The following is a 72,089-nucleotide window of genomic DNA, read 5'->3' as shown; positions in this document are numbered from 1 at the left end:
TGTCAGTTTTACTATTGTATGCCTTCGAGAAAGTCTTTTAGCATTGGTGTAATTAGGTGTAATTAGGCATTCTATTAGCTTCATGTATTTTTAAATCTTGTTCCTTCTCCAGATTTGGGAAGTTCTCAGCTATTATTTCTTTGAACAAGCTCTCTGCTCCTTTCTCCCTCTGGAATACCTATAATCCTTATGTTGCTTTTCCTAATTGAGTCAGATATTTCTCAAAGAATTCCTTCATTTTTTAAAAATCTTAGTTTTCTCTCTTCCTCCACTATAGCATTTCTATATTTCTATCCTCTAACTCACTAATTCTTTCCTCCATACCATCAGCTCTATTTTTTTAAGGATTCTAGATTATTTTTTATGTCATTAGTTGTGTTCTTCATATCCAGAATTTCTGCTTTTTTTTTTTTTAGTAGTTTCAATATCTTTGGTGAAGTATTCCTCCTTCTCGTTAATCTTATTCCTGAGCTTATTGAACTGTCTTTCTGAGTTTTTTTGTAACTCATTGAGTTTCTTTATGACAGGTATTTTGAATTCCCTGTCATTTTGACCATAAATTTCTGTGCCTTCAGGGTTGGTTTCTGGAGAATTGTCATTTTCCTTCTGGTCTGAATTGTTGCTGTAGTTTCTTATGGTGTTTGATGAACTAATCTTTGTCGATGCATTTGTGGTAACATTAGGTCACAGATTCCACCACCAGCTATCACTAGGGGGAAGCAGGAGCTGAGTTTCTGAACCCATCCTGTCTTCTGGAAGTTGTGGAGGTATATGGGTGCTTGCGCCAGCCTGGAGAGCGTATGCACGAGTGTGTAGACTGTGTTTGGTCGGCAGGCTTCCTCCTGGGGACAGAGCCAGGGCCACTCCTTGGGGCTGCAGGGGTATGGTGGGCTCCCCCACCACCAGGAAAGTGACACATGTGGGCTAAGGTCTGCTGCCACCTCTTCCTGCTGTTGCTCTGGAGTGAATTCCTACTTTTGAGGTGCAGTGGTACTATGGGTGCTTGCACCAGGCTGGAAAGCATTCATGCACATGCACAGGGCTGCCGGGGAAGGGCAGGGAGTGCTCACTTATCTCTACCACTTCCCAGAGGGCCAGTCAATCCAGTTTCAGATCTATAGCTGCATGGGTTTCTCAGTCCTGTTGTGGTGTGTGGGTTTCCTCTGTTGGTCAATGAGTGTCCATTTAGTTGTAGTTCAAAGGGGGAGAGACAAAGGGAACAGCTGACTCTGCCTTGTTGCTGATGTTGCTTGCTAAAATCCAAGACTTTATTTTTTTAGAGCAGTTTTAGTTTCACAATAAAATTAAGAGGGAAGTACAGAGATTTCTCATATATCCATTGTCCCCCAACATGTCTAGTTCCCCTATTATCGATATCCTCATCAGAGCAGTACATTTGTTACAATTGATGAACCTACATTGACATATCGTTATCAACCAAAGTCCATAGTTTACATTAGGGTTCACTCTTGGTTTGTACATTCTATGGGTTTGGACAAATGTATATTGACCTATACACATCATTATGGTGTCATACAGAGTAATTTTACTGCCCTAAAAACCCTCTGTTCTCCACCTATTCACCCCTCTCTCCCACCCCAATCCCTGAAACCACTGGTTTTTTTCCGTTTCCATAGTTTTGCCTTTTCTAGAATGTCATATTGTTGGAATCATATAGTATATAACCTTTTTGATTTACTTCTTTTACTTGTAATATCCATTTAAAGCTCCCCCATGTCTTTTCATGGCTTGATAGCTCATTCCTTTTTGGTGCTGAATAATATTCAATTGTCTGGATTTACCAGTTTATTTATACATTCACCTACTGAAGGACGTCTTGGTTGCTTCCAAGTTTTGACAATTATAATTAAAGCTGCAATAGATACCCATTTGCAGGTTTTTGAGTGGACATAAGTTTTCAACTCCTTTGGGTAAACTTCAAGGAGCACAATTGCTGGATAGTATGTTAAAAGTATGTTTAATTTTGTAAGAAACTGCCAAATTGTCTTACAAAGCGGCTGTGCCATTTTCTATTCCCACCATCCATGGATGAGAGTTCCTGTTTCTCCACATCCTTGCCAACATTTGGTGTTGTCAGTGTTGTGGATTTTAGCTAATCTAATAGGTGTGTGGTGGTATCTCATTGTTGTTTTAATTTGCATTTACCTGATGACACATGATGTGGAGCATCTTTTCATATGCTTATTTGCCTCCTGCATATCTCCTTTGGTGAGGTGTCTACTAAGGACTTTGGCCCATTTTTATTGGGTTTTTCTTTTCTTATTGGTGAGTTTAAGAGTTCTTGGTGTATTTTGGATAAAAGGCCTTTATCATATGTGTCTTTTGCATATATATTCTCACAGTCTGTGGCTTGTCTTCTCATTCTTTTGACATTGTCTTTTGTAGAGCAGAAGTTTTAAATTTTAATGAAGTATAGCTTATCAAGTGTTTCTTTCACGGATCATGCCTTCAGTGTTGTATCTAAAAAAGCATCATGATACCCAAGGTCATCTAAGTTCTCTCCTGTGTTATCTTCAAGAAGTTTTATAGCTTTGCATTTTACATTTAGGTCTATGACTTGTTTTGAGTTAATGTTTTGATGAGTGTAAGGTCTGTATATAGATTCATTTTTTTTGCATGTGGATGTCCAGTTGTTCCAGTCCCAATTGTTGAACAGACTATCTTTGCTCTATTGTATTGCCTTTGCTCCTTTGTCAAATATAGTTGACTATATTTATGGGGGTTTATTTCTGTTCTCTATTCTGTTCCATCGATTTATTTTTCTATTCTTTCACCAATACTACACTACCTTGGTTATTGGAGCTTTATAGTTTGTCTTGAAGTCAAGTAACATCAGTCCTCCAACTTTGTTCTTCTCCTTCAATGTTGTGTTGACTATTCTGGGTCTTTTGCCTCTCCACATAAACTTTAGAATCAGTTTGTTGATAGTGACAAAATAACTTGCTGCGATTTTGATTGGGACTGCATTGAATCTATAGATCAATTTGGGAAGAACTGACATCTTGACAATATTGAGTCTTCCTATTCATGAATGTGGACTGTCTCTCTACTTCTTTAGTTCTTCTTCGGTTTCATTCATCAGAGTTTTGTAGTTCCTCATATAGATCTTACATATATTTTGTTAGATTTATAACTAAGTATTTTGTTTTGGGGGTACTAACGTAAATGGTATTGTGATTTTAATTTCAAATTCCACTTGTTCAGTATTGGTATTCAGAAAAGCAATGGACTTTTGTGTGTTAACTTTGTATCCTGCACCCTTGCTATAATTGCTTATTAGTTCTGGTTTTTTTTTTGTCAATTCTTTTGGATTTTCTACATGGATGACCACGTCATTTGTGAACAAAGACAGTTTTATTTTTTTCTTCCCAATCTGTATACTTTTAATTTCCTTGTCTTGTCTTATTACACTAGCTAGGACTTCCAGTAAGATGTTGAAAAGGAGTAGTGAGAGGGGACACCCTTGCCTTCTTCCTAGTATGTTTAATATTTTGAGGAACTGCCAGATTGTTTTTCAAAGTGGCTGCACCATCTTACATTCCCAACACCAATGTATGAAAGTATGAAGTTTTCTTGTCAAACACGTTTAATTAAGCCTTTAGGCCTTTTAGTTTACAGGAAACATTGACAGAGAAAAAAGTTACCGTACATCATGAGGAAGCAATTGGAAAAATCATAAAATCAGAAAGTAAGATATTCTATTACTTGCCTGATCTATTCAAAAAGTCAGTGAGCCAATGTCCTGAGAAAAAGAGGGGTGGTGATTAAAAGATACTAAAAAAAAAAAATAACAACAAAATTTGATGTGTAAACTTTAATTGGATACTGATTAGAACAAAGCAAAATAGCTCTAAAGGACATTTCTGGGAGAAGTTAGGATATCTGAATATGCATTGGACTTTAGATGGTATTAAGGCTTAGTTATTTAGGGGCTTTAAGTGTTCTGATACCTGCAACATACTTTCAAGTTGTTCAACAATCTCTCTCTCTCTCTCTCTCTCTCACACACACACACACACACACACACAGACACACACACACACACACAGTGATAAAGCAAGTGATGGCAGACATTAATTTTTTAAATAGAGGTTATGAATATATGAGTGCTCCAGATATATTACTACTTCAGCTTTTGTGACTGTTGACATTTTTCATAACAAAATTTTGGGAAAAAAGGAGATTACAAGTACTGTGATTTATAATTTTAGCTTTTCTCCTCAATTACACTGCAAACCTGAAGGTCTAGGTACCCATTTTGTACCTGTCTATCCCCTGTACCACGCCCATTTCCCAGCTCTTCCAAGGTTTCTGATTATAATGCCTCAATACAGATGTCTAGTCATTAATCAGGAGGCAGTAGAGAAGCTCCCACAGACCGGCAATTCCAAAAGTGTCACTGGAGTGGAAGGACACACTGACATCCTTCACTCTTTATAGCCCTGGCTTGGAAAATGAGTGGGTGGTAATTGCAGTCATGTTCCCAACGCCTGCCAGGAAAAACAAACTTTTCTAACTTCGCTCCCAGAACAGTTAAAGCAAAAGAAAACAGAAATCCACCAGTATCCCAATGAGCATCACTCACGCTGATTGCTGTTCTGGCCCAAGATGAAGCAAGTCAGATAAGTAAAATCCTGAAACAAAACCTAACCCCTGGGGTACTGAACTCTTATAACCCTAAAAGATGGAGATTTTGGGAAAGCTTCTTGGCAGATATGCACCATTCCACCACATAGGGGGCATTTCCAAGACTAGCCCTGGTGGAGTGTGAGTTCCTGGGGATTTTACAGAAACATCAGGGGCACCTGGGCCAACCAAGAGCAATCCTAATCCAACGTTATTGTCAGCCTTCCACTCTCCCCCCAACCTCTACTGCCAGGAGATGGAAATGAATTTTCTTCTGCCAGTACAGCTTTCTTCATTTCAAAACACAAGGTGAGTCACTTTTTCCCTACAGTATTGGCTTTAGGATTATGGATGAGTGCTAGAAATATAACGTGTACCTCAGGAGAAATGGAAAATTGCGTGCTTGAACTAGATAAGTCTATGAGGCCATTCCTCATTCAAAGAGCACATCTCAAATCTCTTAGAGACTCCTAATTTCAAATATTTTGCCTTGTTATTCCCATAAACTGATAAAGTGTCCTAGATATCCCTTTGTTTTGGAATTGAATTTATATTTCTCAGATGACATACCTCCAACCCCTTGTGATACAAAATTCCTTTTTAATACACTGGATTGTATTAGTTTTTGGAAAGCCTTGTCACCATGGATGTTGTTGCAGGGAACGGGCTGTTTCCCTTATAGAGAACAGCTCTGTTTTATCAGAAGGTCTGACCTCATGCTCTGAGCTCCAAAAGCAACGCTGGTTTAAATACTCTGCACCTTTGCCAGCCATGTATGCAGACCCTGTGTCAGTCCAACATATATGAATCTTTTGTTTGCAAACATGTATTTGTCTTTTTTCTTGCCCACATGCTACCTTTATTAGTAACCAGAGTTCTGGCATTAAGTTAGTTAACAGAATTCAGGCTTTGTAGAGACCCTATTGATCCTCATTAGGCTTTCTAGAGGGACAAAACCAACCCTATTATGTTTTACACGAGGGAAAGAAAACAGACACAAAAAGTAAGTGACTTGCCTCTGGCAGTATTTCCCAAGGTGTGTATCAGGGAAAGAAATCCACATTCCAACAGTTTTGGGAAAACTGCACACCAGATCCCTCTTTTGGAGAGTCTCAATGCACATTAATTCATTGGAGGCTTAGGAAAGTCCTGCAGTAAAGAAATCTGTTTAATTTTGTTTAAGTCAGTGTTTGCTAAATTTGTTGGCTCACAAACTGTTTTTTAAAAATTGTGTAGCATCAGTTAATATCTCAGGGAAGACACTTTGGAAAATGATGACCTATAATTACTATAAAGAAGAACATAGTATTCAAAAAAACTATAAAAATAGTTTGGAGACAATCATAGAAATTTGAGTGCTAATGAATATTTGATGATATTAATGAGCTAGTATTAATTTTTTAAGTGTAATAATGTGATTCACTTCTGGGTTTTCTTTTTTTTCTTGACTCCTTACCACATGCTGAAATATTTGCAAATGAAATGATTTAGTATTTGAGTTTTGCTTCAAAATGATCCAGAGTAGAGTAGTTTGGAATAGGTGATTTCATGAATTGACATCTGTTGAAACTGTTTAAGCTTTTTTTAAAAAAACATGGCCATGTTCTTAAAAATTTTTTCTAACATTGGAGATCTGGGTGCCCGTTGGTTGTTTTGATGGCATGAGCTTGCTTCAGAAAGTATCTCCAAGTAAATTCTAATTTATAAAATAGTAGTAAAATGGTCATTTCTAAGCAGATGCTGAAGACCTGAGATAGGAGCATTCCCCAGCACCCAGCTCAAGGCTCCACCGTGCAAAAAGCACTTGCTAATCAATGGGTTGACTTGGAGGAGCCAGGGGTATTCCAATTCCAATGCATTTCACTAATCCACACTCTTTATTTCCATGGATGGGACTTGCTAGGATCCCAGAATCTTAAGCCAGTAGTCCAGATCTCATTTAATAAGTTACGACCCGGAGTTCCAGAGACTGTATTCATCATGGTGAGCTCCAGTGGCTCAGAGGCACAATGTGGTAAGGACACTTCTCTGGAGAGGGACTTAGGTTTGCCTCTCCAAAACACCACTCTCTAGCTGTGAGATCTCTTAAGGGCAGCCACTTAAGATCTTTTTGCTCTATTTTTTCACCTGTAAAATTAGACTAACAATAATAATATCTTCTTCTGTTGTGACTATTAAAGCTGTTGTGACTATTAAATCAGATGATCTAGTATTAAGCACTTAGTGAATATTTAATAATGATCTATCATCATTGTCATCACCAGCAACATCATCTTTCTAGCTAGTCAGTGGCAGGAATAGCTCAGTCAGGTCCTCTGACCCCTTGTTTCCCAACAAAGAATGGGAAGCAGTTATGAAACTAATGGAAACATGTAGCTCCCATACAGCCACAATACTTTGAAAGAGGCACAAAATGTTTACTTTTGTATCTACATTGGGAAATATGTTTTCTCTTTCTGAACAGTCTTTATTACAACTTTTAGGAGAGAAGGGGAAGCATACCATCCTGGTCTATTTGACTGAACCAGAAATTGGGTTGAGTTCTAAATATTAAAACTTTATCAGTGGTGTGTTAAATACCATTGCTGATATAGATTATTCTTGTTTTAATGTTTGTAACACTCCTGAGAAAGATATGTGTGGAGTGAGTATTTACATTTTGGATTCTACTAACTTTAATAATGAATTTCACAATAATTTCAGAATTATATCACCTCAGGGAAAAAAGTCAAAAGTGATTATGCAAGGAGGAGCTCAGGCAACCAAATCTTCCTTTCAAGGAACATTTAGTCTTCATGTATCTTTAATTTCCTGCACACTTCCCTCAGGGATTCAAATAATCAGTTCAGATGATTTTAGACAGTTAAAGCATACATATGTTAAAAACACATCATGTTTTTTTCATTCCTCTGGGATTGTCACTGATTTCTTAGGACTTGAAAGAACATCTGTCCCAGATATTCAGAAAGTTTTAGCAATATAAGTACCTGCTGATTTTCATGCTGATCATAAGCAGCATGAGAAGAGTGATATGGTCCAAGACTAAAGGCTTTGTGGAAGAGAAGACCCGGATTCCACTGAGAAGATGAGTTCCCTTTTTCTAAACTTTGATTTCCTTATCTACAAAACAGTTTTATCTACGGCAGTGGTTGATTCAAGAACTGGAAGGTACAAAGTATGCAAAATTTGGGATATAACATGTGAAACATTGGCCATTATTACTATCAATGAACAATTGTCAAATGACTAATAGACTTTTACAAAAGCAATTTAGCTTGATGGGGAGTTTTGAAATGTTGACTGAACCTATCAGCTTCTCTTCTTCACATGTTTTTCGGTGATTATCTCCACTCTGGCCTGCTAGCCAGAGTGAAATAGTTGCATGTCCCTCTTTCCTTGGAACAGCATGATTTTAATTCATTAGGTTACTTTGCAACCTCCGCTCTCTGAGAGGATGAAAAATGTTACTCTTTTGTAGACTCTACGGCTTGTTGTGGTCGTTGGGCTGGAGTGACATTCTCTTGTGACTTTTTCATCCCAAGCCAGAGTGGAAGTCCCTGTCAGGCTCCTTTAACATCACTGGATGCTACTGCTCCGACCTCTGCTGAAAGACGGTTCGTGGAAAAAGATATTAGACAGCTAAATGGGACCATTGCCACCCAGGTGAATCACCATGAGAAGTGAGTATCTTTGAAGAGATTTCTTTTAAAGGGACCTTTAAAATACACATGGGTCAGGTTCTTAACCAGTCATTCTGTTCTTTCTGGTTAATCACCAGGTTGTTGGACACATTTTCTAGTAAAGCCCAAATCCAGGAGTGCTTAGTTGTACAAAAATGGGTATATCCAAGAAAAAGATGGTCCTGAGGGTCTTGTGATCTCTCTCTCAAAGAACAGTGGGCTTTCCTTTTCTTCCTTTCTTTCTTCTTTTCTTTGTCATGAAAACAAAGAAGCAAAAACAAAACAAAACTCCCGAAACTAATGAGCTACTCTACTGAAAGCTTCAATTTCACTCAAAAAGACAAATATAAATAGATTTGTTTTCCCAGTTTTACCCTGAAGCCAGCACATATGGATATAGGTTATTTTCTTAATTTATAAGCAAACCATCCTATGTCATAATAAAATGCATATGGGTTCCCAAGTCCACAGACATGATCATCTCCCAGGAAAATATATGTGCTGTTTAATCCTTGAGATTGCTAGTTGTCCTTCTGAATATTAAATACCAGGGAGTTTATTACAGTGTTTTATTACTGTATTAGAATGGTGTGATATAATCTCAGCCATATGTATTCTCTTTGCTTCTTTGACCTTATTATTCTCCTGAGCCCAAACTCTGATAATGAAAGGAACACTTAGATTAAAAATAAATTTAACTAGTAATTGTGCTCTGCACTTGTTATTAATCACCCATTTCATACCTCAAGAGGACAGCTCTTTATTCTTATAATTCACTGTTGAGAGTTGGGATCTGCAGAAGGTAAGTGGAGTTTAAAGTGGTTTATATCTGATGGTGTGTTATTGTCAGAGCTCTCTGGGGTAAGTTGAGAGTGAATATCCCGGCCTATCTCAAGGACTGAAATCTCTCCCCAGGTGTGAGGAACTAACACGAATTCAACTAGCTGAACTAGTGTGTGAAAGTATTTGAATCGAATTAGGGTCAGAGAGAGACTGAACCTTTCACTGACAACACAGTGGGATCTGATCATCAATGAACTACAGTCACATTCATGTTCTTCCAGGTTCTAATGGAAATCCGTTTTTCTCTGGCCCATTGAGGTCCCAAAAATAAAAAGCTCTTGGCCAAGTTAAGGACAGATCTTAGCTTTCTAGTGTTTATTTCTGATCATCTGGAGATTTAAGGCTAAAGAGATTTTTTGTGGGGGTCCAGTCATATAACTGAAGGGGGTATGTGCATTAGAAAGATAAGAAAAACAATGTTTCAAGAAGTGGAGGGGGAAGAGGAGAGACTTAGCAAGTTCCAAAGTAGAGGAAGATTGAGATGTAGTCCTGGAAAAATAGAATCTACTTCATAAGACAATGGAGGAGGTGAGCAATAAACATAAGGCCAAGACAAGAGTAAGCGAGTCCTGTTTGTTTAGTCTGAAAGAATCTCCTCATTGTGGGCACCAACTGGACTGAGATAACAAGCCTCAAACCAGGAGGCAATCTGTACCCACACAACTCATTAATGAGAAGTCTTGTCTAAAGAGCAATACCCCAGATAAGGCTAATTTGTGTTTCATCATCCCTTTGTGTTTTTAAGGATCAAGTGCTTTGTGTCTTTAAGGATCAAGACTATCTTAGTGCCCTTGGCTGTTGGCAGGATTGTACTTAACCCGTCAATCTTTACCAGAGGAGCAAGGAGAGCTGTAGTCTGGGTCCTGGAGACAGAAACCAGCCAGGGGAATGGAGCTTGGCTAAATGCTGTGCCACTGCTATTACTCTCAGGCCAACAGGCCTGTTGGTTACCCTGAGACCTGAGTTGGAAATGGAACCAAAGATGCCAGTGAGCATCAAAGAAATCCTGGAAAAGCTGTTTGAACCAGGGCTGTCATTTAAACAATTTAGTATGTCCAGCTGTATAGCTACTTTTATTATCCCAATTGGCTTGGATGAAGTCCTAGTGTGTGGTTAAAGGGAGGATAGGATCAATGTCCCTTTGACAACACCATCCAGCCAATAAGACTAGGATATAACTTATTTCTTAAGAATAGTATCAACCCGAGCATAATTTGTGGCTACCTTTCTAATTGGGCTGCAACCTCCAGGAGGAGCCCCCACTCCACCCTCATAACAAATACATTCTTTCTCTTGAGGGTTCTAGAACCAGTTTCAACCTAAGATAGCAGCCAGAAGCTAAAAAATCCCAGTGCCTCCTCTCAGATCATGTGACTTTGTGCATGGAAATGTACAAGGGCAGGATCGAAAGCAGGGACCACATTGTGCCCTGCACTCCATCCCCAGCATCTAGCACCCAGCCTGACATGTAGTCCACAACAACTGATAAATAGATGACTATAGTAAATAATTGGATGAATGAGTATAAATTCTTTAAGGGTTAGCCTCAAGCTTGTATGCAAGCTTAATTAATTACATTATTTGTACTTATCTGCAGAGCTTCCTTGAGAGTAAAGAAAAAAATGAAGAATAGTATGGAAAGGGCATGACACCCTTTTTCTATGAAAACAGGCCTTAGTTTTGTCAGAAGGTCAAAAACAGCGGTTCTTAAACCTATCTAATCACTAGAAACAGCTAGGGAGGTTTAAAAGAATACAGATTCCTTAAAACCTCTAGATATTCCTAATTCATTGGTTTGGGATGGGTCTCAATTATCTGGATTAAAAAAAAATATGCCCCAAAATATTCTGTTGATGACCTAGGTGTTGGGAACGACTGGCCCAGCATGTGCCACCTTCCTAATGAATGGGAGTGTAGGCTCAGCATTGCTTCAGGGTTCTTTGCTCTTTCTGGGCAGTAGCACCATTCTAATACGGATAGGACTAAGGACAAAGGACTCAGTTGATTTTAAAGTGAAGATTGTGAAATAAGTGAGATTTGTATCCAATATTCTGTTTCCTCTCTGTTACGGGATGAACTGTGCCCCCCCATTCTTCACTCATGTGTTGAAGTCCTCATACCCAGTACCTCTGAATATGACCGTATTAGGAGGTAGGGTCTTTATAGAGGTAAAACGAGGTCATTGGGGTTGGTCTTAACCCAATCCCACTAATGTTCACATGAGAAGAGGATATCAGGACATGCACACACACAAAGAGAAGACCATTTGAGGACACAGAGAGAAGGTGTCCATCTACAAGCCAAGGAGAAAGACGGCAGTAGAAACCAAACCTGCTGACACCTTGATCTTGGAGTTCCAGCCTCCAGAATCATGAGAAAATAAATTTCTGTTGTTTAAGTTGCCCAATCTGTGATACTTTGTTACGGTCGCCTGAGCTGACTAATATGCTCATCTTTCTGCAACCTTCTCTTCACTCCTCACCTTCTCCGGCTAGAGGCATCTTATCTCTCTGACCTCAGGTCTCCCCATCTGAACTGCTTCACCTGACGCTGTCTCTACTGCGCAGGACTCCAAGTTCTAGATGCATGTCTTTGACGCAATTCAGAGATCATTTATCGACTCGCACCCACGGAACAGGTGCTATCGTAGGCATGGGGGTGGTGGATAAGGTGCTGTTTCAAGGTTCTTGCAGCACCGGCTCAGTTGACACCTCTCTAGGTCAGTCCCCCTGGAGTTTGCTAGGCGACTGCAAAAAGCTGATCAACAAATTACTTTCTGGAATATCATGGATCTTCTATTCTAAATGCTTTCGCTAAGAACACTCTTCAACTAGGCGCTCCTTAGAGATCAAGAAGCTTATCTCATTTATTCTGTATCCTCAACATTTAGCAAAGTACCTGGTACATAGGAGATGCTCAACAAACCTTGTTTTCAGAACCAAGGTGCTCATCTTGCTTCTTACTGACGTGGCAATTTCCTTACTTCGCATAATAATTTCCCTTACTTAGACGTATAATTTAGGAAATATACATTATAATTTACTTATATTATGAATTTAATATAGATTAAAATTATAATAAGGAAATAAAAATTCTTATCTATAGCCTTGAAACAATCTTCTTTCCGTTGGTCTTAGCTCTGACCTGGGGAAATAACTTAATCTCTCTTACACTTTAAATTTATTATTTAGTCATCACATATCTTTTGGCGCCCAACTATATATTAAGTACTGCAATATGGTGGTGAACAGATTTGGTTCCTGCCCTCATTTAGGTAGGCTGGTAGTGGGGACAGATGAATATATATACATATATATGCATACATAAATATATAACCAAAGACTGACAAATGTGATAAAGCGAATATATATAATATGCCAAAAGAAAGACCAACAGAGGCAGTGTGTTTGGAATGGGGACTCAGAGAAAAGAATTTTGAAAAGGTGATATTTAAACTGAGACCTGATGGATGAGTAGCCATCAGCCAGGGGAGAGAAGGGAAAAGAATATTCCATTGCAGGGAGCAGCATGTGTGGAGGTGCTGAAGCAGGAAGCTTGTCACATCCAGGAATCAGAGAAGGCCAATGTGGCTAGGGAGGGGGGTGTGTGGGATTGATCAAGGGGCTGGAGGTGAGCAGTGGGGTCTATGCATTTGAAATTATCGTTAGCGTTGTAGAATTGTTTTTCTTGTTGGATAATCTCCTCTAATTCCATCTATTCCTCATTAGAGCATGTGGTTTCTGGTCCAGTGTCCCTTCTGACCTCCTCTCCTGCCAAGCTTATGCTCAGATGGTGCAACCCTTCCAGCAGCTCTAAGAATTTGTGTATATACACCTCTGAGTAGCTAATCTTATATGTCTTGGTATCTTTCATGTGTGTGTATCCTTCTCAAACGTGAGATGGGATTCTCAAGCAATAAGTGTACATTTACGACCGTATGAAAATCAATCTTAGGGTTTTGGCCACACCTCATGTCTTCCTTTGTCAGGTCCCTGCCCTAAGGGAGCTTAATCAGGACTTCATTTTCTATCTGAAATATTATTCATGGTGATATCTTCACTCTCATCCTAGATTGTCAGCTCCCTGGGGCAGGATGCAGGGCTGAATCATCCTGTGCACTTAGCACAGACACTCCAGAGACTGGGGCCTCATCACTGCTTCTCTTGCTCCTCCCAGGCACTCAGCACTGCAGTACAATTGCCAGAGTAGGCATAAGGCAGATGCTGGGACTAACGGTCTAAGTCAGAAAAAAATCCCAAACTATGTTAAGTGTGTATTTTGGCCCAGAAGGGTTTCATTTTACATTATTTTCGCCTTACTATAAAGTATTGAATGGCCTGTGCTACAGGGATCTGGGGAAGGTGTCTTCTAGTAAAGCTTTTGGTTAAAAAAAAAAAAAAGATCAATTGGAGGAGTAATCTGACACTTGGTCTGGGGAATGCTAGTGACCGTGAGTCTTTATAGAGCATTGCTACTTAGTAAGTTGCACCTTGCACGGGGTTTAGTGTGTTTCGTAACAGAAATTGCTTCGGTTTATAGTTTTCTTCAGCTCTTTTAGAAAGTCATCACTTTTGACAGAGTGGCTGTCTTATTAGAGTTACTGAATTACATTTAGTCTGTTCTAAGGAAAGGGACTGTGTCTTATTCAATGTTGTATTCCAACACTCAGCATAGTCCCTGCACATAGAGGTGCTCATAGATATTTATTCACTTTATTACGGAATTCGAGGGTATGCAGATCCTTTTGGGAAATGTTTCTGTTTATATTCTTATGTTGGCTGCACTGTATTGAAGCTTTAAATGCATCTCATTACTTCAGGCCATCATAAGGTCTTCTCCAGATGCTCTGGTGGCATGAGGAGTTGAATCTGGCAGGAAGTACCCTGTCATTCACTCTCCACAGGACTGGGATTTCCTCACTAAGTCTAGATTCTTGGAGAACAGAACCTCTTCTTACTTATCTTCATAATTATTTGGCACAGTCCTTGGTACATAGTAAGTGGTCAAAATAGGTTTGTGGAGGGCAGTGAATGAATGCATTACCAGAGAAGGAATTGTACCAGTTTTATGACTGTGATCACTAGAGCAGTGAGTGATCAACTCTGTAAAGATTTGCTTCTTGCTCAAAGTCAGCTTCTAAAGATTCAGTTACCAGTCTTGTTAGACACTAGATAATACTATCTGGAAGAGTCTCGATTTAGATCATTAAATCGATCTGTCAAAAAGGATCATAAGGCTGCATGAGATTGAACTCTCTTCTTTTTCTTAGATAGGGACAAATCATGTTCTTTTGCTGGGGGATGCAGTTTGAAAGGTTCCTCATGGCCTCAGTGATCTCAGGTAGCCTTGCCCGTCCCTAGAATCTGTGGCAGAGATCCAGCTGTCTGACTTTGAATACAAACAAGTTCCTACAACCTCTCAGGAAAATCTTTATAGGTAAGGCCAGAACATGCCATGTTTGTAGTAGGAACTGTAAAAATGCTGTGATTAGAGTGATAAAAAAAGCCCTTGATGGGGCCAGCCTGGAGGCATAGTGGTTAAGTTCACACACTCCGCTTCAGTGGCCCTGGGGTTCACGGGTTCAGAACCCTGGGCACGGACCTATGCACCACTTATCAAGCTATGCTGTGGCAGGCGTCCCATATATAAAGTGGAGGAAGACAGGCACAGATGTTAGCCCAGGGCCAATCTTCCTCAGCAAAAAGAGGAGGATTGGTGACAGATGTTAGCTCAGGGCTAATCTTCCTCACACACACACACACACACACACACACACACACACACAAAGAACATTCCCCACACACCCAAGAACACCTCCCCTGTGCCAGAGAGCCTGCAGTTCTCATCACTCCTCAAAGACTGAGAAGTCCAAGGATGATGACATATTTTCTAGCTTACACAGTGGCAGGGATTATTTTAGGTAATGTGCCCATATTTTTTAGAATCCTGTATGAGATTGAGAGAGTAGGCGTCAATGGAAAGGTTGGGTAGGGGTCTGGGCCAGAGCTTAGAATTAGGGAGGAGAGGGAGAGGGACAGCGAGAGAAGGAGAGAGAGATAAGAAGAAAATGAATATGTGTGTGTGAGAGAGAGAGAGACAGAGAAAGGGAAGTCATTTTATGCTAAATGCTAAATGGAGCCCACAAGAATCAGAATATTAAATTTACTTATGTCCTTACCTCATACTTTTTTGTTGTTACATCTTAAGTTAAAGTGAAGAAGGGCACAAATAAACTGAATATTTACTTTTCAGTTAGCTAAACAAAAAATTGGCAAAAATGTTAGCCTTTTGAGGGCAGGAACTTATTTACCACTGTATCCCAGAGCCTAGGACAGTGCCTTGTACCTAGTAGGTCCTGGACAAATATTTGTGAATAAAAAAATGAATTAATCACTACCAAACATTTAAAGAAGAATTAATACCGCGTCTTTACAAACTCTTCAAAAAATAGATAGGGAGGAACATTTCCTTACTCATTTTATGAGGCCAGTATCACCCTGATGCCAAAACCAAGGACATCACAAGAAAAGAAAACTATAGACTCTTGTGACTATAGGTACAAAAATCCTCAACAAAATACTTGCAAACTGAATCCAGCAACATATACAAAGGATGATATACCATGATAAAGTGGGATTTATGCAAGGAATCCAAGATTGGTGTAAAATTTTAAATCAATTAATGTAATATACCATATTAATAGAATTAAAAAAATGCACATGATCATCTCAATAGAGAAAGTATTTGACAAAATCCAACACCCTTTTTATGATAAATACACTCAACAATCAAGGAATAGAAGGGAACATCCTTAACCTGATAAAAGCATCTATGAAAAATCCACAGCTAACATCATACTTAATGGTGAAAGACTGGATGCTTTCCCACTAAGATCAGGCAAAAAGTAAAGGATGTCTGCTGTCACTATTTCTATTCAACATTGTACTGGAGGTTCTAGCTGGGGCAATTTGGCAAGAAAATGAAATAAAAGACATCCAGATTGGAAAAGAAGAAGTAAAACTATCTCTATTCACAGACAATCTAATCTTGTATCTAGAAAATCCTAAGGAATCCACTAAAAAACTATTATACCTAATAAATGAGATCAGCAATGTTTCAGAATATAAGATCAATATGTAAACATTAATTGTATTCTTATACATTTACAACAAACAGTCTGGAAATGAAATGAAATGAAAACAATCACATTTACAACAGAATCAAAAAGAATAAAATACTTTAGAATCAATTTAACAAAAGAAGTGCAAGCTTATACTCTAGAAACTACAAAACATTGTTGAAAGAAATTAAAGGAGATCTCAGTAAATTGAAAGATATTCCACTTTCATAGGTTGGAATATTGTTAAGATGGCATTCCTCCCCAAACTGATCTACAGATTTGATGGAATCCCTATCATAATCCCACTGGCTTCTTTGTAGAAACTTACAAACTGATTCTAAACTTCATATGGAATTTCAAGGGACCTAGAACAGCCAAAACAGTCTTAAAAAGGAAAACAAAGTAGGAGAATTCACACTTCTTGATTTCAAAACTTACTACAATGCAGTGGTAACCAAGAGAGTGTGGTCCTGGAATAATTACAGGCATATAGATCAATGGAGTAGAATTGAGAGTCCAGAAAGAAACACATGCATCTCTGGACAACTGATTTTCAGCAAGGGTGTCAAGACTTTTCAATGAGGAAAGGATAGGTTTCAACAAATGGTGCTGGGACAATTGGACATCCACATGCCAAAGAATGAAGTTGGACTCCTGCCTTATACCATATACAACGTTAATTCAAAATGGATCGAAGACCTAAATGTAAGAGCTGATGCTATAAAACTCTTAGAAAAAAACAGAGGTAAATCTTCCTGACTTTGGATTTGTCAATAGTTTCTTAGGCCCAAAGCATAAACAGCCACAGTAAAAATAGACGGAAATTGAACTTCATCAAAATTAAAAACTTTTGTGTTCTAAAGAACCCTGTTAAGAAACTGAAAAGACAATCCACAGAATGGGAAAATTTTTTTGCAAATCGTATATCTGATAAGGGAGTTGTATCTAGAACATACAAAAAACTCTTACAACTCAAGAATAAGAAAACAAATAACTCAATTAAAAAATGGGCAAAGAATCTGTATAGAGATTTCTCAGAAGAAGATATACAAATGACAAATAGCACGTGAAAAGATGATACCATTGGTCATCATGGAATACAAACCAAAACCACAATGAGACACCATTTCATACCAACTAGGATGGCTATAATCAAAAAGTCAACCAAAAACAAGTGTTGTTGAGGATGTGGAGAACTTGGAACCCTCATACACTGCTGGTTGGAATGTGTAATGGTACAGTCACTTTGGAAAACATTCTTATAGTTAGTTCCTCAAAAAGTTAAAAAACGAGTTACCATATGACCCTGCAATTCCAGTTCTAGATGTATACCCAAGAGAAATAAAACATATCTACATAAAACACATACATGAATGTTCATGGCAGCATTACTCATAATAGCTGAAATAGCCCAAAGTGGAAACAACCCAAATGTCCATCAACTGACGAATGAATAAACAAAATGTGTTATGTCCACACAATGGAATATTATTTGGCCAAAAAATGTACATAAAAATTACTGAAAAATTGCTACAGCCTGAATGAACGTTAAAAATATTATGCTAAGTGAAAGATGTCAGTCACAAAGGACAACATATTATGCTTCCACTTATATGAAATGTCTAGAATAAGTAAATCTGTAGAAACAAAAAGTAGATTAAGAGTTGCCTGTGGGTGGGGGTGATGGAGGGGTTGGGGAATGATAGCTAAAGGGCACAGGCTTCTTTTTGGAGTGATAAAAATGTTATAAAATTGATTGTGGTGATGGTTGCACAACTCTGTCAATATACTAAACCATTTAATTGTACACTCTAAATGGGTTAATTGTATGATGTGTGAATTATATTTCAATAAAGCTGTTACCAAAAAAAATAAATTAATGGCTTGAGAGTTTTGAGATTTGAATAGAGCTTATTACACAAAGAAAAAAATATATAAGGTACATACCCAAATTCTAAAATTAATCAATAAAACTTTTAGAAATCACAGAAGATTTCTCCTTCATTAAAAAAAAATCATGTCTATTAGGATTGGATTGAATTTACTCTAAAGTCCTGCTCAATACTCAGATTCTATAAAAATAGATTTTAAGGAGAAGCCTCTGATTAGCCAATGTTGTGACAAGTAAATGCATTTAAACACATTTCCAACTGGTAGAGTAGACTTGGATAAAACTGTGACAACCTCCTCAATTTGTATAAAGCCAAGCTCCCTGGTGGCCCAGGCTTAGCACAGTGTGGCATTCACAGGATCATCAAGCTGACATCCAACAATATGTGAAAACAATTTCAATATTATGAATAATTCTCCAAATCATTCTTAACAGAGAGCAAGCTTATTAAAATCTCTTTCCCTCTTGCCTCTCTTGACATGACAACTACCCTAACAACTCTCTCCTCCTCCATCTGAACTCACCCCTCCTTCCTCACCCCCCCAAAACTATTTCCAACCCTGCCCTGATGGGTGCTGTTTTTTGCCTCCCATCTCATCTTCTGTGTGTAGTCTATACTTGTTGGTCAATAATGCTCTATCATTTCCAGTGTAAATCAATCCAGCACATTTAGGTGCCTTTTAATTCCTCCTCTCACTGATTACTCTGTTTGTGTATACAAGACAGTTTAAGAAAACAGAATTCACTTTAACAAGCAAAAGAAGGGAAGAGGCTATAATGTTATTTCTCTGGTCACATTGCCCAAAACATAAAAATTAGAGGTGACAGATTAAGACTTGTGGGAAGAGAAAGTGAGCATCACTCTGAGCTTTCTGGAATCTTCTACTTATCAGGGCAGTCCGAACATCAGTTGGAAGTAGGGGAAAGGGAGTTTATTTCTCTGTGTATTCAGTGACTGTCAACCCGGTTTGAAGGACTGTTGTTTTAAATCTGAGAAGACACGACATCTCTATTCACATTAGTTATCTTAGATGGACTGACCCCAAGCCTTTGAGGTCAACGAAATTATAAGTCATCTTAAAGATCTAAAAGAATTCACAATGACTCTATTCTTTAAAACAGAGGCCCTGAGGATCATGTTTCAAATGCCAACCTGAAGATAGGATGAAAGGGCTTAAGAAATCATTAATTCCAGGAGCATTCAGACTGCTTTTCAAGCTGTTTGCCAGTCAATAGCATTTATAGAGTGATTGTCTTCTGTGTCTCAAGCAACAAATTAGCCTTTAAATTGCAAGTTCTGCAAAGAGAATTCTCCCTCACCTTTTGGCCAAGGTAAGTAAATCTTTCTCTGCAAACAGACTCCTTCTGGGAGTTCCCTGGCATTCTGGACGCCTCTGCACAAGAGTCAGGGGTTGGTGCTCCAATTTCACGTAATAGAGGAGGCAGACTCCTCCCCCTGGTTCCCTTGCTTGTTCTTCTCTAAACGGGTAAGAAAATTTCAGTCAAAATTGAAATCCTAACTGCGACAGCCTAGGCTGACTTTAGAAGGTTCATTTGATTGAAGATGATTTTCTGATCTGCTGTCTCTCTTATATGTGAATCTTTCCATCTTGGTGTCTTTCTCTGAGAAAGGGCGGCCACAGGAGGCCTGTACAGACCTGTGGCTATCACTGTTTGAAATTCAGTTGAGTTCTCTGAAGGAAGATGCCAGGTAAGGTGCAATCAGTCAGTGAGTCTAAAGTCATTTGGTATTTACACTCATTGACAGGATAACTCTTCAGAGGGGCAAGGAACCAGCCACTCTCATTTGACCTCTTTTTTCCTCTATTTTCTTCTCCCAGCCCACCTTTCAGCTATTTTTGAATTTGTTAGCACCAGTGAATAAAGCTTAAGGGAGAGAAAAGGAATAGCAAATCTTGCTTAGTCAAACTCAGGTGAAATGCTCTGGGAGTATGATTTGAAACAGATGCCAGAGTTCTAAAAATCTGTCCATGAGTTCTATGCTTTACGTGTCCGTATTAGATAAGGAAGAACAGTAGCAAGAAGCAAGACTGGAGAAGTCTGACTTCCCACCTGGATGAGGGCCACCACGTGCCCACTGCCTGGCTTATTTCTCCAGGGAAACTCTTATACACGGAGAGGTTCTACTTCTATTCTTTGTAGGTTGAAATGAGCCCTGCTTGGCCTCGGCTGACTTTGGGAAGCATGCGTGCTGGAAAACGACTTTCTGAGCAGGAAGTCTATGCCATCACTCTTAGGTTCGAGTCTAGTGATCTTGGTTTCTTGTCAAAATAGAAGGCAAAGCCTTATCTGCAATCCAGAAGAGACTGTCTTTACAGACAGAATCCACAACTGGAGACTGGATACCAAGTTAAATCATTCCTCTGAAACTCTTCAGCTGCCTGAACAAGATAAGATAAGATTCTACACATTTGAAAACTCTAAGCCCAAGGTAGTGGCTGATATATGTCCCAGATTACACTTTTCTAACATTCCACGGATTTTGAGCTTGATTGTATATGCATCTAATAAATGAATGGCATTGAATCTTCAGGTCTGAAAAAGTAGATGCCTCAGGACATCAGTAGCTGGGAAAATGGGGCATTCTTTTTGAATGGCTATCAGCAATTTTTTTGTTAAATGTGAAGATTCTAAAAGAAGAAACTTTTTAAATACACCAATTCATCCTACATTTAGTGGGATATGAGCAATCCAGTAACCACTAAGTACACTGCCATTATTGCACAATATCTGATGTTGCCAAGGTGAGGATTATCCCTTCTAATTAGTTTGTGCGTTGAGGGGTGGGAGGAAGGTAGGAAGAGAGAATGACGTGATGATAGGCCTTCCCAACGTGAGGCTGTTTAATGTAGTTCAAATGTGTGTGGGGTTGCCACTGGGGAGGCTGATACAGCAGAGCAAAACCTCAGTGTAATCATGACTGCCCCAGTATAGTTCCCATTCCCACAATCACCAGTAGTTCCTGAATGTTTGAAAGCACTTTTTAATAAAACAGACTGTTTCTATGCTATTTCAACTTTCCATTCTGTGCCTAGCGCAGGACTGTTCAAGTTGCTTAATGGCTACTTATTACTGCTAAGAATGAATAAAATAGTTGATTCTATATACTACTACGTTATTTCTACATTGTCCAAAATTTATTCTTCACTCTCTTATTATGGTTATTGTATAGATTCACTGTGTCAATTAATTATTAATGAATTCTTAAATATTCATCTGGGATATTACAATGAATAAGGCACAGCCTGTGTCCTCAGGACCTTGTAGTCTAGCGGGGGAGGCAAAGAAATAGACAGCTAACCATAACGCACGGGAGTAAATGCTGTGCTGGGGGTGTGGGTAAAGTACTATTCAAGGTAAAAGGCACAGAGGAGGTGCTTCCCTGTGAACTTTTTTCCTAGGAGACTTAAACAGCCTGTGGAAAACAACCATGGGGGAATACCTGGGTCATCAAGGGAGAATATTCCCACAGCAGGGAATATAGTGCTAGGATGCTGTCTTCCTCACAAAGGGCAACTAGTTATTCAGATACGTATCTATCTCTTAGATACACTGACCACATGTACGAAGTTCTCTCCTAACTCCAGAATCTTCCATCCTCCCCACTCCTAGCAACCGTGGGCTCACAAGTCGCATAACAGGCACATGATCCACCACTGCATTAGTAGTGGATCCTATGCTGCCAAACAGAAGGGTCAGGATCTTGAGGCTGGAGATGATGTTTTCTTTCTTCCATAGCATCACCGTAACTAAATGGCTTTAATCAGCGCTCACACAGGCTTAGGAGTGAGAGTTCCATAAGCAGACGCCAGAAGAAAGGAACTGCTGTGTGGTGTATCAGTTGGAGGGCATCTTGGGGGACAGTTGCCTTGTCAATCAGAGGATACTCTAGAAGCCCCCTCACCCATTGATTATGGAGGGAAGATCATTTGGTAGTAGTTTTGGGAAGGGCTGTGGGGTGGGCTGTCCAAGGTCATGCTCTAGTCCATAGTAGCATGGAGGCCGCATTTTCAATCATTCTAAATGTTCTATGTTCAGAAGATTTCCTTCCATCTCTGCAGGAGGCCGCTTCTGAAACTCAGTGACACCAAGCCCTCCCTCCATATGCTCTTCTCCAGTGCTGTGGGCCATACCAATGATGAGAAGGGATTACTGAGTTGAAACCAACAGCCTCTAACTAAGCTAGGCTCTGGGGCAGGTTCTCAAGAGCTTACCATGGCGGCAGTGCCAAAGCAGAGGCTGTGACCCTGGGAAAAGAGTGGCTTTAGCCCTGATGCCAAGCAGAGGTTTAGAGCTAATTCTGCAAGCAGTTGGGGCTACTTGGTAGAAGCATCGTGTTGGTGAGTAGGGTTGGGGAGCACAGAGGGATGGTCTCCACTCCCTTTCAAGTATATCTGAACAGGGGCTACGTCTGTTAAGACCAGAGAATTTATTTATTTATTTGTTCTTTCAACAAATATTTATTGAACAATGTCAGGCATTGTGATGGTTAATCTTTTTTTTATTTATTTTTTTTTAAAGATTTTATTTATTCACTTTTTCCCCCCAAAGCCCCAGCAGATAGTTGTATGTCATAGGTTCACATCCTTCTAGTTGCTGTACGTGGGACTCAGCCTCACGCTGGACGGAGAAGTGGTGCCTTGGGGCGCGCCCGGGATCCGAACCCGGGCCGCCAGCATCAGAGCGCGCGCACTTAACCGCTAAGCCATGGAGCTGGCCCCTGTGATGGTTAATCTTTTGTGTCAACTTGACAGGGCCATGAGTTGGTTAAACATTATTTCTGAGTGTGTCTGTGAGGGTGTTTCTGGATGAGAGTAACATTTGAATAAGTAGACTGAGTAAAGCAAATTTCCTTCCAAATGTGGGTGGGCCTCACCCAATCCAGTGAAGGCCTGAATAGAATAAAAGGCTGAGTAAGAAAGTGTTCTTTCTCTCTGCCTGATGTCTTTGAGTTGTGACATTGGTTTTCTCCTGCTTTTAGACTCAAACTCTGACTGAGACTTATCATCAGCTTTCCCGCTTCTCAGGTCTTCAGATCTGAACTGGAACTATATCACTGGCTCCCCTGGGTCTGGACTTCTCAGCCTCCATAATGGCATGAACCTTTTCCTTAAAATCTCTCTCTCTCTCTCTCTCTCTCTATATATATATATATACACACACACACACACACACATCCTATTGGTTCCGTTTCTCTGGAGAACCCTGACTAACACAGCCATGTCCTAGGTACCAAGATCAAGTAGTGAACAAGAAAATAAGGTCCTGGTCTCACTGATCTTACATTCCTGTTGGGTAAGACGGATAATAAACAAAGAAAACAAACAAACAAACAAGTGAATGAGAAAGACATCAAATAATGATCAAGGCTGTGATCCCTACAGAAGAATCCAAACAAGGTGAGACAGTGAGTGACTGGATGGCTTTTTTAGATTGGGTGCTCAGGGAAGGTCTTTCTAAGGAGGTGACATTTAAACTGAGATTTGAGTGACGATAAGCAGCTTGACAGAAGATCTGGGAGAAAAACCTTCTCAACAGAGAGACTAGTAAGTGCAAAGTCCCTGAGGTGGAAACAAGCATGGCATGAGCAACAAAAAGGCCAACAAGCCTGGGACCTAGTGAATAAGAGGCAAGCGAGTAGAAGACAAGGTCAAAGATATGTCAGAGCCCTGGTAACAAAGGCTCTGTAAATGTAAGGTGTAAGCCAGAGGCAGAGTTTGAATTTTATTATAGTGATGAAGAAAAGCCATAGAAAGGTTGGGTTCCAGGTAGTAATAAGATCTGATTTGGATTTTGAAAAGATTTCTCTGGCTGCTGTGTAAAGAATGAACCATAGGTTTCCCAAAATTATGGTGGGTTCCATTTACCCATTAATCTCTGCTTCTTCCCAAGTGTCCCACTAAAATGCCTATAAATAAATTTAAGTAAAAAGGCAAAACTTACAAGTACAATGAGAATGGAAGAGAATGTGACAGCAACACTAATCTGGAAGCTAAAAAAACAGATGGATGAGTGGTATCTGATTTGTCGGGCAGTGAGGGAAGCAGAGAAACATCTGATTTACAATGCAGACAACCCCCCACCCAAAGTCCCTTCAAAGGCTTCGGAATCACCAGGATCAGGCACCTCTGGAAGTGAGGTCAAGGTGAAGGTAAAAACAGAAGCATTGGTTGAAAGTCAGATAAAGAAGCAAAGAGACCTTCAAATTGATTCCCCTGTTAAATGCAGCTGGTGATTTCCCTCCTGACTCCTACAGAAGACTGGTGATCCAGTCTCTGGAGAGGGTAAAACTGAGGGTCTTCGGACTGGAGTTACCCAGGTACAGTTGAGGCATAGATACTAGAATGAAAATAACTGGATTAAATGAAAGTTTACATACTGTATGTTGGGATCCCACTGAGTTCCCAGAAAATTGACAGCCAAACTTATACTTCCCAGGCAAGATATTGGAAAAGCTGTTTCTGGGGGAATTTTACTAGTATAAGAAGAGATGTAGGATATTGACATGGGAGTTCCCAAGGAAATAGCCCAGATAAATCGTCTTGTGGGGAGGTTCATAGTTTTGTGCACAAATTCTTGTCTTTGTGCAAAGAGAATTTAGTACCCTACTTAAACAGTCACAGACTGCTAAGGATCACCAGACATTTGGGCTGTATTTTTTAATACTATCACATAAAATATAAAAGCCAGAACCACAAACAAAACCAAGTGGCATGGAGGAGATTTCTATATAAGGAAAAGAAAATGTAAAATCAAACAAAAATTTTCTCTATTGTTAATTTCCTTAAAAAGATTTTTTTAAAAGAAGTATTGCATCCATGAGTTGGGAATAGAATGGTATAAAATAAAACGTTTGGAAAACAAAAGATCTTGGGATCTAAAAAAACCAATAGCTGTGATGAAGGCACAACACAACAAAACAAAAATCAACTCAGTAGAAGGGTTGGAAGGAAAAGTTGAGGTAATCTTCCTGGAAATAGAGCAAACAAAAAGATTAAAAACAGGAAAAAAATAAGAGAAGGTGAGGATCAGGAATTCCAAAACTTAAATAACATGAATTAATTGAGTCGAGGAGAAAAGAAGAAAGAAAACCATTTAAGAAATAATTTCAGAAAATGAGGCAGAACTAAACTACAGGAATCTCCAGGTTGAAAGTCTCCTTTAGATGCCTAATACTGTGGATGAAAGCAGATTAAGACACAGCATTGTGAAATATCAGAATTCTGAGGAAGAAAAAGCCAATCAAAAAAGCTTCTAGAGAAGAAAAATAAAAACATTAAAGCAATTATTAACTTCAGGGAAAACAAAAAGTTATCCAAGAAAGAAAAAGTAACCATAGTATACTGCATGGCTTAGTAGTAAATAGCGTGAACTTCTTCTCAGGAGGGCTTCTTGGCGTTTTGGACATCGTTATGCAGCAATTCCTGTACATTGTAGGACTGTTAGAATCCTGGCCCTCATCCACTAAGCGCCACTGACCCAGGGACCTCACCATCCCCAACACTGACAAACCAAATGCTGCCCCATATTTCAAATTCTCTTTTAAGGGGTGTTACTGAGCTGGGTTGAAAATCACTGGTTTACAGAGTCATAATAATGTAAATCCTAATTATTAATCAAATTAAAATTCGCACATTGGGAAGATGGATTGACTGGGGGTGCATAGACAAAGAAGAGGACGTAGCATATGAGAGCCACATCCCCAATCTCAACCTTGGAAAGTCAATACTTAATGCCTAAAACTGACCAATCATGATCTATTTAGAGATATGAAGGTAAATACAACAGGTCAAAATAGTTGAAGGTGGCTTCTTCTAGGGAGGAGGAAACAGAAGGTAAAGGGATGACTGGGGAACGCCATTTTTTTGGTAAGACTTGTAGAATTATATGATTTTTTAAAGTCTGTGCAAGTATAATTTTGACAAAATTTAAAATGAGGTTGTGGGTAGCAGTGGAAGCATGAAGACTAGTTTGAAATGTTAGGAATATCTTTATCTGTCTGTCTGTCAGTCTATCCATGTATCCATATATCCATTTTACAGAAGGTGAAAATGAGGCTTAGGAGGTTACAGAGGCTAATCAGTGACCCAAGGTCACAGAGGCAGCAGAGGGAGGAGCCAGAGAGCAGTCTAATCACTGAACCCTTGATCACTCTCCTCTGCTGCCCCTAGAAGAGCAAGAGAGGAAAGAGTGAAGGGAGTGGGCAACAGACTTGAGGGAACCAATGAGATGGTTCTCTGAGGGTTGCTTCTACCTTTGAGACTCCAGGTGTCACCCAAGGGGACACTGTGGCAGGTGTGATTTGAAGAGCTCTCTGTTCACAGACTGCTCTAGGAGGGCAGGTGAATGGAGAGAGTCACTCTCAGAGCTACTAAGAGAAGAAAGAGCTAGGACTGAGTCCCTGGCTTCACATGCTGCCTTCTCAGAGTGAGATAAAGGCCTAAAGAGTTGCATCCAAAGCCATTTCAAATGGCTGATCCTGGGGCACTGTCTCAAACAGAATGGTCTGTATATTTAGAGCACCTGCCCTGATCATTTTCTCTTGGGTAACTTCAGAACCTACCTGTAGAGTATCTCGCTATAAATATATTTGAAAATAATCTAGCTCCAAAGGTAGTTTGCCTTAGGTTTTTCAGCTTTTATTTTTTTCTTGGCACAAGGGAAATCTCATCCTTTTTTCCCCAAACACCCCATTTCTTACTTCTATCATATCATTTAGCACATTAGATATGTTATATAGACATTATTATTATTTTAATCACAATGTAATCTTTTCTCTGCAGAAAATTGGGAAAAAAATCATAAAATTACAAATAAGAAAATAAAAGCCACCCATAATTCCACCACATAAAGAGAACCACTGCTGTACCTGAGTGGTGCCGTCTCCTTCATAATGCATGAGAACTTGCGAGTGTGACCAAGACTTTCCTCTATGAATCTCCTGCCTTTGGCACAGCCAACACTCAATAAATGTTTGCTAAAGCTTTAGTTATGCATCTGGTATTTAAGTAAACAATATATTTAAAAATGTAAAACATAGTTAGTCCACTTGGGCAGAGAGGTAAGGAATGTTTGAAAGTCTATATATCAACTTTAAATCACCAAGCACATTTTCAAGACCCTCCACAATCTCTCTCCTTTTCCAAAACTTGTTCCGCATGATGGGTCAACTTTGTCTTTCAGCTCTCACTGAGCTGTTCTCATAGCCTCATGAGCTCGCTGCGTTCATTCCCATCTCCATGTTTCGCCCTCTTCTGGAATGCTCTTACTCTATGCTGTACAACCTATCCCTTCTTCTAGTTCTGGCTCAAGTCCAATCTGTAGTCCACGCATCCTGGCTACTAGGCTTCTGGTAGTCTCCTAGTCTCTTTCTCCTCTGAATTCTGCAGCCCCTAGAGCCTGCACTTAGCTTTTCCTTGTGGCTGACTTGAACTATATACCATAAGTGCATCTGGGTTTGCCTTTTTTCTCCTTAACAGAGGACTGGACACAAGGTGGATATGCAATAGTTCTGTTTGTATTTTAGAGTGATTACTCGGAAACATTGCAAAGAGCTAATGCTAGGTTTGGGGGGATGGTTTTTCGGTGCTTCTGAGAGTGGGCTATAAAAAATGCCCTTTCAAGGAAACGGAGGTCCAGCTACTGGGCTTTGGGGTGATTTTTTTGATACAGCTCAAAAGAGATATAAAATAGAGTGCTGCTTTGTTTGGAACCTGTGAGTTAGCCATAGATTAACAGGCGTGTGAGTTGAAGAAGGCAGCTTGCCTCCCGAAATCTCCAAGCACATCAAAGGATGAGTGAGTTAATCTCTGCAGTAAACCTGCTTCTACCAGATCTAAAGTAAGCGGGAGAAAGGTGAAATAATACAGTCCATCTGAAGAGCTTTGAGCACAGAAATGTTTCCTTACGCGTTCAGAAAACAACAGATCCCACAACAGCAGATATTTCATGTGTAGCCTGTGGGCTGGGGAGGTTTGCAGAGCCAGAAGGATGAACTTACTGGACGTCAGACGAGCCCTGACTTTCCCTGGATGTTGTGGCCCTTGTAAAAAGCCGGATCTGACCGCCAGGGAGAAAGCTCACATCACTGTTTCGTTCCTCTCTTGTTTGCAATTTTGCAATTACCCCCCAAAAGTAGAGACCCAGGGGAACAGGGAACAGATCAGACTGATCCATAAGAGTCAGGCTCTGGGGAACAGCTGCTCTTTCCATCGTCACAGCCCATTGACATGAATCGGTGGTGGCTTGAGTTAAGGGGTTATAACGCGGTCTTTACTTATAAGGTTCTCTCTTCTCCCACACTCCTTTTGTAAGATATTTTACCTCCCAAACTAGGAAGATTGATCCTGGATCTGATGCTCAGAGTGTGGCTAGTTGAAAGTTGCAGGGACATCCTGCAGCCAGGGGAGTGGCTCCTCAGGGGTGACCACTGGCCAGGTCACCACGAGAGGACAGTGCACACCAGCTGACCACCAGGGATGGGAGCTGGAAGTGTGTGTGAGGTTAGGAAAGGTTTCCTGTACCAAACTGGCACCAGGGGAAATTACCAGAGTAAATGCGGCAAATCCTACTGATTCCGCTAGGGGAACACAGATCCTGTCTTCCTTCTGATTTCTTTCTTGTGCATTTAAATTAGATGACAAATTAACTGCTCTTGTGTAGAGAGTCAGCAGATGACTTATTCATAAGATGCCATATCCCTATCTTTGGAAGAAGCTTCCAGAAACTGATAGACTCAAAGACTCATGCTGGCCTTCCAGCCTGAGGGATGGAGCCAGAGTAGATACTCACTTCTGACATTTTCTCTGAGGCTGTGGTGTGGTTTGAATCCTCTGAATGTCTGCCTCCTTTGATACATATTTCTTTTTTTTTTCAGCTTCACTGAGCTACAATTGAAAAAAATTCTATATATTTCAGGTATACAAAGTGATTATTTGATAGACAAACACATTGTGAAATAATTACCTCAGCCAAGTTAATTAACACATCCATCACCTCACACAGTCATCTTTTTTTTCTGTGGTAAGCACACAACATCTACTCTCAGCTAATTTCAAGTACACAATATGGTATTATTACCTATAGTCACCATGCTGTACATTAGATCCCCTGAACTTGTTCATAAGACATACTTCTTGAGTGTTAATTGTAAGGCAATGTTCTGGTGGTGGCGATGTGTGCGTGTGTTGGGGTTGCAGTGGGAATCAGAAGACTGTAAAACTAAGGACCTCACTTAGTGGAGGAGACTAGACCTATCTATCAGCACTTACGCCAAGCAGAAGCTGTTTTGTTAGATTAGACAGGTAACGTGCTGTGGGGAGTCAGGAAGAGAGGGGGAGTGCTGAGGCTTGAGGGGCTGGGAAAGGCTTAGTATGGACAGAGGTGGCATTTGAGCCTGGCGTTGAAGGCTGAGCCAGATTTGGAAGAGGTTTTGGGGATGAGTATGAGCAAATGCAGTCCAAGAAAAGCTCCAAGGTATAAAGCCTAGAACAATCAGTAGTTCTACAGCCAAAGAGGACACGATATGGAGGAGCGGGTCCAGAATCAGAGCATGGACTCCAGAATCAGACAGCCAGGGTTCCACTTCTGCCTTTACCACTAGCTCTGTGACTTTGAGCAAATTACTTAACCTGTCTCAGCTGAAGTGTCCTCATTTATATGGAAACCCTCAGTGCTGCCCGTAGTGTCTTGTAGGTCTTGCCATTTGTGACCAGCTAGGAAGCCATCTTGGCTTTGGCCGATGGTGGGTACTGGAGCATCCAGTTAATGTCCCCCCTTTTCACATCAAGTCCCTGGGCTGGGCTTGGGCAGTGTTGGGGAGCCCCTTTTCTCCCTGGCACTCCCTCTGATCACTTCTCCTCAGTCCACTCTGACCATTTCAGTATCCCAGCTCCCTCTGGTGGGTGCCTCCAGTCTCCATGACCAGTGTTTCTAGTTCTAGACACCCTAGGTCTGAGTGGCCACAGGGCTTTCACATTCTGCAAATTCTAGCATCGGCAAGACAAGCCAACTTTTCTCTTGCTGATGTTGGTCAGATCCTCAGAGACACTAACATGCACAGAATCTCTGGCTATTTACATTGTCTAAGTCAGACCTTCCTTCCCCTCAGAGGTAAGGAAGAGGAGAAAGACCAAAGGGTGAAAGGAACCAGAACTACCTTCTTCCACAGGAAAAATAGAGACAATGAAAGTACAGTTGTCCCTTGGTATCTGCGGGGGATTTGTTCCAGGACCCCCCCCATAGTAAAATCCATGGATGCTCAAGTCTGTTATATAAAATGGTGTGGTATTTGCATATAACCTAGGCACATCCTCCCGTGTACTTTAAGTCTTCTCTAGATTACTCATAATACCTAATACAATGTAAGTGCTATGTACATCGTTGTCATACTGTATTGTTTAGAGAATAATGACAAGAAAAAGAACAACCATCCTATGCCCTTCCATCCGCGGTTGGTTGACTCCGTGGATGTGGAACCCACAGATATGGAGAACCGAGGTACTTGCCTCATAGGCAATTCCCCAAGTTCAAATGGAAATAATGCAAGTATAGCCCACAGTGCCCTGCCAGGCACAGAACAATCTGTCAATAACGATTAGTAGTGGTAGCATTGTAGCCACATCCTGGGGGCTACAGGATCTTGGATAGCTGAGATGCTTCAGTGATAAAATTCTTCTACAATCTCTCTTGTAACTGTGCCACGCCCTTTGTTGGCTACTTTGCTTAAGTTATTTCTAACAATCCTGATGGTAAGTATTGCATTCATTAAGATTTTATTTTTTAGTTTGCAAACAACCTGACTCTGGCCAATTGTAGCAAAAACAGGAATTTTTTCAAGGAGCATTGAGGTCTCCCATGGAATCCAAACTTTTGGACCATGAAGACTTGGAAAAGATCAGAGCCTGGGCAGCCCCAGGGGTCTGAGAAGCAGGACTTTGTTCATCTTGTCCCCATGGGGTCACCTCTCTAGGTCTCAGTGTCCTCATCTGTTAAATGGAAGTGATAACAGTAATAGTACATGTACATAGATTGGTTCTGAGGATGTAAGCAATACATAGAGAGAGCTTAAAATGGTGTCTGGACCACAGTTATTATTATTATTAGCACCAGAGACTTCCAGGTTTCTGTGTCTCTGTGCCAACCTCAATTCCTGGGGAAGAGAACCGAGTTGCCTTATATTGAGCCAGGCGTCACATTGGGGTGAGTGGGTTGTGGTAGGATGGGAAGATTGCTTGGTGCCTACATGGCCCATGGGGACCCATATCACTGTGTTTGCAGAGAAGGCTGCCCCCTCAGGAGATGGCCACTGTAGTCACTATTCCCATTATACAGATGGGGCAACTAAGGTCAAGTTATATGCTCAAGGTCACATTGAGTCATCAGTGAGATGTAGAAAGATTAAAATGTAAATGTCTGTGCCTTTTAAAATGGTGTCTGGATCTCACAACCTCTTCATCTACAGTCTGCTGTGTTCCCCCATGTCCCGCTGGGCTAGTGTAGCTAGCTACCTTTGAACCAAATACCATGATAGGGCAGATTCTTCTCGCTGGAAGAAATCATAAATGATAAATGATAGCAAGAAGACAACAATGTGCTAATACTGATTTCTCAGTCAACTGAAGAGAGAAAACCTGAAGTCCACTTTCCCATTTTAAATTAGGTCACACAGGCCATTAAGCCACGTAATAATAGTTTTAGATTTTTGGACAGAGTGTACAATAGCCAGAACTTATCGTTATGCAAATAAAAACCAGACATTCAAGGTTAAAACTAACCTTGTTACCAACATTAGCGATACAAGAGAGGATGGAAAAGGCTTTTAGGCATTATCTCGACTTTTTTTCACCATATAATTATCTTCTATATGTTTTCTATTTGTAATGAAACTATCCATTTAGTTTCTTAAAATTAAAAATAAAAAAACACCGCTGTCAAGAAATAGAAGTTGTCTTGGCTTTGGAGCTGGTACCGATGGTGGGTCTTCTTATTGTGAAAATCATTATCTCTGTGTAACTCTGTCCCCTTCTTTTAATTACATAAACATAGCGCGTCCAGCCTGATTGTGTAACACTGAATGGATTTCAGGAGGCTGTACAGAAAATTCTGCAAGTTCTGGATGTTCATGGATTCTTTTTAAAATCTCAACTTTGCCAATGAATGTTCTTGAGTAAGAAATAACAACAGAAATGCATACATTGTAAGTAGACTTTTACTTCTCTAAGAACCCTTTGCTTTACCAGTAGACTGAATATTCCTCATGGGAAGCGACTGTGTCTGTCTTGCTCATTATTGTAGCTTCAGTGCGTGGCAACCAGTTATGTGCTCAGTCAGTATTTCTCAAGGTGAATTGGATTCCACGAACTTTGACTTCTATTACTATTGTAATCACTATATGCAAATAAGTACCCAGATTTAGGGCAGATATGATTATCAATACTTTTGGGGCATGTAAACGGAGGGAGGAAAAAGTCAACTTACCTGTCCCAAAGTTAAAAAGCCATTAAGTGAAAAATCAGAGGCTGGAACCCAGGGCTCATGTCTCTGAGCCTGTCCTTTTCTATAAGGCAGCACTAACTCCTCTTGGCCTTGGTTTCTCCAGCTAGGACAGGAGAAGTTGCATATGTGGCACTTTGTTCTCACTCTCACACTTAAGTGGACTGATGTGAAAAGTTTTGAAGAATTATTGTCTTTAGCCACTGTGAAATCCTTGTATGAATGTTCCAATATGAAAATATTTTAAAATTGATAATGAATTAAAAGATATTGGAGTTGACTTAATATCTTCCTATTTTCCAAAGCCAAGCCAAACATTTCCTAAATCCAGAATAATGACATTCATTATTATTTCATGTTTTCTTTCCTTTATAAGAAGCCATCAGGCTCACATTTTGTTTATAACTTCACAATGATCGATAAACAAGCAACCACATGGCTCCCCCTAATCATTTTGTCTATTGAACCAAATTCTGAAACTCATGACAAATGTGTCCAAACTCCAAACATCATCATATTATTTAACAGTAAACGTTTGCCCTCCCCAATCTCCAGTTCCAGCTTCTTGAAATTTTTTACCTTCATTGTAGAACACATTTCTGATTTTCTTTCCATCTTGATGTTATTTCTTTCCCTAATTTCTCTACGTCTGGATTATACTTAAGCTGCACTCAAGAAGCGGTTGTGTGTGTGCTAGAGGCAGCTCATACTGGCTTGCCAGAACCAATTGTTAAATTCCAGGAATTTTGCAAGCTGGTTATTAAACACAGCCATTATTAAAACTTAAAATTATTTAAACTTACAATTAAATAACATATTTTAAAAAAACAGGTGATAAATATGTAAAACATCACTTTCTAATTATTTTACTACATTTTGCTCTTATCCATGTTCTCGGGGTTATCGGTCCGTTGGTGGAATTACTATATAATGGTATGCTACTGTCCATATCTTCCCAACTCTGTGTTCAGTGATGTCATATTGATAGCTTGAAATCAGCCTTGGTGGGAGTATTTTCGTTATGGAAATTGGCAAACTGTACAAAGCAGGGACTTTTCCTCTGTAGAGCTGGTTGTTAAACACTTACTAGCATACAACTGAGTGCAGTGGTGAGGGTATAGCCACAGGAGAATGACATGGCAGGCTCTGAGTCTCTGGTCAACAAATCTGTCACCTTGGGTGAGATGCCTAATTTTTCTGAGCTTCAGCGTCCTGTCCTCATATGTAAAATGGGTTTGTTGTGAGGATCAAACAGTGGAATGCATATAAGATCCTTATCACAATTCTTAGCTCATCATATGGAATGTGCTTTAAAAAGGATGGCTAGTATAGTTGTTAATAACTCCAGCCTTCTCTTCTTCCTCTACATAGTAGGAAGAGAACATGTCTTCTCAAAGATAGCTGCAGCTGCTTCTCTCATCTACAGAAATAGCATAATTTGTCTTAAGGATAGGCTTTTCCGGTGTTTAAGACTACGTCTTGATGGAGCTTGAGGAACTTTTATGGGTGGAAAAGCGAAGCCCCGTTTGACACAGCCTGTTTGGGCAACATACAACATAGAACTAAATTCACCTGCACAGTAAAGGTAGAAGAATTTTGAGATTCGGTGGGCAATTCGGAAAGGAGGAGTGAAGGAACAGCAGGATGAAAGAATGGCAGAGCTCTGAGTGGAGGCTGCAGGTGGAGATGGGAGAGCGGGCTAGCACAGGGAACCAGACAAGGGCTGAAGAACAATCCATCCAGAGAGAAATTCGCTGTGATGGGGGTGGGGTGGGATGTCCAGCTTTCAAGGTGAGGTTGTTCCTGGTCTTGGCTTTATTTTCCTCCATTCCTGCCACACGTAATAAAAGTATGGAACATTTTTGTCAGCGGTGCTTTGGGGAGTCAAAATGAACCAATTACAAGGGTCATAAAAAATTCAATGGAAGGAAAAGGTGTAATAAGGATGTAATCTGCATCCGCCACCCCTCATCCCTTGGGAATCTACAGAAATCTTAGTGAGCTCCCTGGCTTTCCCACAGTATATGAGATGGAAACGTGAACCATTTTTCTTTACTATTAAAGGCAAACTTAGAAGGCATTTAGGCAGCAGACTTGTGGGTAGCAGTCTTATGCAAGTTCCACATGGATATTGACCCAATCTACATTTTTAGCTCTAATCTCTCTCAACCTGCATCTGCCTGTCCAACTGCCTGGTTAGCCTCTCTACTTCAAAATTAACAGATGGAAATTGAAGACAGCAACTCTCCCCTACAAACATGCTCCTCTGCCTTGGTCATTTCTATTAATGGACCATTTCCTTCCAAGATGTTTGAGGTAAACTACTACTGGAAAAAGCAACCTGACCATTCATGTTCCCCAAACCCAATACACAAATTAAAAGGATTGCTACTGATTAGCGGTGTTCCCTTCTCTCTAAAGGATTCTTGACGGTTATAAAGCATTTCTACCCAAACTGTGACTCAGACAATAATCTTGTAAACCGTCGGGTTTCTTCCCATTTTACGGATCAGGAAATCAGTGTTCAGCAGAGAAGAACAGTGTACTGATTGTCAATCCATGAGCAGTATGTAGCTGGTCTTCTTACTCCTGGGCCAGCGTCCTCTAAGAGTAATGGCTTCCCACTTGCCTGAGGGCCAGCTCTCCCTAGGGAAAATCACAGGCCCCACCTCTAGACCCCGGTTTCCATTGCTCTGCAGCATCAGTTCTTTTATAAGGAGCTCCCAGGTGGTTTTGATGTGGAGTCAGCGTTGAGAACGACTCTCCCAGATCTTGACTCTCTGGCCACGGGTGGAGTATTCTGTGTTGTGGTCTCCTAAGTGATATTAGTTGGCTACTGAACATGTACTAGTGATTCTGAACAAAAAAAGGATCATATTTATCATGTTTAAGTTTTACTTATTTCTACCTGTGCTAGTGCGATTACTGCTAGGAGAGTGAGCACACGTACTACTGGCTGAGATGTTTCTATTGTTTCCTACAAATCTTTGCTATTTAGGTGCTTTTCTTTCAGCAAGGAAAATTTTAAAGTGAAGAATCAGGATACTTTCAGAAAGGGTTTGGTTTCTCTGAGGTGGAACGGGGAAGAACAAAAACCAAGTGTGCTGGTGGCCTTTCCTGCTTAAATGAGGGGTTTCTTGGAGGGGGGATCCATGATTCTCAATGTCCAGAGATGAAGTCAGGTGTACGTACTCGGCAGGGTCCACCTGGAGCTTGGTCTGATGCCGGAACCCAGGAGGTGAGAATGCCCAATGCCTGGCCCCTATAGTTATCAATCACTGTTGGTTCCCTTTCTCCTCTCCATATTTCCGTCTGGTAAATGTCTATCTGTTCCTTAGTCTCATAGTAAAAACCGTCTTCTCTTACCGCCTTCTCTGAGGGCCTTTCTTGACTTACCCAGGCCATGTTGGTTTCTCCTTTGTCTTGTTCCCATGGCATCCCACGGCACCTCCTTCTTTCACACGACGTTGTGTTATTTTGTTAGTTTCACATCTGTTTCCCCAGCTAGGCTCTGGGCTTCTGGTGGGCAGACGTAATTCGTCTTCATGGCCCAGGTACTGCCCAGTGTCTACGACACAGGAGGTGCCCATGAAATGCTGCTTGGAACAACTGGCTAAATGAATGGAAGGGAGGTGTAGGTAGAAGGAGGGCTTGAAGGAACAGGGTTCAAGGAGCTACGGGTGTATCATTCTGGTTAAAACTTCACCTTGAAAGATGTTGTCTTTGAATTGGGAGAAGAGGAGAAAACTTGTACAGCCAAAATGGCTCTTATGTGCCAATGAAAGTTACTGAAAGCAACCTGAAAACACATTAAATGTAAGACCTTTTCTGTGGATGGGTTGGATGTGACCCTATTTTTTGCTGGAATAGAATGAGACAGGGTGGGAAGGAACCCCGGGCATCATATCCATGATCCAGAAACATTTGTCATACAAGTGACACAAATACTGAGGACTTAACTGCCCTCACGTGATTATCTCAGGTAACATAACTAATGGCACATCTTCTCATCAAGAAATGTGCCCTTTTAAATGACCTGGGCAAGAAGTGCAGAAATTTAGTCCCCAGGCCAATATATTGCTGCAAAATAGCCAAGTTATCAATCTCTTGGGTCTCGGGAATTATTTTTACTTTTTATTGCCTTTTTAAGCACTAGTGATAAAGGGCGGGTCACAAACAAGAACTTAGCATGGCGAACTTTCGAAGAGAACTTTGACCTCACCTTCCAAAAGGCTGAAACAATTCGCCTGGCAGGCGCAGAGTGATGAATGCTGTCTCTGAGGGCGTGTGGGTGTTAAAAATATCTATGTGTGTCATCTAGGAGTGAAGAAAGTCAATGGGGATGGCTGATTGTTTTTCTCCTCTCCTTTGGAGAAATTTAATTACTTGTCTTGGGCTTGGAGGAGGACAGACTGAGGGTCCTGAAACGCTTTTGATATCTATGGTTTTGTGTGTGTATGTCTGTGTGAGAAAGAGACAAGAGGGAAAGGAGGGGAGATAAAGGAGGAGGGAAGAGGAAGAGAGAGAGGGAGAGAGAAGAGAATGACAGAGAGTGAGGAGAGGAGAGAGAGAAGGGCAGGGGACCGCTGGGCTCTGTTTTCCTGAAGGGCCGAGGGAGGGAACCATACAGGCAGATTCAGGCAGATGCTAGGAGTTGTGTAATCCTGGAATTGCCTCCCTGAATGGGCATCTCAAGCAGGGCTAGTTTATGGATTACCTTTAAGAGCAGCTACTTAACAAGAGTGTTCTCAGCTTTTCTCAGGGTTCAGCCATGCTGAGCAATCTCTCTCCCTTTCATTGATCAAACAGGACATTTCCCTTAAGATTCTGATTCCTGAGACAGCAAAAGACATTGAGAAGGGAGGTTTGCTGAGGCCTTGTGTTTTAAGCCTCCGTAAGTCACTGAAGCTTCCATGTGAGTGAATTTCCAGTGCTTTCCTGCGATCATAGTGACTAGGAGGGCCCTGGGCCCCGGGAGAGGGATGAGGAGGTGACTGGGTAGGGGGGCAGCAGGGATATGGAAGCTGAACCCTACTTCTTGATTTGGCTCTGTGCCTGTGGGCTTCTGACTCCAGATGTCTGAAGAAGGTGAGGCAGTGTGAGCGTCACCGGGCTGGCAGGTTCACGGTCTTACAGTTACCTCTGCAAGTTGGAGGAGAATATACAACAATGGTTTTCAAAGACTGTTTTGTTTTAGTTTTCCTCTGGCCTGGATTCTTCCTTGGTTTTGAAATTCATTTTTGGTCCCTTTCCACTGTCTCCTTCTGACCACCAGCAGCAGTCGGAGGGAGCGGATGGTTAGTCTAGACCCTAGAGAGAGTCAGACACTGGAGCAGGGTCTCAGGTATCTGAGATCGAATCTCGGTGCTACCGTTAACTAGTAGTATAAAATGAGTAGGATACTTTTGGCAAGTCATTTTTCTGCTCAAAGCCTTAGTGTTTTCATCTGTAAAATGGGGAAAATGGCAATTATGTCACACGCAACAGGGTTGTGTGAAAGGTGAATGAGAAAACACTGAGCACAAAATGGGCACCAAGTTAAATGCTGGTTGAATAAATAAATTTGCAGATAAGTGAGCCTTGAGCTTGGTTTAATGACAGAACTAAGACAAGTCATGGATTTCTTTCTGATTGTCAGATTGTTTCTTTACACAGTTGAATCTTGGTTGTTGAGACAAATCATCTGAATCTTTTTCCAGTCATTTTCTCTATGCTTCTAATTTTTATTATTTTTTCCTGTATAATTTTAAGGTGTACAACTTTATAATTTGACATCTGTATACACTACAAAGTGATCACTACCACAAATCTAGTTACCATCTATTATCCAACAGTTGACCCCCCTCACCCATTTCACCCACCCCCGAACACCCTTCCCCTCTGGTAACCACCAAGCTGTTCTCTGCTATCTATGAGTTTGTTTTGTTTTATTTTGTTTGTTCATTTGGTTTGTTTTTTTATATTCCACATATGAGTGAAATCATATGATATTTGACTTTCTCCATCTGGCTTATGTCACTTAGCTGTCAAGGTCCATCCATGTAGTCACAAATGACAACATTTCATTATTTTTTATGGCTGAGTGATATGTATAACACACATATATCTTGACTATTGTAAATAGCCCATACCTTGGCTATTGTAAATAATGCTGCAATGAACACAGGTATGCATAAATCTTTTCAAATTAGTGTTTTTGTGTTCTTTGGATAAACACCCAGAAGTAGAATTGCTGGGTTCTATGGTAGTTCTATTTTTAATTTTTTGAGGAACCTCCATAGTGTTTTCCAAAATGGCTGCACCAATTTACATTCCCACCAACAGTGCACAAGAATTCCCTTTTCTCCACATCCTGGCCAATACTTGTTATTTCTCGTCTTTTTGATAATAGCCATTCTGACAGGTGTGAAGTGAAATCTCATTGTGGTTTTGATTTGCATTTCCCTGATAATTAGTGATGTTGAGCATATTTTCATGTGTCTGTTGTCCATCTGTAATTCTTCTTTGGAAAAATGCCTATTCAAATCCTCTACTCATTTTTTAATTGAATTGTTTTTTTTTTTTTTTGCTATTGAGTTGTATGAGTTCTTTATATATTTTGGATATTAACCCCTTATCTGGTATATCTTTTGCAAATATCTTCTCCCATTCAGTAGGCTGTCTTTTCATTTTGTTGATGGTTTCCTTCCCTGTGTAAAACCTTTTAATTTGATGTAGTCCCACAATCAACTGAATTCTTAATTTAAATATTTACCGGATCTCTAAGAAATTTCTGTACATGTAGTGTATGTATGTATGGGGTGTGTGTGTCAGTGTTTCCCATATTTTATGGTGGATAATGATGTTTTGGTTTCTTCCACACAGTTTCTATATGGCAAACCAAACATAATAACCTTCCTGACAGAGACATATATTTCAAGCCATGCAAATTGGGACTGTGTTTCATGACTATGTATTTCCAGCACAATACATTGTACTATAACTATGTTTTGTACTTCAGTACATCATGGTAGCTCCAACAGTATTAATGGGTAGGGGACTAAAAGGGTATAGAGTAAGAAGTAGTGTCAGATGTGGTGTTGCAGGGGACTTAGGGGGACTAGAAATGGATAGTTGATCCTTAGATGCTTGAAACGCTTTGTACTTTTCAAAGTCCTCTCACTTATAGGATTTCATTTGGTTCTAACTATATCTCTTGCAGATATACAAGTTAATTGCTGTTATCCCCATTTTACAGACTGTAAAACAAACACCTAGTAGTTAAGTACCTTGGGCAAGTTTTGTGGGGGAGACGGGATTAAAAACCACATACTCTGACTTGAGTATTCTTTTTCACTAGCTGGTCTCCCAGTTTCCATTCTTGTCCTTCTGCAGTCCTGGTCTCCACACAGCAGCAAGAGTGACCTTTGAAAAATGTAAATCAGATCAAGCCACTCTCCTGCTGATCTGATCGATCCCAAGTCCTCGCAACAGCTTGCAGTCCCCTGGGTGAGCTGGCCTCTGGCTACCTCACTCCCTCTTCACCTTCCATTCTCCCTCTTGCTCACCATCCTCCAGCTCATTGGTCTTTCCTTTCCCAAACTTGCCAATGGCTTTCCCGCCTCAGGGCTTGTGCGTGTGCCCTTTCCTTTGCCTGAGATGCTCTTTCTACAGATCCACATAAGATGAGCTCCTTCCCATCATTTAGGTCTTAGCTCAAATGTCACCTCCACAGAAAGACCTTCCTTGATGATCCTATCTAACAGAGCACCCCACCCCACCTTAGTCACCCTCTATAGCAGAGCTTCCCAGCCAATGCCCTCAGTGCACGGCTGTGCTGCTAATGGGTGAAACGGATGCTCAGCGCTGGGGTAGCCAAAGTCCAGGGCCGCTTGCCTTCAGCTATGCACAGCTTGGGCCTGTGCTCCAGTGTTCTGCAGAAGTCACCAGGTTTTATGCATATCACCATGTGAACACATTTCAGAATCACTGCTGGCATCACCCTCTATTATTTTTTTCAAAGCATTTATGACTATCTGAGATTAACAGCTTTGTTTACTTGTTCATTTCTCCTCCCTTTGCTAGAATGTAGCAGAGTTTAATCTGTTCTGTTTATCCTTGTATACCCTGTAATGTCTAAAATAGCACCTGCTACATAGGAGGTGCTTAATATTTATTTGTTAAAAGAATGAGCCCTCTTTATGGTCCAGAAAGCAGTGGCAAGGACAGGAAAATGGGCTGGGATTTGGGGTGAAATTCAGGCACTGAATCCAATAGCTGTTGGCAAGGTACCTTAAATCTTAACTATTCTAAGGATTTAAGCTGCTACTACAAGCCCAGAAATAGAGTAAATGCAGTTATATAACATTATTCTCCAGAGGAAGAAACTCATAGCAAAATCAGCAGATCTGAATAGAAATTAGGTTTGAGGCTGTGGAGGTTTCTGCCAAAATCAGTATTTGTAAATTCATAATATTTATTTAATATTTAATAGTAAAACAAAACTGAAGAAATTTATTGATATAATAACTTTTATTCTTTGGGAATATAGTAAAATCAAGCTATAAAAATAAGCTTCTCTTTTTATTGTGGGTTTCTGCTTCCCATAAATTTCAGCTCTAAGTCAGTAAATAGGTGAATGAAGGTCAAAACTTACAGCATGAAGGAGCAAAACTATGGGTATAATTTTAACAGCTAACTACCGTTTTTCTCTTCTCCAAGCAAAAGCACAGAGGTGCAAAGGGAGTTACCGTTCTATGTAAAACGTAAAGCTGTGCTAATAGTAACATAAATAGGGCTTTATGGATGAATTTTATCTTCAGTGACCTACAAGAGTTTTATTGTCAAAATACACACACAAAACTCTCCCTGGGGGTTTGCTTTTCCCCTATCTATAAAATTTCTTATGATGCATCACGCCTTCTTAACTCACATAACACACACTTGGGCAGACTGCATAGCTCTTATTCGTTTAAGGAACGAACATGAGCTCTATTGCCAAATTGGTAAGAAGTACTCTTACAGTGGTTTCTGCCACCTGACTTCAGGAAGAATCATTATCTGGGGAAGCTGGGTGGCCAGAGATCCTGTTTAAGGCGCTGGTCAAGTTTCAAGTCTATCTGGGTTCGATCAGGAGCCATCAAGGGGAATGCATTCCACTCTATCACTGTCCTCTTCATTTTTCGATATCGATTTTTTGGAAATAGGTTTCAGGATTCTGGAGGCATTACCAGCGGAGAAGGAACATTAGCACAGAACAATCTTAAGCTGTGTCTACATGAGGTGTCCACAATTGGTTTCAAAGAGAAACATTCAGTCAATCAGCTTTATCTTTGGATGAGGGAGCCAAACAACCCCGTACACTGACTGTGCTCCCCTAAAGAACTTAAATTTTGCCTGAATCGACAAGTTGGTTTCAGACAGAGCAGCTACAAAGCCTACATTGCAAATCAAAGAGAGGGGAAAAGAAATTGAGCAATTAGATTGTGTAGCAGGTTTCCCTGTAAGAAACTTCACTTGAGGTTTGTTTTGATTGAAAGTGAAACACCCTTCAGGCTCTGATGCTGCTAATGCCAGGGGTCAGTTTGGATGACAGCATGGTTTGGTATTTTCTCTGTGACCCACAGTGAGGCTACCCTGCACCTTGACCACCCTGGGTGGCAGGCGGTCTCCTTACTGTCCTGCTAATAAGCTGTATTCATTTCTCCCACCGTGTCTTGCCTACCCTAAGCCTGCCCCCTTTTGTATTGTGCACCGCACAGATCATGGGGGCCTGTGAAGGTTAAACTGAATTATCAGTCTTTTGGTTAGATGAGAGGTCAGCTCTCTTTAAAATGGGCATCTTTTAAGGAATTTTCTATCGCTTACCACAAGTGTTTTTTTGAGGACCAGGTTTCTCAAACTTACCTGAAGATAAAAATGGTACCATGCCTGTTGAATGTGATTCTAGGAGCTCGGGTGGGGACTGGGGAGGTAGAGTGGGGGGAAGGGTGGGGGATGAGGGTGGTGGTGGTGCGACTCAGGATCCTATTTTAAATAAATATCCTAGAGGGGTCTTATGTCAGGCAAGTTTGTCAAACGGAGCTGTAGTGGAAGTTGGGTGGTGGGGAGGGAAGCACAGATGTTAGTGACCTGCTTTGATGTCTAGCTGGTGAAATTGCTCCAGGCCGTTCCTGGGCAGTGGTTCCCTCACATGCTCTGTGCTGGGCCCACTAAACTAGTGTTCAGGGCTTGGGTTAGTCATAAGTTCAGAAGCACAAAGTTTTTATATTGGAAGCCATCTTGGAGCTAATGCTCTGCCCTCAATTTATGGAGGAGGAAACTGAAGCATCAATAGGTACTTAACTTGCCCATCTAAAGCACCAGACGAAGAGCTCAGATCACCAACTCAGGGCCAGTTTCAAGGGCTTGTGTAGTCGCAAGGCCCTGTGCTCTAAAGGGCTCTACATGTGGGCTCTAATGTTCTGCTGTCACCATTTTGAAATTCTTATCTTATCTTTGAACGTGGTTTGGTAAGTAAAGTCCAGTGAGACAATGCAGCACGCCCATGAGCAGGGGAGAAATGTGCAATGCCCATGTCCATTGTTCTGTATCACCCCACTGGCAGATAGTGTTTGCGATACCGCACAAGTACAGAATTCCGGTGGACCCACGATGCACAGGAGTTCATGAGACTCAAAGTGAGTACAAGGTAAGTGTGAAGGTCCGTGGCTGGGTAAGCAGGGGCACTGAGAGCCCCAAAAGGCCATGTTGTCCATTTGAACCATAATTTGCTTCCAACATGGAAAGGAAATGGCATTTAAGAAACTTGCATGAGGAAGGAACCCATCATATCCTTTCTTACTCGTGTTGCTTCTCTGTGTTATCCAACCACTTACACTGAAAATGATGACGTAGAAGGACAGGCAAAGATAGGGCAACTCCGGGTTGCTTTTCCATCCAGTCCTTCCTCCCTCATCAGTAGGTTGAAGGTAAGTCATGTTGGTAGAATGAACAGTAACAAGAGGTGAAAAAGACAGTTGAATTCATTTTGTGCAGCATTTCTGCTGTTTTGTTAACACAAAATATGTATGCACGCATAAGCTAGGAAATACGAATTGTGTAATGTCCGTGATTCTGCATTAGTTACATGCTCTTATTTTGTGTTTGAAACTGGCATTCTAAGATGGACAATATAAAGGTCAACAGTAAAATTCATCCTATTAATTTAAAATTTTAATTTTGCTTTACTTAGAACAACATTAAAATGCAAATAAAAAGGACCATGACAAATTGAGAGAGATTGTGGAAGGAAGAACAAAGCTCTCTATTTTAGCATCTTTAACAGACTTTTTTCCTGCTTTTTGACCAAGGAGCCTGCATTTTTATTTTGTCTTGGGTCCTGAAAATTACGTAGCTGGCTCTAACGGGACTCGCACTCCAGTGGTGTCTGATTTGCGAGCTTCCGACACAGCGCCTGTTCCCTGGAGGGGTGCAAGGGAGGGCAGTAGACTGAAACGGAGGCAGGAAGACAGAGGCACAAGTCCCTCCTTGGGCGGAATGATGTCACTCTGGCTTCTACAAGAAAAATCTGTGCAGCAGCCTTACCTTGGTCTCCATGGAAACGGGTAATGTATGAAAAACGACAAGTTAAAACACCTTTCCACTGGCTCTCCCTTTAGGAAGGAATCTCCTTTAACTACAATATGTAATAGATGCAGCCTGCTACTGGCTCCTGCCAGACCTGAGGTGACATAGCTCTGTCCTTTCAAGCACAGGCTTTTGTGGAGCAATTACCCTTTCTTGTCACTGTTTGAATCCGGTGAACAAAGCTAGAGAAAAACCGGAACCAATCCAGTGTATTCCAATGAGTGTGAGCTTCCGGCTTCTCTTAAGACACATAAAATCCAACTTCTCTGTCTCCTTGCTTTCTGCTGGGCTGTAGTTCTCGATTTCCATATGTCTACAAGCAGACATCTTTTGGAAGGTTTGTTTATAGTTTGGTGTGAGTCAAAGTTGGAAGGCTGAACTCTCTCCCAACATGGAGTTTACTGTGGGAGAAGGTAATGAATTTCAACATTCCCACCCACTTTGAGCTTCAGAGGTATCTTCTATGACCAAAAAGGGAGGCAGCCCAGGGTGACAGAGCGGCCAGTTCTGCTTGGCCACTGGAGGCTGGCTCTGGGAACACTTTGTCTACCCCTCTGGCTGTGATTGGGAACCTTTGCAAGTGGTCCTTCCAAGAGAACACTGGGAGGACATTGAGTTATGACCCTCTCTCCGCAAAGAAATCCTCCAAGAGCCCCTCATGAATTTGGTCAGGTTGGCCTCTAACTGTCAAGAATGATAATTACCCTGTAATCAGGAAGGGAGGGCTCTCAAAGTCATGTGTAGTGAGTTTTCAAAGCACAGAACCCCTGCCCCTGAGATTCAGCTGTGCGCTTCATTCTCCTGCTTTCCGGGGGATGTAGGTAAATGAAGACCAGCATCAGGTGGGGCTTCAGATGCACTTTGCTCTATGCCCACAGCATAAGCAGTACCACACAACAAAGCAAAACAAAACGAAATACAGCACCCCTGTGCCCCGGTCCTCCACAGCAACACGTACACACCGCTGCTTTGCCGCGTATCTGGGGAGCCTTTGCCACGGGAACTCTAACCCACAGACCCACCTGTGCTGCTTACTCTGGATGGGCAAAGAAACAAGCCCGCTAATGGTGCGTTTCTGTGCAGAGGAGATAAGTGTCCTAATTAGGAAGCCTTCGAAAGCCAGTGAGTGAGGCATTCTTTGATCTGATTTGGGTGTCGTTATAGTCTGAAGCCTGAACACATGCAACAGTGGTGAATTACAGTAACAGGGCAGGCCGGGCAGAAAGAGAGAAATGGAAAAGGTCTTTTGGGGAAGAAAATCCTTAATGAGTTTTCTATTGAAATAACCGATAAGTGGCTTGTCAGAAATAGGTCAAGGGAAAATATATATATATTTATATATTCACTCTCCATCTGTCATTTGTGTCTGACTTGCTGTCCAGAAAGCTTTAATGCTGCGGTCTGTTACCATTAGAGCATTAACGCGAGTAACAGTGATGTTTGCAGACAATGGCTTTCAACATGACGGAATTGTCTGGAAGTGTAGTGTGCTGGGAATCAGGCTGATTTCTCTGCAGGGATCCTTACATCGCCCTTCAAATCCTTGCTGAAGAATCAACTCCTCTGTGGAGACTGCTAGGGTCTCCTGCCTCCACCAAGCATGCCTCCCGTACCCACTATATCCTAACAGGTTTAGAAAACCCTTAAAAATTGTTAATACCTTTTGTCCTTGCCCCTCTTCTTGCAGTGACATAGTGCAGCAGAAAAGGCATGGGGACGTGGCATCAAGCAGGCCTGGACGCAAAGTCCAGCTTTCTCGAATACAAACCCTGTGATTTTGGGCAAGCCGTTAACTCTGTTTCTTCAGCTGTAAAGCAGGATGATGGCAACACCTACTTAGAATTGTTGGTGTGAGATGTAAATGAAATAATATATGTAAAATGCAGAATGTACATTATTTGAGAATAAATGTCCAAGATAATTATTCAAGCATTAGTCACCAGCACTGTTGTAATAGTTTATAATCCCTAGAACTTGTGAATATGTTGCCTTACATGTTTTTTTTTTCCTACTGTGGTAAAATACACACAACATAAAATTTACTGTTTCAACCCTCTTTTTTTTTTTTTTAAAGATTTTATTTATTTATTTTTTCCCCCCAAAGCCCCAGCAGATAGTTGTATGTCATAGCTGTACATCCCTCTAGTTGCTGTATGTGGGACGCGGCCTCAGCATGGCCGGAGAAGCGGTGCGTCGGTGCACGCCCGGGATCCGAACCCGGGCCGCCAGCAGCGGAGCGCGTGCACTTAACCGCTAAGCCACCGGGCCGGCCCTCAACCCTCTTTAAATGTACAATTCAGTGGCATTAGTACGTTCACAATGTTGTGCAGCCATCACCGCTATCCATTTCCAGAACTCATTGGAACAGTAACTCTCTACCCATTAAATAATAACTCCCCAGTCATCTCAACCTGAAGACTCTCTCAGCCTTTCTGGTGGGGAGGGTCTACTGGTAATGAACTCCCTCAGCTTTTGCTTGTCTAGGAATGTCTTAATTTCTCCCTCATTTTTGAAGGACAGTTTTGTAGATATGGCATTCTTGTTTGACACTTTCCTCCTTTCAACACTTTAAATATGTCATCCCCACTGCCTTCTGGTCTGAAACCCACTGATGATCTCATCGAGGATCCCAGTACATGATGGGTCGTACCACCACCCACCATGTCCCTCATCCCCAGACCCTTTCCTCTGCTCTTCATACGGGACCACGTCCTCGAGACTGACCTCTTGCACATTTCTCGAATGCGTCCTTTTCTCTCTGTCCTCACTGCCATGAACTTAGTTCATCGTCTCTTGTCAGGATTACAGTACCACTTTCTGCGGTGTTTTTCCAAATATGCTTTTGACTTTCTCTAGTACATTCTCAAGTTCCATAAATGTGACTGATCTGAAACAATTATGAACAGGATGTTCACCTTTTTAAAGTTGTTCGTTGGTTCCTCACGGCCTTTAGCAAAGCCCGCACTTCCCGCCTTGATCTATGAGGCTTTTGAGCACGAGGCCTGCAGCCTCCCTGGTCTCCCCTCTCTGTCTGCCCACTTTTCTCAGGCTTGCTCAATTACTGGCAGTTTCATGACCGTGTTGTGGTATCTTTTGTAACTGTTGGCCTCAAAAGTACTTTCTTTTCATCTTCGCTTGGATAATTTCTACTCACCACTTAACACTTGGCCCAGGACACACTTCATCTGGAAGCCTCATCACACCATTTTCTCTCCACCACAGACTGAATATTTTTCATGCTCCCGGAGCATCTTGTGTGTGTTTTTATCACACCGCTTAGCACTCTGAATTCTACAATCTTTTGTTTATGTGTTTTCCTGCTATACAGTAGGGAGGGGACATTTTTTAATTTAGTTTCATGTTTTTAATGCATAGGAAAATGTAAGCTCCATAAATCTTGATGGAATGAATAAGGGAATGAGTCACTACATCCTTATTATAGGAAAGCATTTTTAAAAAACTGTCAGCTTTCCTTTTACCTTTCTTTAGAGAAAATTTTAAAAGTTGCACTATTATTAATACTTCAAAAATACCCAATAGATGAATAAAATACATGGGAAGAGTTTGGCCAGTTTCTATAATGTCTTTAAAGAGAAGGAGATGGAATTAGTGTACTGCAGGTAGATTCTTTTTAGATATTTTTTTGATGATGTAAAAAATTCCATTCTTCTTCCATTTCTGTGGGATAATAAACACAAACCATATTTTTCTTTCAGTCAATTAGATGCTTGTAGATTTGTGGCCCATTCACGTATCTCATTTTAAACTACCTTTATAGTTGCAATCGTTTCTCAAGCAGCCACTTCCCTTGTGTTCCATTTTCACGTCACCATCCCAGCCCCTATTACCAAGTGGAGACCCCCAAGCAGCAATTATTTTTCACTTTACTGAGAGAAGCCTCACTGTTGGTGCAGGACCAGCGGTTCCTCCAGCACGTAGTCTGCTATCACACTGAATGACATTCTGTGAATGTGTCCACAGGTCAGCTTGCACCATCATCACTCTTCCTTATGACTGGGCTGTCTTTTGATTTTGGTTGTGACGGCACTTAATCATGTAATCACTCTGGAATACAGCCCCACATACTGCATTGCCTCCTGTAAAGGGGTCAATTTAATCCATCAGAGCTAGAGAATAACCAGAGAAAAGAGTGTTAAATCAAATTAGACCAAGTCCCTTGAGAGAGAGGGAGAGTCACACAGTGCCAGTTATTTCCAGAGATGTCATTTCTTTTGGTCAAGAAAAATTGGACCCTAGAAAAGTGGCACTGTTTGGATAAAGGGGAAAAAGGGGGAAAGTAGCTTTGAATTTCCATGGGACCAACTGCATAGATGTATTCTTTGGAAGATGTAGAAAACATAAGCCACTGTGGAATTTATGCTACAGACTTCCCCATTTTTTCCCATTGAGCTCCCTACCCTTGAGCCAAGCTGGGCTACTCATTCTTTCCCAGTCATCTCCTGAGCATTCTCATTTCTACACTTTGAAATCCATATGGTTGCCTCTCCTTGGAAGGCATCCGTTAGTATTCTATTTCTCTGAGTCCTTCCCATTCTAAAATATGGCTACCTACATGGAACTTTGCTGTTTTCCCATGAAGTGATCTCTTCCTGCTTCTCTAAGACTAAAGAGCTTTCTTTAATCTTCTCCTTATTATCTACTTTATGTGGAGATTATTTATTTTTTGTATATTATGCACCTTAAAACCCCTGTCTGTGCATAGCACAGTGCCTTGTGTCTAGTAGGTGCTCGCTAAGCCATCGTTGAATGAGTGCTGCAAATGTGCGTGGTTCTTGGTGCTGTGGAGAGCCCGAGAGACATGCGGTGTGGAACAGATGGGGCTGGGACTAGGGAGCACGCAGAGGTATGAAGGACATCAGAACTGAGGCAGCGTTTCTGCAATGAAGGCACAGAAGAAAAGGCGCTGAGTCAAAAGCCATGTTAGAAACTTCAGGGTGTTGACATGTTCCTGCCCTCTGGGAAGGAGAGAAAGACGTGAGAAAGAGAGCCAAACTGAGATTCCCATGCCCTGCTCTCTTCTGCCCTGTTCTGGAATAGAGTTATTCTGGGAAGAAGAAAACAATGTGACCCTGAGTCTCATGGAGGGTGAATAAGCCCAGCAGGATGGAGAGTTTTACGTCTGATAAATAAATGAAAAGCAATAAGATATATGGGTGGTATGAGGAAGCCATTTGTTTTAAAACTAATTCGGCCTGACCTTGTTTTTCCAGAAAGACCTGACATGGCCTGTTGAGTATGCATTGTACATCTGCTTTAAATGTTTACAATGTACCAAAGCCAAGAATGATGCCCCTAAAGATAGGGATGTGGCTCCCCCCACCAATATCAGCATTTCTTTATAGATAAGCATTTCTTCCTGGAAACTAAGGATTAATAACCAACCTGCTGTGCTCGTCTTGTGACTGCTGACCTGCTGTGCTAGCAAAGCATCTCGTGACTGTAGTAAAGGAGATCTTCCTGTGATATGTGATGTATGCTCTTTGTTCCAAGACGGTATATAAGCACTCTGTACACCCTGCTTCTTCGGGGTGCTTCATTCTGTGATGAAGGTGGCTCCAGGGCTATAGTCCTCAAAACCGGCTCATATAATAAACTCACCCCAATTTTGATTTATAGGTTGATTATGGATTATTTGTGTCAACACATTTCTTATGTTGAACACATTGACTAAAATGACCTAAGCTTTTTCTATAAGGAGAGTTTAAGTTATTTTGGCAACCCCCAGGGAAGCCATCAGTATTTGCAGAGGGGATTAGGGTAAAAATAATGTCAGCCATATACTCTCAGCTTTCCCAGTGGTCTCAAGATCTGTGTAACATTTGCTATTGCCAATGGAAGTTTGATTTGCAAAGTCCACCTTCAGCGCTGGTTCCAACCTTGGACTCTGGGGTCCAGGGCTATTTTTCATATCTCGAAAATCCTAAAAGAACTTACGTGTTTACCTGTGACAGGCTGCTCAGGATCACTCAAGGTCAGGTGTTTGTACTTCAGACTGGAATTAGATCCACTCCAGGTCGGAACACTGTTATGCTAATCTGAAGTTGATTGGTAAAACGTGAGCTAATTTTAAAACTGTAATTTCTTTGCTAGATAAACTCTTTCAAACATGGGTTTTCCACACAATTGGGACCAAGACTTCAGAATATTTTCTCCCTTTGGGTCTGTGAGGAGAGGGAGGAAGATTTGAGTTCCTCAGCTCTGAGGTATCCTGTATTCCTGTGTGTTGTTACTATTTAGGCAGGCCTATCTCTTCTATTCCTTTCTCTTTCTTATCTTCTGAATGTTTAATTAGTATCAAATTACTTTTTTAGGTGCAAGTTTGCTAACAAATTTTAGGCTCTTTTAATCTGCTAAAACCATACATCTAAAGAGACTGTTTCCTATTTTCTTCTGAAAATTTAAAACACTTCTAAATATAACACAATATACAAAAATGTAAAAAATTTTGTAGTATGACGTTTTCATCACTGCATATGTAAGAAGACTATACTCCTACATTTGTTGTTTCTTTTTGACATTTTAATTCAAATGATGAGGTAGCAAAGAAAAATTTCAGGGAAAAATTGTCATACCTAATCCCACAACACTAATATAAAATATTTTCATTTTTGTGTCTTATCCTTTATTATTTATTTACATGATTTATAAGTATTTTTTTTAGCAGTTTTGAAATCATTGTGTGCATGCCATTTTGTTTTTGGTATTCTTTATCTAAAGCCACATAGTCTCAAAATAGTAGTTTACCTAAAACAAATAGGATAAGACATCAAAAGGAACACAATAAAAAATGGCATGCTGAGAACTGGGGAGGATGCTGATAGGGAAAAAAACAGGGAAGGTGGTGGAGGAAGTCAATACTTATGAATTTTTTTAATAATTATATTTTTAGATTTTAAATAATTTTTGGTGTATACATGACACATAAATAATATGTAAGCTATAAGCATAATAGTACAATGAATGCCTGAAGCCCACCATGTGGCTTAGGATCTTGAACAAATATCCGTAATTTGCATCTACCTGTGTACTCCACTCTCATCCCATTCTACTGTCTGCTCCTTGAAGACAATTACTCTCCTGAATTTTGTGTTAATTATTTTCTTGCTTTTACTCCTGTGTCAGAAGTTGAGGTACACTCAGTATTGTAGCTTCAGGCCTACAACTTAGAGCTACAAAGCTAAACCCATGTAGAACCCAACACAGACTGCAGACCTTTCAAAATCTCAAGAAAGAAAAATCAAAGAAAATCTAAAATAATATAAACAAAAATGAAATATACAGAAAATAACAATGAGGAATTAGAAATATAAAAGCAATATAAAATACAATATAAAAGGAAATGAATAACAAAACCAACCTTATTTGTTTTAACAGCAGAAGGAACTGAACTTACCAACTGAAAGATGAAAACTCAGAATGGATCGAAAACAAATATTTAGCAATATGTTATCAAAAAGAGACATAGCTAAGATGAAGTGACTCCAAAACTTTGAAAGAAAAACGATGAACAAAAGTTTGGCAGATAAATATGAAGTAAAGATGTTACCACACAAAGGGCATGATCTGCTCCCCATGAGACAAAAGCCAATTGTCAAGAGGCAAGATGATGGCAGAGAAAGGGCATTTTATTACAGCTTGCTAGCAAGAGGGAAGATGGCTGACTAATGTCCAAAAGAACCATCTTAAGGGGGCACAAAATCTTACGGCGGTTATATAGGCTGGTGGGTTACAGGGGAGGGGGTTAGGAATGTTGACCCTCGGGTGTTACAGACTGGGAGTGCCACACCAGATCTTTCAGTTTTCATTGATATATGGCTTTTGGCATAGACTCTCTGTTTGGGAATCATCACTTTCCTAAGGAACTCAAAAGAACAAGGTTATCATCTTATCGCAGCTGGGAGGTACATGCACAAGTAGGGGTTGTAAAATCTACAGGGCAGTTAGATCTCCTGGAGGGTGCCTATCCAGCTGGGTTAGTTAGTCAGAGGCCATTCAAAGTTACAATAGGGTTTCTTTTCTATGATGTGGCTTCCCTCATGTCAACCTGGTCTTGAGCTGGTATCAAAGATATTAAACAGCCAGGAGAGTCATTGAGGATGTGGGGTTCAGTCTTCAGTGAGGCTATTAAAATAACGAAATTCTAAAAACCAAAAATGGTTTTGAAATATAAAAGGCAAATATCTTTGGAAATATAAGTAAAAATTGATATAGCACAATAGTTGTTAATGGCAGATGTTACTATACCTCCCAGTCCTTGATAGATCATGTAGACCAAAGAAAATACAGGATATGAGTGATATAATTATTGATACTGATTTTAAAAGATATGTATCAAACCTTACATGTTGCAAACAGAAAATACACATTCTTTTCCACCACTCATTAAATTTTCACAAACATTGACCATATATTAAATAAAATTAGTTAATAAATTCCTCAAAGTAAAATTGGTGTGGGCAACACACTCTGAACTTAATTAATTGAAGTTAGAAATAAGTAACAAAAGTAGAATTGACACCCTTAACCACAAATTTAAACACTCTGTCCTAAATAACTCTTGGATCAAAGAAGAAATAAAAATTGCAAGTCTAAGAGAGCTAGAAAATAAGGATAATGAGAATACTGAATATCAAAACCTATAGATGTGGCCGAAGGTATAATCAGAAAAAATGCAGAGCCTTAGATACTTTCTTTTTTAAAAAAGAAAGAGTAGAAATCAATTAATTAAAAATCCAATTATAAATTTAGGAAAAGACTAACAAACATAAGTAAAATAGAAGGAATAAAATAATTTAGATAAAGACAGAAATTGATGAATTATAAAACAAAAAAAAGTTCACAAATTTGAGAAATAATCCCAAGAATAACCGTAAAAGTAGTTAAAATAGTACTCAGCCTAATCTTAAAAAAAAAAAAAGAGAGAAAACACAAATATACAGAAGTAGGAATTAGAGAAGAAATATTGCAATTATAAAATAATTACAATAATTATAAGAAATATTGCTATCAAGTTTATAACTGAATAGAAGGGAAGATTTTTGAAGAAATTAGAAATGAGCAAAATTGACTCAAGAAGAAATTGAAAACCAAAACCAAACGTGTCAGGGGTTCCCAAGATCACCTTCTGATTGATGATTTGCTGGAAAGACTCATGGGTCTTAGAAAAGCTGTTTATTACGCTGAAAGGATACAGATTAAAATCAGCAAAGGAAGAAGGCACACAGGATGCAGATCAGGAGAAACTATTCTCAAGCTTGTGCACTCCCCACAGAGTCACACACACAGCAACAGTGTGTGACGATTCACTCACCAACCAGGGAAGCTGTCTGGACCCCTCGCGTCCAGGGTTTTCATTGAGGACCAGTTACATAGGCCTGGAGCGCCCCTGTGACTGGTTTTCACTACTTAGTTTCTAGCCCTGCAGAGGTCGAACTGATAGAGTATGGCCCAGGGCCCCAGGTGACCAATAAAAGGCATTCACCTTAAATCCCATTGTTAGCATAAACCCGCTGGCATGGCCGGAGGCCTCAGGTATACGGAGACACTCTTTTCAGGCAGGATATCCAAAGGGCTTACAGGTTATCTCCCAGGGACTTGTCAAGGGCTTGTCCTGAAGACCTTTGAGATGTGCAGGGTTTGGACTCCTAGGCCTGCTGAGTTAACCTTTACTGCATACAAAATAATCAAATTGTTGAGAAGGAGACTTTGAAAGTTGTTAAGACCCACCATTCCAAAAAGCACTAGGCTTCTATAGCTTCATAATTAAATTCCTCAGACTTCAGAAGCACAGATGGTTGCAGTGTGGTTTGAAACTTTCCAGAGTCTATAGGAAGAAGGAAATCTTCCTTATTATTTGTATAATTTCAGCCTAAACAAATAACACCCAAAGCAAATGATAGTGCAGAAAAGAAAACTACAGAGCATCACACTTTTGGATATCGATGCAAAAACCCTAAACAAAATGTCAGCCAGTAGAATCTAGCAGTACGTTAAAAGAATAATACACTATGAACACATGGAGTTCATTCCAGGAATGCAAGCATGGTTCAATATTTAGAAATAAATCACCATGATTCACTGTATTAATAGTTCAATGGAGAAAAAAACCTATATTATCACCTCAATAGGTAGCAAAATAATATTTGATAAACTTCATCATCTATTTCTGATTTCAAAATAAATTAAAATAAGAAAGTATTTCTTAAACTCAATTAAAAATATATATCTCAAATTGCTAATGAGACAAGGCTAACCACTATCTGACTTTTATTTGGCTGCTAATTCACTAATTCTGGAAGTACTGGCCACTATAATTAGATGAAAGCAACACAAATGGCAAGAAAAATTTAAAAATTATTATTGCAGATGATATGACTATATACTAGGAAGAGCTAAGGGAACCAGCTAGAATTTTAGTATAAACTATAAAGGAGCTCAATAATGTGACTGGTTAAAAAATAATACAGAGAAGTCAACAGTTTTCTAATGTAACAACAATAACTAGTTAGAAATTTTAAAAAATGACTCCATTGATAATAGTAACTAAATCATAAAATATCTGTGAGTAAACTTAAATAAGAAATGAGATTTATATGAAGAAAACAACAAAACTCTTTTCAAAGATATAAACAAAGATTTGAGTAAATGGAAGGACATATCTTCTATTTGAAGAGGACGACTCAACATTTGAATGGGCCTATTCTCCAGAAATTAATCTAATAAATCTCAATAAATCTGATGCAATCTTAATGTAAACTCTGACTATTTTTTTTGCTACTCTAAAAGACGGTTGTAACATTCATCCTGAAGAATAAATATGTAATAGCTGTCTTGAAAATTAAAACAAAAGATATCAGAATGTTACTGCCTGAAAAGAAATTAGGTAGTGTCTTCCATAACTCTCTTAATGCTATTATATTTAAGAAGGAGGTACTCATGAAGTCCAGAGAGGTATAAGGAACATGTATCCGGAAAAGATAAAGAACAGGGAGGTATTTTCTCACTAACTCCCTGTGCCTGTCACACCTGCTTTGAATCCAAACACTGGTTGCAAACTGTAGCAGCCAGTCCCAGGCTAGATAGAGATGTCATCCTCTATCCGGCTAAAGAGGGCTGCCTAGAGCGGGGTACCCAATCTCAGCAGAAAAAAATTGGAGGTTCTAGATATTTAGGGCTAGAGAAGTGGTTCTCAAATTTTTTGGTTTCAGGATTGCTTTACACCTTTAAAAATAATTGTGGACCTTGAGAAGTTTTTGTTTATATGGATGATAGCTATCAATCCTTATTGTATTAGAAATTAAATCTGGAGTGACATCGCCAAGATGGTGACAGAGGTTGTTCCTGGCTTCACTCCCCCTCACAAGAAGGACAACTAACAACTATTCAGGAACAAGATGCTACTGATAGAATTCTAGAACAAGGGGGGTTGGGGGGGATGCAGAAGCACTCCCTGCACCACAGAGACCCAGACTGACTGCATTAGAAGGGTGAGGGGAGAGGCTGCGTGTTTTCTGCACTGCCCCTCCCCCAGGCCAGAGCAGCACCATGTGGAGAGGTCTGCCCTGAGCCTCCAGTTCCTCCAGTGGGAAAAGAGACCCCAGGGGGACAACCAGCCCCTCCCAGCGTTTTGCATTGCTTTGCAGGAGACTCTACCCTGATCTCACACTATGGCGATTGCAGGGGAATCTGTGGGGCTCAACCACTGGGAATCTCATTGTGACAAAGATAGGGGAGGGGCTTGCAACAACCAGCTCAGGGGTCTTGGCAGACCAAGTTCATACCTGCAGTGCCCAAGTAGTAATCCCAACCAGTGGGGGTGCACTTTGACCAGGGAATTCGGCAGGGTGCAGATCTGCCTGATTTGAATCCTCAAATGGGGAGTTTTGCTGGCCCTAGAGCCCAGTTTGCCTACACCCAGTCAGGGGCTGCATCACAGCCCCACTGGCTGTGTGGAGCATGACTTGCAGCTTCATCTGACCAGAAGGGCTGGAGACAACTCCTGGAAGCTGTGTGGCCCAGTGGCACTCAAGGTGAGAGGCAGGCAGGCAGAGCCAACAGTTTGCAGAGCAAAGCCAGCGACCCTGTTCAGTCAGGGTTGGTTTCAGTTAAGACAACAAACAAAGAGCTTTACTGGCTTTCGAGCTGCTTCTCCCACTCTTCCCGGGCTGGGAATCTAATTCATAGCCCTGCTCATTGCTGAATACAGCCTTCCTCCTGTCTGTGAAACTAACTAGAGCACATGGGAAGCTGCATAGCCCATTCAACAGCTCTACATACAGTAGCACTTGAACAGAGAGCACAGCCCGTGGCTTCCCTTGCCTGCACAGCAAATCCAGTGGTCTCACCTAGCCAGGGAATTCAGTGCACACTCTGGTCTGATTAGGGTCCCCAAACAACAAGCTGTACAGGCCTGGGTCCTGTCCTGCTCCCCTGCCAGGGCAGGGAAGCTAATTCATAGCCTCATCTACTACCGAATACAGTACCCAGTCCTGACCATCTAGTAAGCTTGACCAAAGAATTCAGGCAACCACGGAGCTCATCCTACTGCCTCACTCAGGTAGGGAACCAAGCCAGCAGTTCTATCTAACTGTTCTCGGTTAGTGGCACACCCCCCATCTCCATCCTCAGAGATCAAACAGTTGTGTTGCCCCAAAATAGACCATAATAGCAGGCCCCATTGCCCAAGGACATTACCAGCAGGCATATCAAGAAAGCGAAACTGAGCTGACTGGTGAAGAACTGTCTCTGCCAAAGCAAACTTGTAAAGTCTGGAAGAGGAGCCCCACTACGCAACATAAGGAAACAAGAATCACGGCAAATCAGGTAAATATGACACCACTAAAGGAAACTAATAAAGCTCCAATAGCTGGCCCTAAAGAAATAGAGATCTGTCAGACTAAGAAATGGAGAACAGACCCTAAAGAAATGGAGAACTGTCAGACAAAGAATTCACAATAGTCATCTTAAGGGAGTTTTGTGAACTACAAAAAAACACATACAGATAACTAAACAAAATTAGGAAAATGTATGAACAAAATGAGAGATTCAACAAAGAAACAACAACCATCCAAAAAAAAAAAAAAAAACCAAATAGAAATCCTAGACTTGAAAAATACAATAATTGAACCAAAGAATTCAATAGAGAGTTTCAAAAATAGATTCAACCACGTAGAAGAAAGAATCAGTGACCTAGAAGATAGGACATTGGAAATTACCTAGTCAGAGGAGCAAAGAGAACAAAAGAATGAAAAAGAGTGAAGAAAACCTATGAGAATTATGGGACACAATGAAAAGAAACAACATTGTCCATGTTTTCGCTTTCCATGGTTTCAGTTACCTGCAGTCAACTGTGGTCCAAAAATATTAAATGGAAAATTCCAGAAATAAACAATTCATAAGTTTTAAATTGCATGCCATTCTGAGTAGCATGATGAAATCTCATGCCATCCCACTCCATCCTGCTCAGGACATGAATCATCCCTTTTCCCAGTGTATCCATGCTGTATATGCTCCCCATCCATTAACTTAGTAGCTATCTTGGTTAGCAGATTGACTGTCATGGTATCACAGTGCTCGTGATGAAGTAACACTTATTTTACTTATTAATGGCCTTGAAGCACAAGAGTCGTGATGCTGGCAATTTGGATATGCCAAAGAGAAGCCATAAAGTGCTTTCTTTAAGTGAAAAGGTGAAAGTTCTCAACTTACTAAGGAAAAAAAAAATAGTATGCTGAGTTTGCTGAGATCTACAGTAAGAATGAATATTCTCTCACGAAATTGTGAAGAAGGAAAGAGAAATTCATGCTAGTTTTGCTGTCACACCTCAAATATGTATGTAAGTGTATAGGAAAAAACAGTTTATATAGGGTTTGGTTCTATCCAGGGTTTCAGGCATCCACTGGCGGTCTTGGAACATATGCCCTGTGAATAAGGGGGGACTACTGTATTTGCATTATGGGAATTCCAGAAGGATAAGAGAAAGAGAAAGGGACAGAATGTATATTTAAAGCAATAACGGCTGAAAACTTCCTGAAACTAGGGAGAGAAATGGATACCCAGATCCATGAGGCCCAAGGGACCCCAAATAGATTGAACTCAAATAGGGCTACACCAAGACACATTATAATTAAATTGTCAAAAGTCAAGGACAAAGAAATAATTTTAAGAGTAGCAAGAGAAAAGAGAGAAGTTACATACAGGGGAATCCCTATAAGACTATCAATGGATTTCTCAAGAGAAACTTTCAAGCCAGGAGAGAATGGGATGACATATGCAAAATATTGAAAGAAAATAGTGTTAGCCAAGAGTTCTATACCTACTGAAGCTGTCCTTCAGAAGTGAAGGAGGGATAAAAACTTTTCTGAACAAACAAAAGCTGAGGGAGTTCGTTACCAGCAGACCTGCCTTGCAAGAAAGGATAATGGGAATTCTTGGAGTATAAGTAAAAGAACACTAATTGACATCATAAAAACATAAAAAGATAGTGTAAATCTCACTGGTTATGGTAAATATATAGTCATAGTTAGGTTCTGCAACATGGTAATGGTGGTGCATAATTCACTTACAAATCTAGTTTTAAAAAAATGAACATAGTAAAAATAACAGTAACAACAATAATCTGTTATTAGTTACATAATATAAAACACTCATAAATTGTGACAACAATAATCTAAAATGTGAGGGGGAGGAGAAGTAAAAGTGTAAAGTTTATGAATTCTATTGAAGTTAAATTGTTATCAGTTTAAAGTAGGGTGTTATAAGTTTAAGATATTTTGTGTAAACCTCATGGTAACCACAAGGGAAAATCCTGTAGTAATTACATAAAAGAACGTGATAAAGAAGTGAAAGAATACTGATCCCAAAAGACATCAAAACACAAAAAAATACAGCAGGATAAGAAACAAGGGACAATGGGTCAACTTAACAACCAGAAAACAATTAACAATATGGCAATAGTAAGTCCCTTGTTGTTAGTACTGAGTCAATTCCAACTCCTAGTGACCCTGTGTACAGCAAAAAAGAACCCTGCCTTGTCTTTTTGCAGCACCCCACTGCTATTCATAGTGTTTTCATGGCCAATTTTTTTCAGAACTGGGTGGCCAAGTTCTTCTTCCTAGCTGTCTAGTCTGGAAGCTCTGCTGAAACCTGTCCACCATGAGTGATTCTGCTGGTATTTGAAATACTGGTGGCACAGATTTCAGCATCACAGCAACACACAGCCACCATAGTAGGACAACCAACAGATGGTTAGTGTGGTTCTCTGACTGGGAATGCAACCTGGGCCATGGTGGTGAGAGTGCCAAATTTTAACCACTAGACCAGCAAGGCTGTCCACTAAGTCCCTACCTATCAATAATTACTGTAAATGTAAACAGATTAAATTCTTCAATTAAAAGACATACAATGACCGAATGGATAAAAAAACCAAGATCCAATAATATGCTGCCTACAAGGGACCCACTTTAGCCTTAAAGACATACATATACTGAGAATGAAGGGATGGAGAAAGACGTTTCAAGCATATGGTAACCAAAAAAGCAGGAGTAGCTATACTTATATCAGACAAAATATACTTTAAACTAAAAGTGGTAAAAAGAGACAAAGGAGGTTATTATATAATGATAAAGGGATCAATACAGCAAGAGTATATAACAATTATAAATATTTATGTGAGCAACCTTGTAGCACCTAAATACATAAAGCAAAACTAACAGAAAAAAAAAAGAGATATAAACAGTAATACAATAATAGCTGGGGACTTTAATACCCCACTCTCAACAATGGATAGATCATCCAGACAGGGAATCAATAAGGAAACAGCAGATTTGAACAACACTATAGACCAAATGGACCTAACAGACATCTAGAGAACATTCTATACAACAACAGCAGAATATGTATTCTTCTCAAGCACACATGGAACACTTTCTAGGGTAGACCATATGTTAGGCCATGTAACAAGTCTTAGCAAATTCAAGAAAATTGAAATCATACCAAGTATCTTCTCTGACCACAACAGCATGACACTAGAAATCAATAACAAAAGCAAAACTGGAAAACTCATGAACACATGGAAATTAAACAACACTTTCCTGAACAACGAATAGATCAAAGCAGAAATTAAAGGGAAATAAAAAAGTTTGTTGAGACAAGCAAAAATGGAAACAAGACATACCAGACCTTGTGGAAGGCAAGAAAAGCAGTTCTAAGAGGGAAGTTCATAGCAATACACACCTACATAAAGAAGCAAGAAAGATCCCAAATAAACACCCTAACTCTACATCTAAGGAACTAGACAAAGAAGAAAAAACTCAGCCCAAAGTTAGCAGCAGAAAAGAAATAATACAGATTAGAGCAGAAATAAATGAAATAGAGAACAGAAAAACAATAGAAAATATTAACCAAACTAAGAGTTGGTTCTTTGAAAAGATAAACAAAATGGACAAATCCCTAGCTAGACTAACCAAGGAAGAAAGAGAAAAGACCCAAATCGACAAAATTATAAATGAAAAAGGAGACATTACAACTGATACCACAGAAATTCAAAGGATCATAAGAGGCTACTATGAACTATTATACATCAAAACCTGGAAATCTAGAAGAAATGGAAAAATTCATAGAAACATACAACTTACCAAGACTGAATCAGGAAGAAATAGAAAAACTGGATAGATTAATTACAAGTAAAGAGATTAAATCAGTAATCAAAACCCCCCAAACAAAGAAAAGCCCAGGACCAGATGGCTTCATAGGTAAATTTTACCAAACATTTAAAGAAGAATTAACACCAATACTTCTCAAACTCTTGCAAAAAATCAAAGAGGAGGGAACACTCCCAAATTCATTTTATGAGGCTACCATTATCTTGATACCAAAATCAGAAAAGGACACTGCTAGAAAAAAAAACTGCAGGCCAATATCCCTGATGAATATAGATGCAAAAATACTCAATAAAATACTAGCTAACCAAATCCAGAAGTACATTAAAAAGATTATACACCATGATCAAGTGGGATTTATCCCTGGGTTGCAAGGATGGTTCGGTATATGCAAATCACTCAATGTGATACACCACATTATAGAGTGAAAGAAAAGAATCATATGATCATTCAATAGATGAAGAAGAAGCATTTGACAAAATTCAACATCCATTCATGATAAAATCTTTTAAAAAATTAGGCATAGAAGGAAAATATCTCAACATAATAAAGGCCATGTATGACAAGCCCACAGTTAACATCATACTCAATGGTGTGAGGTTAAAATTTTTCCTCTAAGATTGGGAAAAAGACAAGGGTGCCCACTCTCAATACTATTATTCAACATAGTATTAGAAGTCCTACCTAGAGCAATCAGGCAAGAAAAAGAAATACAAGATACCAAAATTGAAAATGAAGAAATAAAATTGCTCTATTTGCAGATGACATGATTTTATATATAAAAATTCCTAAAGACTCAACCAAAAAACTGTTAGACCTAATCAATGAATTCAGCCAACTTGCAGGATACAAAATTAACATACAAAAATCAGTAGCTTTTCTATACACTAACAATGAATTTTCTGAAAAAGAAATAAAGAAATTGATCGCATTTACAATAGCATCAAAAACAACAAAAAACTTAGGAATAAATTTAACTAAGGAAGTGAAAGATCTCTACTCTGAAAATGACAAGATATTGATGAAAGAAATCAGAGGAGACACAAATAAATGGAAAGGTATTTGTGTTCATGGATTGGAAGAATTAACATTGTTAAAATGTCAATACTACCAAAAGCCATTTATAGATTCAACGCAATCTTTATCAAGATTGCAATGGGGCCGGCCCGTGGCTTAGCGGTTAAGTGTGCACGCTCCGCTGCTGGCGGCCCGGGGTTCTGATCCCGGGTGCGTGACGATGCACCGCTTCTCCGGCCATGCTGAGGCCGCGTCCCACATACAGCAACTAGAAGGATGTGCAACTATGACATACAACTATCTACTGGGGCTTTGGGGGAAAAAAAAAATAAATAAAATTACATATATAAAAAAAAAACAGATTGCAACGGCATTTTTTAACAAAAGTGGAAAAAACACGCCTAAAATTTATATGGAACCACAAAAGACCCCGAATAGCCAAAGCAATCCTGAGGAAGAACAACAAAGTGGAAAACATTACGCTTCTTGATTTCAAGCTATACTATAAAGCTATAGTCATCAAAACAGTGTGGTACTGGCATAAAAAACAGACAAATAGACCAATGGAACAGAATCAAGAGCCCAGAAATAAATCAAAGGATATTCAGTCAACTAATATTTGACAAGGGAGCCAAGAATACTCAACGGAGAAAAGACAATCTTTTCAATAAATGGTGCTGGGATAATTGGATATTCACATGTAAAAGAATGAAACTGGACCCATATTTTACACCCCTCACAAAAATTAGCTCAAAATGGATTAAGACTTAAATGTAAGACCTGAAACCATGAAACGCCTAGAAGAAAACATAGGAATAAGTCCCCTCAACATGGGTCTTGGTGATGAATTTTTGGATATGACCCCTAAGGCACAAGCAACAAAATGAAAAATAAACAAGTGGAACTACATCAAACTAAAAAGCTTCTGCAAAGCAAAAGAAACAATCAACAAAGTGAGAAGACAACCTATGGAGTGGAAAAAATATTTGCAAACCATATATTTGAAAAGGGGTTGGTATTCAAAATATATAAAGAACTCATATAACTCAATAGCAAAAAACCAAATAATCCAATTAAAAAATGGGTGAAGGATCTGAATAGACATTTCTCCGAAGAAGATATACAAAAGGGCAACAGGTACAGGCAAGTACAGAATCACTAGTCATTAGGGAAATGCAAATTAAAACCACAATGAGATATCACCTCACACCTGTTAGAATGGTTATCATCAAAAAGACAAAAGACGACAAATGCTAGCGTGAATCTGGAGAAAGGGAAGCACTTATACACTGTCTGTGGGATTGTAAAGTGGTGCAGCCACTATGGAAAACAGTATGGAGGATCCTCTGAAAATTAAAAATAGAACTGCCATATGATCCACTTCTGGGAATATATCCAAAGGAAACAAAAACACTAATTCAAAAAGATATGTGCACCCTCATGTTCATAGCATCATTATTTGTAATAGCCAAGATATAGAAACAACCTGAGTGCCCATCATATGATATATATATATATATATATATATATATATATATATATATATATAAAATGGAATATTATTCAGCCATAAATGGAAATCCTACAATTTATGACAACATGGATGGACCTTGAAGGCAGAATGCTGAGTGAAATAAGTCATACAGAGAAAGACACATACTGTATGATCTAACTTATACATAGAATCGGAAGAAAACAAAACAAAACAAAAAACCCAAATTCCTACTTGTGGTTACCAGAGGGGGAGGAGATGGGGGGGGAAATTAGGGGATGGTGGTCAAAAGGTACAAACTTTCAGTTATAAGATAAATAAATACTAGGGATGTAATGTATGTGATGACTATAGCTAACACTGCCATATGATATAAGGAAATTTGTTGAGAGTAAATCCTACGAGTTCGCATCACAAGGAGAAATTGTTTTTCCATTTTTCTTTGCTTCCTCTTTTCTTTTTATTGTATCTGTATGAGAAGATGGATGTTAGCTGAACTTATTATGGTAATAATTTTACAATATACATAAATCAAACCATCATGCTGTACCCCTTAAACCTATACACGGACGTATGTCAATTATTTCTCAATAAAACTGGAAAAAATTAAACCTGAAAAAAATTTAAAATGTTCATGTATAAATTCCTTTACAAATAGCAGCAATCTTATTGTATGTTAACATAAATAACATTTTTCAATGAAAATAACTAATTTTTGAAAATAAGAAATTAGTTCAGAGAGAAGAGTGGTGGTGTTTTGCATCTTTCCGAATCTCTTTAATGGCTGGATTGACAGAAGACTGCTAGATTCCGCTGCGTTCATTCTGCTGCCATATGTTGTTTTAGTGGAAGTATAGGAAGAAAGTCCAACCTCACATGGATATGTAGTCAGAAAAGGGAGGAGTATTTGAACAGCCTTTTCAGATAGTTGTGAATACGTCATACAGCTTCTTCAAGTCTCCACTGTACACTTGTGAAAGAAAGAAAGAAAGGGAAAAACAAAAAGCACATCTTCATATCATGAAGAAAATGATTTTGACCTTGAGGACTCCCTGAAAGGGTCACAAGAATTGTCAGGGATCCCTGGACTCTACTTGAGAAGAGCTGAGCTCAAGGAAGGAGTAATCAACCAGCCAGAATAGAAATGCAGTTGTTCTCCACTGAGAGGCTCTTGGTGATGATGAAGGTCTCTGAGGACACATCGGTGAAGTCCAGAAAATACCATTCAAACAAGAACTTTTCTGTTCCCTTTATCTCTTCTCTCTCCTCAAGCTCCAACCCTGGAAGTGTTGGAAACACAAGTAATCAATGTGGAGGAGGAGGGATAGAAAAATGGCAAAGGGAAGCATCCAGCCACACATCCCTGCCCCAGGAGCCTTCCTGCTGCAACAGTCCAGAGGTGGGGAAGGGGAAAGAGATAGAAATCCCAGCTTTAAAACCGACCATTTTAATATAGCATTTTAGTGAATTTCCAGAGGATCTTTTGTTACCTAAAGTGATCAGATAAGAAATGGTGCCTACCTGAATTTTCATTCAGGGGTGGAGAAGAAAAAGACTCCCATAGAATAAATTTAAAGGCACAATGAGTAGAAGATAAAACTAAATTGCCCAATCAACATTTTGGTTAAACACACTTTAAACAAGTAATTGCACAAGGAATGTATAATCTCTATGCAGGAAAATCAAGGTGTTTAGAAGTGCATAATATTGGCACCTAATCTAGTCTTGGGAGGAAGATCTCTATTGGAGACAAAGTAGAAAACATGGGATTGGGGTCATTTGGACAAGGGTTTGGCTGCCAGTTTGAGCCACTTGAGCTCAGCTTGCTGGCAGTGAAGTGGGACTAGAGCCACTTGAGAGGAATCCGCTTTAGACAGAGCTGCTTTTCTCCTTTCCATGCAGAATAGAGGCATGGTCTAACAACATAGCCTGATTATTTTTTTAAATAATAAATATTTTTATTATTTTTACTTTTTTTCTATTCCATAATTATATTCTTTTTTTCCTAAATTTTTATATATATATATATTTTTTATTGTGGTAACATTGGTTTATAACGTTGTGTAAATTTCAGGTGTACATCATTATACTTGTATTTCTGCATAGATTACATCATGTTCACCACCCAAATACTAATTACAACCCATCACCACACACATGTGCCTGATCATCCCTTTCACCTCCACCCTCCCTCTGCCCATCTGGTAACCACCAATCCAGTCTCTGTCTCTGTGTGTTTGTTTGTTGTTGTTTTCATCTTCTACTTACGAGTGAGATCATATGGCATCTGACCTTCTCCCTCTGACTTATTTCACTTTGCACAATACCCTCAATGTCCATCCATGTTGTCACAAATGGCTGGATTTCATCGTTTCTTATGGCTGAGTAGTATTCCATTGTGTATATATACCACATCTTCTTTATCCATTCGTCCCTTGATGGGCACTTAGGTTGCTTCCAAGTCTTGGCTATTGTGAATAACGCTGCAATGAACACAGGGGTGCATGTATCTTTATGCATCAGTGTTTTCATGCTCTTTGGATAAACACCCAGCAGTGGAATAGCTGGATCGTACGGTAGTTCCATCCTTAATTTTTTGAGGAATCTCCATACTGTTTTCCATAGTGGCTGCACCAGTTTGCACTCCCACCAGCAGTGTATGATTGTTCCCTTCTCTCCACATCCTCTTCAGCACTTGTTGTTTCCTGTCTTGTTAATTATAGCCATTTGGATGGACGTGAGGTGATATCTCATTGTAGTTTTGATTTGCATTTCCCCAATAGTTAATGATGTTGAGCATCTTTTCATGTGCCTGTTGGCCATCTGTATATCTTCTGTGGAGAAATGTCTGTTCAAGGCAGCATGTTTAACAAAGCTTTTGTTGATGGCGTCTACTCTTTTTCTCCACGAGTATTTCTGAGCCTTTTGTCCATACATAGAATTTGTCTTTCTACCTTCCCTCTGGATATTGGGTCTTGCTCTCTCCAATTCTGCTTATGGCAAACTTTGCTCCTGCAGGATATGAAAAATGACATCAGAAGGAATATCTAATATGTGTTGAATTAAACCCTAGAAATGTGGCCTCTAACCACATTGACGGATTGCTTCCTTTTCCTTTTCATTCTCTCTGAATTCACCCTCTCCCTCCCCAGTTTCTGTCCCTGCTTTCCCCCTCCTACCCTACCATTTGTTTACCTGCAATAGCCCCGGAGTCTGGAGGGCATGGAAGCCTCATTTGAGCTGCTTCAGGGACCATCAGATCAGAGAAAATAAGCAGTTCCAGAGCCAAGAAAAGTAGAAGTTTATTAGAGATCCAGGTCATGGGTACTTGCTTCTCCCAACGCCACCTTTAAGGAAGAGAGATGCCCTGGTTATGACCATAAGACTGATCGTAAGACTTAGGGGAATAAACCCATCCTAGCTCATTTGCAGAGAAGGGCTCATGTGCAAAGTGCTACACCTGAAAATGGCCTGAAGAGCTCAGCTTCTTGGGCAGAGAAAGCTTCCTTTTTAAACCAGTTTATGGGCATACCCCAGAGATATTGTGGGTTCAGTTCCAGACCACTGCAATAAAGCAAATATTGCAATAAAGTGAGTCACACAAATTTCTTGATGTCCCAGTGCACATAAAAGTTACGTTTACATTATACTGCAGTCTATTGAGTGTGCAATTGCATTATGTCTTAAAAAAAGTGTACATACCTTAATTAAAAAATACTTTGTTGTTAAAAAATGTTAACCATCATCTGTGCCTTTGGCAAGTCATAATCTTTTCGGTGGTGGAGGGTCTTGCCTCCATGTTGATGGCTGCTGACTGATCAGGGTGGTAGTTGCTGAAGGTTGGGGGGGCTGTGGAAATTTCTTAAAACCAGACAACAATGAAGTTTGTCACATATTGATTCATTCTTTCTTTCATGAAGGATTTCTCTGTAGCATGTGATGCTGTTTGATAGCATTTTACCTTCAGTAGAACTTCTTTCAAAATTGGTGTCAATCCTTTCAAACCTGGCCCCTGCTTTATCAGTTACACTTATGTAATATTCTAAATCCTTTATTGTCATCTCAACAATCTTCACGGCGTCTTCCGGAGGAGTAGATTCCATCTCAATTAACCACTTTCTTTGCTCATCCCTAAGAAGCAACTCCTCATGCGTTAAAATTTTGTCATAAGATTGCAGCAATTCAGTCACATCTTCAGGCTCCATTTCTTTCTTTGTTTTCTTTAAGCTTCAATGCATGGTTGTGTATCCTAGTTGTTAGTTTAGCTTTCTATGTGAGCCACTGCCACAGTATGGCAACTGACAGATGGGTGGTGTGATTCCATGAGTGGGAAATAAACCTGGGATCTGGCAGTTAGAGTGCCAAATCTTAACCACTAGACCACCAGGGATGGCTTACAGACTCCATTTCTAATTACAGTTCTCTTGCTGTTTCTGCCACATCTGCAGTTACTTCTTCCACTGAAGTCTTGAACCCCTCAAAGTCATCCACGAGGGTGGGAATCAACTTCATTCAAACTCCTGTTACTGTTGATATTCTTTTTTTTTTTTTTTTTTTTTTTTTTTTTTTTATTGCAGTAACATTGGTTTATAACATTGCAAAAATTTCAGGTGTACATCATTGTACTTCTATTTCTGCATGGACTACATCATGTTCACCACCAAAATACTAATTACAACCCATCACCACACACATGTACCGAATTATCCCTTTCACCCTCCCCCCCCCCCTTCCCCTCTGGTAACCACCAATCCAATCTCTGTCCCTATGTGTTTGTTTATTGTTGTTATTATCTACTACTTAATGAAGGAAATCATACGGTATTTGGCCTTCTCCCTCTGACTTATTTCACTTTGCATTATACCCTCAATGTCCATCCATGTTGCCACAAATGGCTGGATTTCGTCATTTCTTATGGCTGAGTAGTATTCCATTGTGTATATATACCACAGCTTCTTTATCCATTCGTCCCTTGATGGGCACTTAGGTTGCTTCCAAGTCTTGGCTATTGTGAATAAGGCTGCAATGAACACAGGGGTGCATGTACCTTTGCAAATTGGTGTTTTCAGATATTTGCAAACCATACATCTGATAAGGGCTTAATCTCCAAAATATATAAAGAACTCATGCATCTCAACAACAAAAAAACGACCAACCCAATTAAAAAATGGGCAAAAGACCTGAACAGACATTTCTCCAAAGAAGATATACAGATGGCCAACAGACACATGAAAAGATGTTCAAAATCACTAACTATCAGGGAAATGCAAATCAAAACTACAATGAGATATCACCTCACGCCTGTCAGAATGGCTATAATTAACAAGACAGGAAACAACATGTGTTGGAGAGGATGTGGAGAGAAGGGAACTCTCATACACTGCTGGTGGGAGTGCAAACTGGTGCAGCCACTATGGAAAACAGTATGGAGATTCCTCAAAAAATCAAGGATAGAACTACCATATGATCCAGCTATTCCACTGTTGGGTATTTATCCAAAGAACTTGAATACTGTTGATATTCTGACCTCTTCCCATGAATCACAAATGTCCTTAATGGCATCTAGAATGGTGACTCCTTTACAGAGGGTTTTGAATTGACTTTGTCCAGATCCATCAGAGGAATCACTATCATGGCAGCTATAGCCTTATGAAATGTATTTCTTAAATAATAAGACTCAAAAGTCAAAATTACTCCTTGATCCATGGGCTGCAGAATGGGTGCCGTGTTAGCAGGCCTGAAAACAACATTAATCTTGTACATCTCCATCAGAGCTCTTGGGTGACCAGGTCATTGACAACGAGAAGTAATATTTTGAAAGGAATCTTTTTTTCAACAGTGGGTCTCAACAGTGGACTTAAAATATTCAGTAGGCCATGTTGTAAACAGATGTGCTGTAATCTAGGCTTTGTTGCTCCATTTATAAAGCACAGACACAGTAGATTTAACATAATTCTTAAGGGCCCTAGGATTTTCAAAATGGTAAATGAGCACTGGCTTCAACTTAGAGTCACCAGTTGCATTAGCTCCTAACCAGAGAGTCAGCCTGTCCTTTGAAGCTTTAAAGCCAGACATTGTCTTCTCCTCTCTAGCTATGAAAGTCCTTCCAATATAAGGCTGCTTCATCTACACTGAAAATCTGCTGTTTAGTGTAGTCACCTTCATTAATTATCTTAGGTGGATCTTCTGGAGAACTTGCTGCAGATTCTACACCAGCACTTTCTGTCTCACCTTGCACTTTTGTGTTATGGAGACAGCTTCTTTCCTTAAGCCTCATGAACCAACCTCTTCTAGCTTCAAACTTTTCTTCTGAGTCTTCCTCCCCTCTCTCAGCCTTCATAGAATTGAAGAGAGTTGGGCCTTGCTCTGGAATAGAGTTTGGATTAAGAGAATGTTGTGGCTGGTTTGATCTTGTATCCAGACCACTAAAACTTTCTCCATATCAGCAATAAGGCTGTTTCTCTTTCTTATCCTTTGTGTGTTCACTGGAGTAGCACTTTTAATTTCCTTCAAGAACTTTGCCTTTGCATTCATAACTTGGCTAGTTGTTTGGTGCAAGAGGCCTAGCTTTGGGCCTATCACAGCTTTCAACATGCCTTCCTCACTAAGCTTAATGATTTCCAGCTTTTTATTTAAAGTGAGAGATGTGTGGCTCTTCCTTTCACTTGAACACTTAGAAGCCATTGTAAGGTTATTAACTGGCTGATTTCAATACTGTTGTGTCTCAGGGAGTAGGGAGGCCTGAGGAGAAGGAGAGAGATGGAGGAACGGCTGGTCAGTTGAGCTGTCAGAACACACCCAGCTTTTATGGATTAAGTTCACCATCTTATACAGGCACTGTTCGTGGTGCCCCAAAACGATGACAATAGTAACATTGAAGATCACTGATCACAGATCACCATAATAAATACAATAATAATGAAAAAGTTTGAAATATTGTGAGAATTACCAAAATGTGACAGAGATGTGAAGTGAGCAAATGCTGTTGGAAAAACGGAGCCAATAGACTTGCTCATAGCAGAGTTGCCATAAACCTTCAATTAGTGAAAAATGCAGTGTCTGCAAAGTAAAGTGAAGTGCAATAAAATGAAATATGCCTGTATTTGTAAAGGAGTGGGTGGGAAGGAGGGTTTACTAATGGCTGTTACTTTATACCAGGCATTATATGTAAATCATCTCATTTAGTCCTAAGAGAACTCAGGGAGCTGGGTTTTCTTATCCGCATAATGCAGATAAGAAAAGCAAGTGCTCAGAGATGAAATGGCCTGCCCACCACTAGTAAATGACAGAGCTGCAGATTCAACACAGGTGATTTTGGTGCCAAAGGATACTCATGTACTGCCCAAATGCACAGTATTCCCCACTGCTTTGTTGCCAATCAGTTTATTGTTCTTATTAAGAAGGAACTACTTAAAGAACAACAAGATCAGGTCAAGCTTTTCTTAAAGTTATGACTCGGTTGCTGAGGATATTGTGTTTTCATGTTTGTTTTTAAATTTGGAAGGTAATAGAGAAAGGAGAGCTGAGGGTGGTTATTTTTATACATTGATTCTGAAAACTATTTTTTCCTTTTAGGAAGAAGAGACATCCGTGTGTAGAAAAATAATTTTTTTTCTTCTTGACCTGTTTCCTTCCTTCCTTCCCTCCTTCCTTCCCTCCTTCCTTCCTTCCCTCCTTCCTTCCTTCCTTCCTTCCTTCCTTCCTTCCTTTCTTTTTCTTTCTTTCTTCCTTTCTTTTTCTCTCTTTTCATATTTCTCTAAAAAGTTTTGTATTAAAAGTTTGAAAAAATACAGGAAAGTAGGAATAAGAGTATAGTGAATAGCTGTGTATCTACAAATTCTCCTTTCTAGATTAAAAACAAGTTGTCTCTAAAAATACTTTTCCTGTGCCCTTTCCCACCTACCTCCGTAAAAGAGAAATTGTCTCTTGACTATGGCTTTGAATTAAGATCTGATTTTAGCTACTTCACTGGCCGACACTTAGTTTCTAAGAAGATAGCTCTTTCTAAAGTTTTGAGTTCTCTCCTTCCATCCACTTACTTCACCTTCATTCTGAAATATAGGAAAGCTCTTTGGTAGCCATGTTCACACAGATGTTTCTAGAATTAATAAGCTGAGAGAGATGCCATTTTGAGTTTCTTTAGAAAAAAAATGAATGTACAGCCTATTTCTCCTGCTTCAATGTATTTTTAGAAGAGGTTGTCTTATCATTCTCTTACACATACACTCACTCAACAGACACCACTCCAGGATTTATTGAAGGATAGAAACTGGGGCATAGTTTCTAATTGAATAACGGTAATGAGAAAAGATTCAGGGCCATTCTGAAACATGAAAGTATGAAGAATAATTAACTGATAATGAAAATGATAATGTCAAACCAGTTCTTCACTTATCAGTCAGCAAGCAAATATAAAGCACTATACACTTATTTCTTACATCAACATGCATTTGCTCATTTATTTTTGGCTTTGTAGCTAAGTTTTAATTATTTTATATGAGGCTGCAAAATAGCAAGAGCAAAGGTGCTCTGGCTCCACCTCTACCAGCTGCATGACCCTGAGCACTGATTTCCCTTTTGTAAGCCTCACTCTCATGTG

The sequence above is a fragment of the Ceratotherium simum genome, chromosome 36 (genome assembly GCF_057802395.1).
Source record: "Ceratotherium simum simum isolate JZ-2026a chromosome 36, ASM5780239v1, whole genome shotgun sequence".
In the NCBI taxonomy this organism is placed as follows: domain Eukaryota; kingdom Metazoa; phylum Chordata; class Mammalia; order Perissodactyla; family Rhinocerotidae; genus Ceratotherium; species Ceratotherium simum.
The sequence above is the reverse complement of the archived record's forward strand: the minus strand, read 5'-3'. Positions refer to the sequence as shown.